Source organism: Tiliqua scincoides, chromosome 1, assembly GCF_035046505.1.
Source record: "Tiliqua scincoides isolate rTilSci1 chromosome 1, rTilSci1.hap2, whole genome shotgun sequence".
In the NCBI taxonomy this organism is placed as follows: domain Eukaryota; kingdom Metazoa; phylum Chordata; class Lepidosauria; order Squamata; family Scincidae; genus Tiliqua; species Tiliqua scincoides.
Genome location: NC_089821.1, coordinates 159,155,218 through 159,227,306, shown reverse-complemented (window position 1 = coordinate 159,227,306; position 72,089 = coordinate 159,155,218). Strand labels below are relative to the sequence as shown.

The 72,089-nt window shown below is 43.8% G+C and overlaps 1 protein-coding gene across 2 annotated transcripts; it reads left to right on the top strand.

Moving 5' to 3' along the window:
• Positions 1–15,675: 15,675 nt before the first annotated feature.
• Positions 15,676–69,319, top strand: TRIB2 (tribbles pseudokinase 2). Of its 2 annotated transcripts, XM_066611969.1 has the most exons (4): positions 15,676–16,222; positions 21,795–22,087; positions 53,821–53,994; positions 69,070–69,319. In XM_066611969.1, exons 1-4 carry the CDS (start codon positions 15,953–15,955, stop codon positions 69,209–69,211), a joined length of 879 nt encoding a protein of 292 aa, XP_066468066.1. In that variant the 5' UTR covers positions 15,676–15,952; the 3' UTR covers positions 69,212–69,319. The 2 variants fall into 2 exon arrangements, with proteins under 2 accessions (XP_066468066.1, XP_066468057.1); XM_066611960.1 differs by lacking the exons at positions 53,821–53,994; positions 69,070–69,319 and adding an exon at positions 42,126–44,686.
• Positions 69,320–72,089: the final 2,770 nt, after the last annotated feature.

The window sequence follows — 72,089 nt, the reverse complement described above, 5'->3', positions numbered from 1 at the left end:
GTGGAGGCAGGGGGAAGATGCCCTCTACACACACACACATGCACCCCTAATATTTGGGCCTCATCTTGCCTGTCTTCCATCTTGCTCAGGAAATGCTTGAAGTAGCCTTGTGAGATTCATCTCTATTATTGTAGCACCATCAACGTAGACGGTCATATGCAGAAGATAGGTCCTTGCCACAAGATGTTCACCATCTAAATTAAAATCACCTCTTTTCTTCTCTCAGTGGCATGGATTTTTTTTAAAAGGCACAGCAAATGTTTAACACTGTTTTGATTCATTCCCAGCTGTGGGGTACAGTGATCCCATTTGTTGACATTTAGTGTAAGGCACACTTAAGGAAGTGCTTTCACATGTGTGGTGACAGGCAGTTGAAGGTGGAATTTTCAAAAAGTCATACATCAGTGCAAACTGGGAATTTCATAAATTCCTTGCAGATCGAGCTGTTCAACACCACCTCTACAGCTATTCATTGTGTGCCAGAGCTCCCTTAGCTATTTTCCACTGTTAGCTAATTCCATGAGCATGCCCACAACTGGGCCAGCCATAAGTTGACCTAGTGGGGTTTGCATCAGCAGTTGATGATGAGGGATAAGGAGGCAGTGGATTCAGAGTGACTTTCACCTCACCTCCTTCCTTCAGCCACGGATGTGGGAAACAGACCATCTGCTCCATCTCTATCTCACAGTTCCCTCACACCCAGACATGTGGGTTTTCTGGTTTTATTTAAAGGGACTGCATGAATGAAACATTGCTCCTTCATTTGCACAGTCCAATCAAACTAGAAGTGCTGCACTTCCGGGTTTGTGAAAACTGTGCAATGGAACACAGTAAGGAGCTTGTTTTAGTGAGGCCAGCAGCGGTTTTGGCAGACCCAAGGTGGCATCGCATGGCATTCCTGGTCATGCCACGCTGAGCATACTAAATAAATGTGTGTAAGCCAGAGCTATGTTATTTATAGTTTTTCTTATCCTCCATTTTTAGTGCCATGTCACTCAATACATAAACTTGTAGGCACTACCAAGATGAGAAAAAAATGAATTTTATTGCTAGCACTGAAGGAAAACATGTCAAGCTCCAATGTGTTATGGTACAGTATCTTGTACCCATAATTTGATAAAAGGGGTAAGAAGGGCTGTTTTACCAGATTCCGAGGCCAAGCTCTGCCTAGAGAACCTATGCCCACTTTAAGTTAATTAGCTCTGCTGTGTTTCCCAACAATGGCCCTATTTCTGCCCTGCAGCACTGCTGGACTCCACCACCAGGGTAGCTTGCCTGTTCAACCTGCAGAGGTCCTCCTTCCTTCCCTTTCCTGCCAGCAACTCCTCCCACCACACTACAGCAGCACCTTGGTCCTCAGCAGGACTTGGGCGTGGCAGCCACACACCAATCTCCAGGATCTCCATCTGTCTCCAAAGTCCATTCACCCATGTATCATTTAGTCAGTTAGTCCTTTAGTCCAGGGGTGTCCAAACTTTTTGGCAGGAGGGCCACATCATCTCTCTGACACGGTGTTGGGGGCTAGAGGAAGAATAATTAATTCACCCCAGACCCTCGCCTATAAGTCAACCCCACAGATAATTCGAGGGCAGGTTTTGAGCCAATAAATCATGGAATTTTCTATGACACTCGGATAAGTTGGGGGTTAAACTTAGGGGGTGTCTGACTATAGTTCTGTCTGATTTTATTCGAGGCCAGATCCTGAAAAATAACCCACAGCTAATTGTTACCTAAGAACTGTAGTCTCTAATTTATTAAAAACCTAGTAAAAGATCATAAGATACATTTTTATTCTTCTTAAATTCTGGTCTTCACCACCTTTTTGTAAACACTATCAGAGTAAGTGCACTGTAAACAACATACCAGTAAATCAGTGGTTCCCAACCTGGTATTCATGTACTCCCAGGGACACTCAGCAGGACCTTTAGGGGTACTTGAAAAAGAATGGAATAATGGCAGAAAAGGGCAGGTCATGCTCCAGAATGCCTTGCAAGGCAGGAATACCTTGCAAGGACCAGCAAGGCAGGAAGGGAGGTAGCTAGTTGGTTGTGAAAGCCCTACCAATAGCTAGTTTTTGGTCATCAATTCATGTATGAACCAGTGATTGAAAACCAGCACAGTAAAAAAGCTGTAACATAATATGGAAAATGATCATAAGAACATAAGAACATAAGAACAGCCCCACTGGATCAGGCCATAGGTCCATCTAGTCCAGCTTCCTGTATCTCACAGCGGCCCACCAAATGCCCCAGGGAGCACACCAGAATTTCAATCACCCAGAATTTCTCAGCACACTTCTGGTGCAAAAAAGTGCAAAGGCAGAGTCTTCTGTTCTTCAAACAGATGAAAAGAGAAAATATGTGATGAATACATGAAGTCTGGGTTTTCGTAGAGAGGAGATGAGGGCTTGTATTATTACAAATATTTTGCTAATATGAAGGGTACAATTTATGGAAATGGGCTGCCAAGGGATAGGCAAGTGAAAAAGGTTGGGAACCACTGCAGGAGAACCAGGAATCAAAGCCACCTTTAAGGTGTCTGGTGTGTTAAGCCAGAAGCTCTACATACAACATACAACCCATAACACATAACTGGGAGTGTGCAATTCAATTCACAGCAGAGAGATGCAGCTGCATATATTTGCAGCCCTTTTTACTCAGAAGTAGACCCACTGCTTTCCATGGGTGTTATTCTTAAGTAAGGGTGCACTGAATTGTAGCCTGGGACTTTATTTCTAATGGAAAGGAAAGGAGGATCCCATCCTGGTGTTGAAAAAAAAAGACTTCTGCCAAATGCATGCATTTACAAAAAGGAACCAGGTTGCAGCAGCAAAAGGGAAAGGAGGAGAATAAAAGGTTAACTTTGGCTGGAATTTCCCAGGAAAGTTACTATAGAAACAAATAAGCCTGCTTGAGCAAAAAACAGATGAGCAAAAAACTGTTCAGAGTTGAAAGGCTCTGCCCTCTGATTGACCTGGAGATAAGGCAAAGTGATAATTGGAGCTTGATTACTTGGCAGAAATTTTACTATACTATATGTGAATATCTACACTTATTTCTAATAAATATATTTAATATAGCACCTTCAATGTTCATAGCACATTATAAAAGAAAAGAGAAGCCCTACTCTAAGGGATTCAAATCTAAAGACAGACACAGGTGAGACAACAGAATAAGGGGAGGGGAATGGTCACAGGGTAAATAGGGAAGAATATGCCTTCTTCAAGTTATTATTATTTCAAGTACACATACAGAGGCTTACAGCCTATCCTTTCTCCTCTTCCTGGTGCAGCCACACCAAAAGTGGGTGTGCTGTATCCAGTGGGTGGAGGGACTGGGAAACGTCAGAGGTGAAAGAGATTAAATCCCCTTACACCTTTGTAAGCCTCCTGCTCTGCAATGGGTCTCCTTGGATCTGTGCTAGCACAGAGGTGGCCACAGGCAGCAAGGAAGAAGAGGAAGGTCTATTTACAGCTGCAGGAGATGTTTGGGAACGCAGACCAAAACTTTCCACTCTAGTGAGAGCCTAAATATGATGATGCTAATTTACTGTAATGATTTTCTATATTTCAAAAATTTTAGAGAGACCTAGGAGTGTGGTTGATGTTTTGTCTACTCTATATCTACCTACTGATGTTGGATAGATCTGAGCTCTGCATTGGGAAGTCTGGTAGACCTGGGCTCCAAAGACTTTTCTGGCTATCACCACCATCCTCTGCCCCTGTTCTGCCAATTCCTGTCACCACCCTCCCCTCCACTCTGTTTTACCCCTCACCTCCCCCCTTGGGAGGGGGCCCAAAAGAAGCTTTGTATCCACTGAAAAAATTCCTCTCAGAGGCCCTATTTTGGGATCTGAGAAGTGGTGGAGCCAGAAGGGCAAAGGTCCTGGGCAATAGTGTAGCAGACTAGCAGAGAGGTAAGGAAGGGTAAGGACATGGAGGGCTTTTAACACAAGGATCAGGAGCTTATTCTGGTTTCCAGAAAAGGAACAGAATACTGTGTAGGGATTTAAGGTGGCACAGTATGATCAGAGCAACAAGACTGCTGAATGATTGTGGATATCTCCACAATCTCCTGAATATCTCCAGGCCTGGAAAAGGGAAGCATATAGTCTCCAAAAAACTTTAAAATAGGAAATAAGCAACAATAGTCTTCCAGGTTTTTACCACTTTTGTTTTCTTTCAAAGGCTTGAATGGTACAATGCTCAGTCTCTACATTGACTGTATTTCACAAAGCGCGCGTGCACAGAGAGAGAGAGAGAGAGAGAGAGAGAGAATTTTTTTTAAAGACCACAGAAAGACGTTGGTGGGCAGGCAGTTTTGTCCCTTGATGTTATAGGCACTATCCACTAGATGCCTGCCCCACAGTCACTTTCAAGCATTGCTCTCTCTGTTGCAATGAACACACTTGTTGAGGAAGGGAAATTACATTCTCCTAGTGAAACAATACTGTTGTTGTCTGAATGCTGGACAATGTTGTTTTCCCATGATGGATGTGCTAGCTGAAGGAACGATGTCTGGATCTCCCTCAACAACTGAGAAGGCAACAATTCATTTATTGCACCATAAAACTGTCACCTGTAAAGACCCTTAGGGCACAATCCTAACCAGGTCTACTCAGAAATAAGTTCTATTTTGTTCAATGGGGCTTACTCTCAGGAAAGTGTGGATAGAATTGCAGCCTTAGTTAAGCAGGCCCTTCTCCTAGGTGAGCCCTGAACATCTTTTTAGATGTTCTGGAGAACAGCGAATTGTCTGTCTGGCACACTAAGCCAATCTAAATCTGTAGCAATACTCCACTCTGAATAGAGGCAGTTCCACGTATGGCTACACTATGTAAAGCTATATATTACCTGGCATTTCACTAGTGCAGCAATTAGCCTTCTGGCTATTTTAAACTGCATCATATTCTGCTAGGTCACAGTTGCTGTCAGCTTTGGGAGTTAAAATCCTTGGGCTGGCAGTAGGTCATTCTTGGAGTCTTTGCAGTTCGGGAACCTACTTGTTTTGGAAGCCAGCCATTGTCACACTTTGGCAAGCTTTAGAGTGCAGAGTTAGCTATTCAGGCATAAAAAAAAAAGCCAACTGTTGCATCATTCTGGCAGCAGAGCATTAATTACAAGACCTCTTTCTTTTGAAAGAAAAGGTGTATTTGCAACACATGCATTTAAAAAAAATAGTTTAATATCTGGCACTTATCTCATTATTTTGACAATTTTATTTCCATTCCTCTCCATCATGCCTCTATTGCCACAGAGGTCAAGTCCAAAATCACACTGTAATCAGCTTTGGAATGAATATAAATAATATCATAACAATATTCATCTGAAGTTTTCCTTATCCAAGTCAGACATGCTAGGCCTGCATCTCATATTTGATGCTCCCCCCCCCCCAACTGCCTTCAAGATATTGTCAATATGTATAACACAAGCCAGTGGCCAGTGATGCAAATTTTCATCGGTATTACTAAGCGGCAATCATTTTTGAATGAACATTACATCTTTACATACACACAACCACACACATCTGGATCAGTGATTTTCAACTTTTTTCATCCCACAGCACACCGGCAAGGCACTAAAATGGTCAAGGCACACCATCAGTTTTTGAACAATTGACAAGGCACACTGTGCTGTCACAACCCCCAGTGGCCCTACTAATAAATTACCCTCTCCCAAATTCCCGCTGCACACCAGTGTGCCATGGCACAGTGGTTGAAAATGGCTGATCTGAATGATGATCAAGCTGTGCCCCAGGGGCCCAGAGGATCCTGATGGCTATCTGCCATTCACAGAACTGTGCTCTGATTCCTGGCAAGTTTTCATCTCAGTTTACCAATACAATGCAGCTCTGCTGTATCAGCCATGACTGCAGCTTTAACTAGGATATCGAGCTGCTGTGTCGCATCTGAGGAAACCACAGTTTCACTCTTCTCCACAAGCATCTGGCTGGACAGTGTCTTCCTCAATGCCCATTAGCTTACTCTTGGCCAAGCAGTGATGTCCATGACTTTTTGAGCTTGCATCTGGACATAGATTCTGTTACTGCTTTTTTCGAGCAGCCAGATGAATTCATGGCAGCATTCAGGCAAAATTAAGACTGGCATAGCACTTCCTGCTTCTGCACTCTAGCACAAACACTCTGGCTGCTGCTCCCCCAGCTGGTTTCAGTGAGACTGGCACAGCATAACCTACTACTTTGTTCCGTGCCACGTTTCCCTGACAATTCAGTTGGCTGATTTTCTTTGAAAAGCATTGCAAAGCTCTATTAACTATAAAGGGAGGAGTAACTTTTTCAGTGGAATGACTATGCAGGACAATGAAGAGAGAGAGAAGCCAAAGAGAAAACCAGGGCAATGTGCTGCATTTACAGAGTGGAGAATGATACAGGTTGCAAACTGGCACCCTAAGGTTGCACTCTTATACAAACCTATGGGGGGGGGGAGAAATCCTATTCAACTCGATGGGGCTTGCTTCTGAATAGACATGTTCAAGATTGCACTGCTAGTTAAATGAATGATTGGTGGCCCAATTCTATTTGGACACCATACGGAAAGTGCACCACCGCCAGCACAATGACTGTCATATACTGTCATCTGCAATATACTGCCTATGAAGTAAATTATTTTTCACAACTCCAACACCAAATATTTGGCAAAACAAAGTGTATCATTTCTAATGCACTGTATTGTTTTGTCTTATTTGAGGGGACTTACACCACAATCTTAGGCATGTCTACTCTGAAGTAAATCCCACTGAATTCAATGTGACCTGCTCCCAGTTAAGTGTGTTTAGGATTGCAGCCTCAGATTCAGTTATTTGACTGACTTAGGGATGCTCAGTAGGATGACCTTTGGGAAGGACAGTAGAACATTCTTATCAAGTGCAGCATTCTTCATGTTCCTTTATTGCCCGTAAGGGAGTATGGGATGGCCATTCTCAGCTTGAAGTCTGGAAATGAAAAAGTGATCGAAATTGCAGTGCAGCCGGCTTATGAAACAAAAGTAAAGATGCTAGCAAATCTCAGTGTTCGTATCAGAATAAAGTGTACTCTAGAGTGAAAATAAATGTGAGGCCATCCCAATGTTATTTTCTAAAATTGCACTCCCATCAACAGGACATGACCAAAATCACTTGTAGTCTCCTCTTATATTTACGCAGAAGTTTACTCAGTAGTTAGGCTGTGCATAGGATTGCAAGACATCAGTAGGAAAATGGCAGAGGAAGTAAAGCCTTTCAAATACCTCTACCTCTTTGTTGCAGTCCCAGTTCAAAGTGTAGCTCCATATAGCTGCTTTGCCAATAATTCCTTAATTAGTCAGAGACACTTGTAACAGTTCACCTAGTGTAGAACTTATTTAACTTATTTAACTAATTTAACGTATTTAATGACTTCTTGTTGGAGGCTAAAGATGATATTTTCAGACTGCCCTCCAGTTCTTAAGCTCTTGTCCACACACATCGCTAAAGAAGTTTGACCTGGCTATAGGCTACTAACATTGCCAACAAGCAGCCCAATCCTGAGCTGCCCGGGGTGCCCAGACTCGGCAGCACTGAGAAGGGCTGCTGCTGGATCCTGCGCGCCCTGGGCTACCACAGGAGGTGCCTCGGGAGAAGGGGACTTTTGTCCCCTTCTCCCAGGTAAGGTAAGCAGCCCTGCAATGGGGCTACTCACTTTACCACCAACCAAAAGGTGGACAGTAATGTAAAGGCACTTGTGTAGGTCGTGGAGCCCTACACGAGTGCCTTGAATCCTGCAGAGCGGAGCTCAGCAGACCCGCCTCCCTCCCTCCCCACTGGCATGCCTCCAGCCTGCCCCCTCCCTGCGTCACACCTCCCCATCACACCTCCTCCCCGCCCTCTCTCTGTCCCCACCATCCTCCCCCCTCCCCGGAACGCCCCCTCCCCCTCCCCACCCCTGCCTACTGTGCTGCGGCTTGGTGGTCCAGGAGACCGCCAAGCCGCGGAAGCTGGGCAACCACCCCACACTAGCCCAGCACCAACGCTGGGCTAGCAAGGGCAGGAGCCCAACGGTGAGGCTTGCAAACGTGCCGTAAGGATTGGGCTCTGAATATTGCTAGAGAAATAATAGACAAAAACCATCTCCTGCACATCACTGGCTTTTCTTACACATCAACCACAAGCAGTGTTTTCCAAAATGTTGGGCTTGCTTTTTGCATCACTTTTCACTAGCTGCAGTGGTGGAACTGCTTTGTGCTCATTGCATCAATGCACGGTTGCAGTTTCACAGTTTTATTAAATAATACCTTCTTTAATACTTTTATACTTCTGTGCTTTATACTTAGCAGAATACTGGTGATTGAGATTTTAATTCCTGGCAACTCTGATTCTGTGCTACATGGATGTATGCACAGTACCAGTTCACTGTGACTACAAAGAGATTAGGGTTTCTGCCACCGTTTTGTCTTGGCAGTCCATTATACCTAGACGTGTTTGTTTCTGGTAAGTAAGATAGGAGTGCAGCCTGAGTCTCACTGAACCTAATGAGATAATAAAATAACACTGTTTTGAAACATCTTTACTTATACCTTTAGCAGCTGCATGAGGAGCAGAAATTCAAAAGAAATTCAAAATTCAAAAGAAATTCAAAAGCAGAAATTCAAAAGAAATTCAAAATTCACACCATTTTTAAAGGCATAGGAGCCCTATCAGAAATGAGGAAGCCAATCTTCTATACAATATGCATCCTTTCACCCCAAAACTAAAATGGCTGCTATTTTATCATCTGTTTAATTACGATTTCTTCCACATCATAAACTTTTTAAAGACCCTAGTCCAGTGGTTCTCACACTTTTAGCACCAGGACCCACTTTTTAGAATTAGAATCTGTCAGGAACCACTGGATGTGATGTCATGACCGGAAGTGACATCATCAAGCAGGAACATTTTTAACATTCCCAGGCTGTAATCCTACCCACACATACCCAGGAGTAAGTTCCATTGACTATCATTGTTAAAAGCATATAGATAGTAACCTGTTAAAAGTGCAAATGTGTAACATTTCCCCAAATGCAGTCATATACCATGGCAGCATCAAGCCTAATATATTAAAAATAAAATATTGAAATGGGGACCCACCTGAAATTGACCCGCGACCCACCTAGTGGTTCCCAACCCACAGTTTGAGAAACACTGACCTAGTCAATGTTAGATTCCATTAACAACAACAACAACAGTATTTATATACCGCTTTTCAACAAAAGTTCACAAAGCGGTTTACAGAGAAAATCAAATATCTAATGGCTCATTACCTATTCTACCTCTGTAATATAAATGATAAGCTATACCATACATCTAATTAAATAAACAATTTGGGACTGGTAAAGTCTTCTAATATATTGAGATCAGCTTCATACTATTTCTTATGATTATCTGTGTGGAAGAGATAATACAATAGAGAAGAATGCTAATAAAAGTAGCATTTCTTTAGAAACAATTTTTATAACATATTGTCCCTGGAGCTCAATGGGTTTTCTTTAAAAGCATTCCTTGAACCAGATGCAGTTTGAATGTTGTTAAGAGGAACTAACTGATCTTGCTCCCCATGCAACTTTTCAGCATTCTTGATCTACCATGTATGTTGATTGTACTTTCAAAGGGATTCCAATCTGTGCTTCCTACTTGGGAGAAAATTGCTTTCACACTTTTTAAAGCTAATCAAGAATTCATTTTGCCACCCATCTCGTTTTGATTTGTATTGGTTTCCTGGATACACTTTCTCAAAAAAGTAATAATAGATTGTCCTTCAAAAGATGAATCAATTTGCAAAGATTTTTCTTTCACATTCACTATTTTTCCCCTGTAGAGTTCCACATTCCACATCCGCAGAATGAGGGTTCTACATTTTTATTGGCCCTGCTCCTGTGCCCTTTAATGGCAATCTGACATACACATATTAAACAGGCAAAGCTTACTGTAGAATGAAGATAAACTGTAGGGTAATCTTTACCTGTTTAATATCAGCATGTCAGACTGCTGTTAAAAGATAAAGTAGCAGGGTTCACATAAATGATGGTAACAGTCAAGGATATATTTTCCTCAAACCCCCTTTCCCAAAGTTTCATAGAGGAACTTTTCTTTGTAGACCTATCTGATCTGCACATAATTTTGTAAAAACTTACAACTTTACCAGTTTTAGGGCCGTAAGCATGCTTACACAGGAATAAATTGCATTCATCTCAGCTGGACTTGCTTTCAAGTGAAGGCCAATTCATGAACCACCTATCCAAGGAAAACCCAATTGAATTCTATGGATCCATAAGTGTCTTCACAAATGTTATTGTTATGGTTTGGGAATGGGAAACTGAGGCTGCTAGCTCCCATGGTAACTAGGTAAATTACAGCCTCCTTATACAATCCCGAGTTAGCAACCTCTGAACTCACTTCAGATTTAAGGGATAAATCAAAGGCTAAGATAATTTGAAAAACAGTTTGCATAAATGCACTGTGTGCCTTTGTAGCTGCTGTAACTTAATTCTACGAGCATAGAGGCCTATATTGTTTACATACTTCTGTACTATTCTCTGTAGCAGACTTCAGGGCTGTTCCAGTGGCACAGCTAGGTCTTTTGAAACCTGGGACTAATAAATTTTTATCACCTCACATATGACAAAATTAATTTGTCAATGAGTAAGGACACTTGCCAGGATGGGGAGTGAAATTGGGCACCAGTCAGAATGGGAGCCCAAGTCTACCCAGCAGGTAGATCTGGGCTCCAAGTGCAGATGGGAGTCCAGGTCTACCTGCCTAGAGGCTGGTTCCAGAGAGGGGTTGAGACTGGAGCCCAGGTCTACCCAGCAGGTAGATATGGACTCCAAGTCTGTGCAGGAGCCCAGGTCTACCCGCCTGGAAGAGGTGGCTCCAGAGGATTAACACCTTATTTGTTCCATGCTGTGTCAAATTAGCATCTTATTAGGTCTTTGAAAGATCAGTCTCCTTAATCCGTTCAGAGTTAAAGAAATCTACTTTTTATTACATAAGACAGTTACATTTTTGTTTTCTGGTTTTTTGGCCATATCATTTGATAGAATGAACATATTTCACTCTGGTTTGTTTCAGTGCATTCTGCAGTAAATTACACATCGAATGGTATATAACATGATGGTATTATTCCTAACAACCGTGATTTTAGCAATTTTGATCACTAATGGTGTCACCCCCCCCCCAGGGTGGCACCTGGGGCAGACTTCCCCTGTCCCCCTGGCTATGCCACTGGGCTGTTCACACATTAAACTGTGCCCTGATACACCAGTATACACAGTTACAATTATTGTTAGTCTGTAGATGGCTATAACTTAGAAGTGTCACTAGGATTTGCATCTCCTGGTGTGAGAGCTCATTGTGACTACAATCCTATGCACACTTTCCTGGGAGTAAATCCCATTGAACACAATGGCACTTACTTAATTAAAACTGCATTAAATTACAAATGTTATACAACATGATGATATTTCTAAAAAAAAAAAAAAACAACCCATGATTTTCACAATTTTGACAAGTAGTGGTATCACCCCCTGAGTGTGACACCCAGTGCAGTCTGCTCCCTTGCATCCTCTAACAATGCCACTGGGTATATTTATTCACACATTTCATGCAATGCAGGTACAACCTATGTCTCAGATACAGTAATTCACAGCCCAATCCTATCTAATTTTTCAGTACTGGTGCAGCTGTGCCAATGGGGCATACGCTGCATCTTGTACTGGGGAGGCACTCGCAGAGGCCTCCTTAAGGTATGGGAACATTTGTTCCTTTACCTTGGGGCTGCATTGTGGCTGTACTGGTGCTGGAAAATTGGATAGGATTGGGCCCTCACATGGTAATGTGTACTTGGGTAGGTAGCACCAAGGTTTCTTTCAGAGCTGTGATGGGTCCTGGCAGCCTTATCAGTAGAGGTGTTTGAAAATGATACTATTTACCTTACTCAGAAGTAAGCCCATTCTGTTCAGAAACTCAGTAAGTGTAATCCTACCTTACTCACTGGAAACAAAACACCTCTACTTATCAGACGTCAGTAGTACAAACAGTGAGATGCAGTGCTTCTCTCAATGCTAGAACAGCCATTTTAATTCTCAGGCAATGCACCCAAAATAGTGTTGTTGGGGAACAATGCTGTTATGTGGTAGGGGATTAAAATGGTGGCTCCAGTTATGCAGGTACTGAAAAGAATGCCAAGAAGGAGGAAGACATTTTTGGAGTGCATGTATAAGCAACATAAATCTTGGGGTGGGGGGAGGTGCTAGGGGGAGGTGCTAGCTATTGTGTAAGGCAGCCATTTTCACCCACTGTGATGCAGCACTGGTGTGCCATGGGAGTTTTTTTTTTGGGTGGGGGGAGGGTTCATTGATTAGTAGGGCCATTGAGGGATGTAAGCCCCCTGCTGCCAGTACGATGTGCCTTAGGGTTCAATTGTCAAAAAACTGACAGTGTGCCTTGACCATTTCAGCACCTTGTCAGTGTGCCGTGAGATGAAAAAGGTTGAAAATTGCTGGCCTAAAGACACTGTATGCTGTTGTTGGACCTGAAATAACACATGAATTTTAGTATTGATCCGCCTCCTGTCTATGAGTAGATTCATAGATGCCACCGTTTGCCAGTGTAGCCCCTTGAAATACACTACCTGGACATGTTTTGCAGTGACATGCATAGCACGCTACCACAGGCTCTTCTGCTCATAGCAAATGGCTTGCACCATAACACATTTGGTTCCATTTAAGTCTTATGCGCTAATCATGCTGGTTGAAGTTGGTTACAAATCACACTGGAGATCATCTAAAAAAGCTGAGGTTCAGAGAGCTCTTTCCACACAATATAATAGTAATGCTGGGGTAAGCATGTAAGCAGCAGGGTTGCTAGATCAGAACATTCGAAACGATAAACTGCAGAATACAGAAATTCCACAGAAAGACATTCAGTACATTCAGTGATGCTGTGTTGCCCTAGATTAGAATAATGTGACAAAATACACTCTTTTTCATGTATAAGGAATATGGAAAACAAATCAGGCAAAGCAGCGCAATGAACTAATGCTTCTGTATTCCCTTCTCCTGATGAGTGACTTGTCACCAGTGGGGGGCTGTGCGGAAGGCCAGTGGAAGGGCTCCCATCCTTTGGACCACTTGTTTTTCCTAGCTGCAGAATGGCTGACTGCTGATGGAAAAGGGTGAGAAGGTGGAAGCTGGGCTAGGAAGGTCAATAGAAAGGGGGTGGGTGCTCTTTAAAGTAAGTAGTATGGAGCAGTCACACGTTAAGCCAGGGATGTCAAACTCGTTTCATACAGAGGGCCAAAGTTAGCATTCATGGTGCCTGCTGAGGGCCAGAAGTGACATCATTAAGCAGGAAGTGACATCAATAAGCAGATGCTGTCCATAAATAAGCACCTTTGTTCTTGCATAGAAACTCACTAGCAGCAAATGACAGAAGAGAAAATGTGCAAATCTTGTTCATAATTTCAAGGTATGAGAGAGCCCAATTATCACACTGGAAGAGTCCAATTAGAGGGGCCTGATAAACTGTTTCCAGGGGCCACATTCTGCCCATGGGCCTTTGACACCCATGCATTAAGCCAATGTAGCCAAGAAGAACCACAATTCTTCATCTGGCATGGCTTTTACAGGCATTCCAATATAGTGTTGCCTGTTTTGCAGGGGTGTGTGCACGTGCATATGTGATACAGTTCATTGTGCCATTATCAGTTGCTTGGAGAATATTCAGCAGGTGAAACTTTTCCCTTCAAGCTGCAGTGTTGGGAAAGATCTTCACCTGCTGAATTTTCCCCCATGATGCAACTGTCCAAGCTAAAGGAGGCCTATGCAGAAAAGGAGGGGGGAGAAAAGTTTATATGCTGTGCTATAGATTGCATACATATTCTGAGCTCTTATTTCTGGAGAGTTTATTCCATTTCAAAGTGCTGGTTTGACATTTCTTAGAAGTTAAATACCATTTTATGAACACATCTTAATTAAAAAAAAAAACAGGCAAAATGATCATAGGTGTAGCTGGGTGCTCAAGTCTTTACCCAGCGTGTGATAAGTCTGTGGAACTCCTTGCGACAGGAAGTGCTGCTGGCAGCTAGCCTAGATGCCTTTAAGAGGGGATTGGACAAGTTTCTGGAGGAAAAGTCCATCATGGCTTACAAGCCATGGTGGGTATGTGCAAGTCCTTAAACCCGAGCCAGATCCCAGCTAGAGGTCAGGGAAGCGCCATCACTGTCACGGATGGTGGTAGTGGTAGCAGCAGCAAACTGTGCGCAGAGCCTTCTATGCCAGGCTGATGCTGCGGAAGGATATTTTACCTTGTTTACCCTGCAAGCGGCTCATTGAGTGAGTGGAAAAGGGCGGGGGGAGAGAGAGGAGGGTTGGCAGGCTCCTCGCGTGATTGATGCTTCCTTGGCTCAATGAGGAGGGCGCTCAGCGTGGGGCGGGCTCTCTCCGCGGAGCCTGTCTGCTCTGCGGCGGCGAGGACGGGCCAGTCAGTCAGCCTTTGCACTGAGGCTTGGTGTAAATGTGCTGGAGTTGCTGTAGCGGCGGCGGCTGCGCTGCTGACATTGAGTAGTGAGACACAGCAGCAGAGAGAGAATCCCAGCCACGTAAGTAGCTATTAATACACGGTGGGGAGATGATGTCTTGCTGACAGGGATTGGCCTGGCCATCCCTTTCCTCCCCTTCTTCTACCTCTAGGAATAAAGATCTGCGCCTGAAATAACAGATCCCTATTTTTTTAAGTGGGTGCAATCTCCCCACCTCCTCTTATTCGCATCTCTGGACTCTGGGGGGACAAAGAGGGAGTCTCCAAGGGGGGGCTCCTGCCTGCAGCATTTTTTTTTTTTTTTTTGGCCGCGTGTGGCTGCTAATGGTTTTTTTGTTTTTCCTTTTTGCTTGCATGTGCATTGCACTGGGTTGGAAAGAGCCCATGAACTCAGCGCCATGGAAAGCTGAGAGAGAGCCTTGATCTCGCCTTGTCCTTGATTGCACTTTTTGTCTGATCAAAGCGGGGAAGGGAAGAAGAAGAATAATTTAATTAAAAAAACCACCGTTGCAGCAGCAACGTGGATCTTTGTGCGCCTCTCTCTCCCTGGCGGTGCCGTTCATCGCAAGGACCCTTCGTTTCTCTCCATCAGAACCGGAACCGATGACCAAATAGCTTTTTGATTTTTTTTTCTCCTTCCCTGCCTCTCTTGTCGGCAGATCTTCTTGGTGATCCTCTGAAGTTAAATGCACCCTCTTGATTTTTTTGTTGCATGTGTGCCTCTAGCCCCCTCGCGATCGGGGAAAAAAAGAAAAGGTTCAGACGCCATCTACAGTTAAAACGTGGGCATTTTCTCCCCCCCTTCCCTCTTTGATTGAAAGAGCACGGAAAGGAAAAGCCAGCCGTCTGTTGCAGCAGCAGTAGCACGTTACCTAACCTCATTCTTTAAACCGGGTGACTCTCTCTCTCTCTCTCTTTCTCTCTCTCTCTCTCTCTCTCTCTCTCTCTCTTTGGAAGGAGGGATCAAAAGATGAACTATTGAGAACGAGGCGACCTCCCTCCACTCTTTCCTTCCTTTGTTTTTCTTTTTGTACGTTGTTTGGAAAGAGATCGGGGTTGGAGCGCGCGTTTTGCAAGCGTGCACGATCTTGCCTTTGACTACCTTGCTGCTGCTGCTCTGGGGGCCCCCCCAAAAAAGATACCCAACGTTCGAATCGAACGCGCCGGGGTGCTCTGGGGAAAACCTTTTGGAACGTTCGCAGGCTGCCTCCCACTGCACCTCGGCTTGATACATTGTAATCCCCCATAAACCTGCTGCCCTCCAAGCACCCTTTCGACGACAGCACAAAGGCATCGCTGCTGCTGCTGCTGGCCTGTGATCTTCAGATAACCTCGAAGAAGTGCGCCTGCCTGGGTGTGTGCGTGTGAGTTGGGGGCTCCGTTGGAGGGTTGGTTCTCTCCATCCCCATGAACATACAAAGGTCCACCCCCATCACGATCGCGCGCTATGGAAGACCTCGGAACAAAACCCAGGATTTCGACGAGCTCTCGTCCATAAGACCCACCGAGCCCAGCCAGAGTTTCAGCCCCAACCTCGGCTCGCCCAGCCCGCCAGAGACTCCCAACTTGTCGCATTGCGTTTCCTGCATCGGGAAATACTTGCTGCTGGAGCCCCTGGAAGGAGACCACATCTTCCGAGCCGTGCATCTGCACAGCGAGGAGGAGCTGCTTTGCAAGGTAACAACTTTCCTGGGCCAGATCCCACCGCCCTTGGCTCTGTCGGGGGGGGGGGGCGCCACCGATTTTTAGACCCTGCAGCCTGAAAGTAATGAAACAAACACAGCCAAAGCCTTGCCTATTTCAACCGCTCTCAGCAACTTTGCAGACAATGGCCACGTTATAACGGTGGCCTGGAGCCAGAGCCCGGGAGGGAGGGAGGGGGTGCGGGGGAGGAGAGTGGCCTTTAAAGGCTCAGAACTTGCAGATGTCATCTAATTTCCCTCCTCTCCCCATTAGCTTTCGAAATGGGAATCCCTTGCTAATTGTGTGGCAGGATATTTCATTTCCCTGTGTGTATGCGCGTGTGTGCATGTGCGGTGTGTGAGAAAGCCATTGGTCTGTGCAACCTGAGGACTGCAGGCTGGCAGCTTTGTCTAAGACTGTAATCCTATACATGCTTGCTCAGTGGGACTTACTTTCACGTAAACCTGTCTAGGGTCAGGCTGCGTTGATGTGTTTTTTTAAGTCTCCTTGAGTATCAAGCCCTCTTGCACTGGTGAATTGTTTGCAAAACACCATCTCCCCTGCTCCAGCGCACACTCACATCCACATTCCACCAAGAATAAAGAACTCTGCAATCCAGTGTGCTTATGTTAGGTGAGCATGCAAAAAAAAGATTTCATATTTGGTAGGTTGTCGGCTTTCCATTCTATGGCCTTCTCAGCTCCTTCTTGAAGGTGAGTGGTAGGAAGAGGAAATCCACATGCTCTCAAGAGAAGAGGCTTCCATTCACTCCGTGGCAATACTCTTTCCTTTGTTCCTAAACTGCTGCGGTTACTCCTCCAGGGTTACTCCTCCAGTTTGTCCTTCTGTTGTAGCCATTTGAGCTCTGCTCCAGGAACAGTTTTTGTGTTGGGAGTGTGGCTGTTTTTTTGCACAGCTATCACTTTTTAAATTTTAGCATTGGCCCCCAAAATGTACATTTTTTTTAAAACCACACTCTGTACAAATTCCTGGTGTTGAATTGGTGTAGCTGTGAAGCTAACAGTTGATATGTTGACACCGTTAAATAATTCAAGCACAGGCTTGTTGATGACTGGATGTTTTTATTTAGATGTATATGTAATGGGAAAATTAAATTACACCCCCCACCCCCATTACTTATAAAGGCTTGCTTTGCAGGGCAGTGCAAATGTACTGGCCACCTGTGAGTCATGAACCTAGATCTTAATGAAGATTTAGTTCTCTATGGTTTATACCTGATTATGTCAAATACAGCTTCTGACCTTGCAGGACTTCCACTGCAAGATGCCGGAAATTGGAGTAATGGTGTGTGTGGTTTAAAATGCATTCATTAGTTTGTCAAAATAGATGCAAAGCAAACTATTATTAGCTCCCTGCTGCGGAAAGATCAAGCCAAATAATATCATTGCATGTGAAAATGCAGGAACCTTGCAAAGTTGCTTCTCTGCTTGACACTTCTCAAAAACTAGTGATTAATTTTTAGATTAGTAGCAGTCATTCTCTTTTCTTTTCTCCACCCCCCCCCATCATATTTGTGGTTAGGAGAGATAATGCCGTGTAACAAAAGTGTGCCTTGCACACTTATAAGATGTTCTGCCATTGTCTTGAAATCATAATGCATTTCGGTTGTTTGATGGTATTAGGAGTTTTAAGTTTTGAGGATAACATCAAGTATTCTTAAGTTAAATGTCAGCTTAAAAAACTATTTGAAAACTATCACTTGTACATCTGACTCATAATTAATGAGTCCCTTAAAACACCTCTCTGCTGCCTCGGTTTCTCCTGTAGCTAGGTCAGAGGTACAGTATATTAAGTTTTTGATCTTTTTTTTCTGCTGAAAATTGTAAGGTGGATTTCTCCTAAGCATGAGGTTCAGACAACAAAGGCATGCGGATGAGACTTCGCTTACATTGTCTGGCACCTCTAATATTATGCCCTACGAGAATCCAACTGATTTCTGTCTACTACTTCTCCTTGCTAGAAAGACCTAAATTGGTTTACTGCTGTTTGGCTAATTTTATAGATTTGTACGTTATGTAGCTGAATACACAGAGAGGTGCTGAAAAAGTATGGCTGAACAATGCCACTAGGAACATTATTCATACTTTTCAAGTCACATAGCCTGCTTCTACACTAAATGGCTACAAAGTTCCACAAATACCAGCCTTTCAGAATTCAATCAAATGGTATTTTTAAATTGAAAATTTTTATCCATTCAAGGATTTACAGTACACATTTTAAAGTACTTGGAAAATCCAAGAGGCTTGATTTCCAAAGAGGCCTGTTTGATTGTGGGGAATGTGCATCTATTCTCTTAGCTTCTGTGTAATAGATGACATATTCCCAATGATAGGTAGTTCTTTTCTTCTCCCCTGTGAGTAGGTTGCACATATCTGCTGTATTGGAATCTCATCATATTGGTAAAAATTGCTCTGCACTGCTCTTCACTTTGCAGTATGCCAGTTAACCAATATCAGTAAAAGAATTCCATCTTATTCACTGATTTTCACCATTCTTGAGGCAGAGCAGGAACAGGGGTGGAATGCTGCTATCTGCACTTATGAAAATGCTGCTACTGTAACTAGAGGGCTGTGATCCTGTGCAGGAGCCCTTGAATGTAGTGGGACTTTCTTCTGAGTGAGCATGCATAGGGATGGTCTGTAAATCATCAAAGCGGAGTGTTCTTCCATCTCTGAAGAGGTCATCACATAGTGGCTTTAAGGCAGGTTTTGCATCTGTTAAAGACTAATCCCAGTTCACTTTCACATTGTGTTTAAACTACAACAAACACATGTGCTTCCAGGCTTGCCACATTTATCCTGATATTGTGAAATATGTTTAGCCTGTGTTCTTCAGTTAGAGCATTAATCTGGTTTTGTAACTTCCTGACCTTCATTATTGAGGGACAAAGACATCTGAAGCACACTGCATTTACCAGTACTGGCAGTCTTTGTCATGCCATAGTTGTGTGTTCCTGCTGCAGGGCACCCATTACTTCCAAGGAGGTGTTCCTCTTGCCTTGAATCTGTGTGGCTTCCCAACGTGGCTTCTTGATCAGTCTCAAGCACTGATTCATTCATAATCTCTGGATTAGTGTAACATTTTTATATTTGAATTTCCCAGCATGCTTTATGCTTTCTTACCATTCATTCACAAAAACAAAAACAAAAAAAAAACAAAAAACCAAAAGTGATGTGCCTGCTGTTCAGGAGGCACTCAACTGTTTAAAGGGACATTCAGGTTAAACTTTTAAATGGTTTGGGGGGGGGGAAGGCAAACCTATTAGGAACATTTTTTTCATAGAGATAGATAGCAGGATTTAGTCCAGACTTCAGAGGGAGATTCCCATCCGTCTAACAGCACAGCCTTCATTCTTGGTTCCCTTACGTGTTGCTCTGTTTCTTCCATGTGTGCCAAGTCGCAAGCAAAAGGGGGTCTCTAACCTGCCTCTTTTCACACCTTGTTATGTGAACAGCAAGAGAAATTTGTGTGTCTGTATAGCATAGCAACCGAAGCTGTAGCAGGATTGCATTAGCCTCAGCTGCTCGTGCGAGACACTGATCTTGCCCACAGTGAGAGAAGACAAGGGACTTTTCGCCCCTTCTTCCCTTCTCTCATGTGAACAGCCAGAGAAGCCTTGGCAGGGTGTTGTGGATACATCTTGGCTACTGACTCCTTTGTGCGTGCCAAGGTTAGGCACGTTGAAATGAGCAACTGAGGTACAGAGAGAGACTCTGTCAGCTCCTGTTGCTATTCACATGGGGAAGCAGAAGGAAGGTGGGGGTTAAAGAGGCCTTTGTCTCCTGGAGTGGAGGAATAGACTACTGCTTCTCATATTGCATGTGGAAATCTCATTTTTAAATGCCCTTTTCAAACTTTCAGAGAGGGGTATTCCCCCCCCAATGCTCCCCCACATTAAGAAAACATGGGACACCCACCCACCCACCTCTGAAGTGGTACAATATGCTCTACCACACGTTGTGTGTGTCAGGCCTGGTCTACACATGCTGGAGAGTGAGGTGGTGAAATGTTGAGGTGGTAGCATGAACTGTACCACTTCAGACTGTAGGTGGAGGATTCCAGTTTTGGTTACTTCTCCCTGAAAAAATATCTCTGCAAATAGAAAGCAGAGTTTCTATTGTAGCTCTTTGCTTGTACACCGATTCACTGTAGTGCCTAAGAGACTTGGGCTGCAATCCTGTCCACACTTTCCTGGGAGTAGGTGCCACTGACTATAATGGGACTTACTTCCAAGTAGACAGGCACAGGATTGGGCTCTAAGTTATGAATTTGGACTTCCCTGAATGGAGTCTTGCTCTGAATTCATGAAGGGGCCTTAATCAAGCCACATGCTTTCCTCCTCAGTTCTCCATCTGCAATAGAGGGATAATAATGCTTAGCACTTACAGCACACCGTACAAATGTTAAGTGAGTGAGCAGTTTATCCAAATTGGATGCTGATAAATCTTTGGTGTATCATCCACACATGTAGGGGGCAATTCGGATGAACCCCGCATGCTTAAAAGAAAAATGCTTCCAATTCCCCTGGATGCAAGGGGAGGTGCCAGGATGTGAATGCGCCATGAGCAAACATGTGGTTACCACATGGTGGTCGGATGGGTGTCATCAAACCAGCCCAGCGTTGTGCTATTTAGGAGTGTTTGACATAGGGGAGAACTTAGGAATATGTTCACCAACCTACAGTCTGGAATGATCCATTCTAGTACCTCGGCACTCTGCCCCCTCATTGGCTCTGTAAACAGGATCTAGACCAGGCCTTAAAATAAAGAACATAAAACTTTGGCAGATCCTTTCTGTTGCTGTGTTGGAGAAGTTCATTGAGGGGGAAGGGGTTCAAGGGCCCTTAGCCTGTGTCTTGGCATATATAGATGAATTGGTCTGTAGTGGAGCAAGTATTGCTGGTTTGTTTGGCCTTGCTCAGATAAAGATATTACCTCTGTGTGTGTGTGTTTTCTTTATTATTCTTAATTATTTGCTGACCATAGCCTTAGATTGTTATGTCTACTGAAAGTGAAACTGACTTCACTTTTTTTTTTTTTGCCTTCTGCTAGAGAATAATGTAAGACAGTAGGACTTAAATGATAACTAACTGCAGGCTCAGATGGTAGTGCAACCTGGATTATAATTCAGATTGCATTATTTGTGCGAGTGGGGCTTAGTTTTTTTTTTTTTTTTTTAGAGGCCTAGCATGTGACAGTATTGGCAGTCACATTTTAATGACTATCAACTGGATGCTTGGCTGTTGTGCTTGACATCTTGTTGGTAGTGAGCTGCTTGTGTGTTTCTCAATTAGGATTTTTCCTCTCATATGATACAGGAAATTAGTCCAGCCCTTATTTGCCTTATAATTTGCCTTGCCTACTTAGGAAAACAATGGCTTCAGTAAGAGGGAAAGCACTTTGAGCCCATAGACCACTTTAATAAAAGTGCCTATTATAATCGTGACATCTTCTATGCTGTAGGCTTTATTTGTTAGAAAGTAGTAATGTCTGCTGTATGCACGTCTCTCGTTCTAACCTTTATTTTATCAATTGCCTTTCTCTAGGTGTTTGATATTGGCTGCTACCAAGAATTACTTGCGCCATGTTTTTGTCTGCCTCCTCATGACAATATCAACCAAATTACTGAAATCATTCTTGGGGAAACAAAAGCATATGTGTTCTTTGAAAGGAGCTATGGGGACATGCATTCCTTTGTTCGAACCTGCAAGAAGCTGAAGGAGGAGGAGGCAGCCAAATTGTTCTATCAGATAGTGTCGGCTGTAGCACACTGTCATGATGGCGGACTGGTACTACGGGATCTCAAGCTGCGGAAATTCATCTTCAAGGATGAAGAAAGGTAACAAACTCCCTCCTATCAATATATTGGGATTGCAGTGTGAATAGGTTGTTGGTGCCACTCTTTTTGTTAATTGTCACTGCTGTGTCACACTGGTGGAAATATTCCTGTCTGTGTTGATGGAGACAAGAAAAGGCAGTAGTCCCTTTTGGACTTCGCTGACCCTTGGGGTGAGGGGGGTCATGATATTTCATCGCTAACCAGACTCTTTAGCAAAATCAGCACAGTTTATTTTGCAGTGTAGAGAGCAACTTTGCTCTTTGTGTGTGGGGGGGGGGGAGAGAGAGAGATACTCCTGCACATATCTATACCTCTTGAACTGTGGCATTTCTCCTTCCCCCTTTTAATTTGGTTTAAGGAAAAAGGTGCTTTATCCTGTTCTCTTCAAATATTGTAAAAATTATTTTAATCATATAATACATTACCATATTGTATCTTAAACAGAACTGTAAAAAGCCATAAAATGGAAAACCTCAGGACCGTTGTATTAAAATCATAAATTGAATATTAACATGATCCCTTGACATTTCCCACTTCCAGCTGTCAATAAAAAGATGTCATTTATCCTGAAAGGGGTCAGTTTGTTGTAATCTCTCTTCCCGTATATGCTTTACACCGTAACCATGTTCAAAAGCACGTAATTCCTTAGTTTTTCTCTTCCAGTGTTGAGTAGCAGGTGGTGTTGTCATTGTCCAGTTGTTAGTAGAAGTTGTGTCACTATCAATGTATAAGTTGCTATAGTCTTACATTACACATACCTTTGCAGGTTCTCTTGCCTCTCACCACCAGGTGTTGGACCTAAAGGAATTTCATAGTCCAATAAGTCTTTTATATTGTTAAAATTGTTCCTAGAATACATCACCAGTTTACATTCCCACCGTGTGTGGGTAAAAGTGCCTCTCTTCATATTGCATCTCCAGTGTACTGAAGAGGCCACAGGAAACATCTATTTGAAAGATTACATGGTGTATAACACCACCTATGCAATACTTTATAGCCATTTAATCTTGAAGGTATACCGTAAACATGGATCTTAATCCTGTAGGTCATGATGTCAGACCCATCTTATTGCCATAGATGGTTTTTAAAAGCACACTGTTTCTACTTGGTGAAAATATTTTTTTACACAACGGACCTGTTTGAATGATACACTTGCCTAGCAGAACCTTGCACCAAATGGGTCACTGGCCTGCTTCTCTTGGTTACGGAAAGGAATGTGAAATAAGAAATTGAAGGGAATGCCTTCTGGTTCTGAAAATCAGCAAGGCATGAAGAAACTGGAATCTCTAACAGACCCTTTAATGTGTCTGCAAAGCTTTGGCTGATGTCACGACTGTTTTTCTAAGAGGGGCAACAGTCTGGTGATCTAAACCACAGCACCGAAAAAGGTCCTCAGAGTTGTAGCATATGGCACTTGGTGGCTTCTTCCAGAAACTGATTTTGTTTGGTCACTTCAGTTGGGAGTAGGATCTGCCTATAAGCATACACACACAAGCTTGCACAGTGTTAAGCTGGACGAAGAAGCCTTTTGTAATTCTTCTTTAATGAATTTGCATGTTAAAATGGATTATTAAGTATTGCAAATAATATCTGTGTAGCTACAGGAATGAAGGAAACGGTACAGTGTGAGGGCATGGTTGTTTTGCTTGCGTAATGCCCCATAAAAATAGCAGATAAAATCCTGAGATGTTCAGATGGCACAGAAAAGAGAAGTGTTTTGATAACTATTGCTCTTTCCACCTTATATTTGCAGCATATGTAAATACTGCCTGCATGACAGAGTAGCTTCTGCTAACCAATATATATTTTGGGCTTGGGAAGGTTAGAATGACCTCTCTGCGGTTACCTGTGACCTAGTATACTTACATTGTATGCCTTGCTAATGCCTGCAGATGCACAGTCTTTGAATTGTACTAGAGCAGTGTTTCTCAACATTTGTCCTTTGCTGTATCATTTCACATGGTCCACCTATTCGAAGTACCACTGGAAGTAACTGGCGATGACGTGAAAGATGTGATGTGCCATCTGGGAGGCCAGATGTGATGTGGCAGACATCAGTAAGAGGCTCAGAGTGGACGGGAGGGCTTTTTTGAGCACAGAAAAGTGTGCTTTGAAGCTCTGCCCACCAAGCTGAGCCTGCTACCGCTGATTGTTGCATTACATTCCTGGTCTTGCTGCCAAGCGACATGTGTCCAGGGGTCCCACGAGTCCCACCAGACACCACTTCAAGTACCACTGGTGGTACCCATACCATTGGTTGAGAAACACTGTACTAGAACAATGAGGACTAGAAGCAAAATATTTATAAAGTAACTAGCTATCAGAAAATGACTGTGTTCTCTTCTCCCTTGTATGTTTTTCAAAGTCATCTTCAGATTTTTTAACCCCAATACTCATGTCTACGTGCTAAACACAGATAAGTGAGAGGAAACATAATAATAACTACAGTTTTCTCCCCACCCCCTTGACCAGCATTAAATTGCTCTTCAAATATCCAGGAAGCTTCAAGAATGGCCTGCCTCCCTTCTTTTCCAAATGTACGGACATACTGGGATATTTAAGAGGAAATAGAAAAACTTCTATCTAGATATTTTCTCTATCTCTTTTGTTCAAATCTGTTGGGTGTGTGTGTGTAAATAAGAGAGCAATTCCTTTCGTGGTTGGTGCATGTCTCCTAATGTGACACTTTGCTAATTTTTCTTGCACTACCTAGTGTTTTTATGTGTTCACTGTATTCTGTTGACAGCACTGTCTACATTGATTCTCCCTTTGTTTCCTAGAGGCAGAGTACTGTGTGTTTCGGTGTGTGTGTATATGTGTGTGCGCGCGTGTGCTGTATTCTAGTATGGCTTATATATGCTTATGGCTGTGATATTGACTGTGGTGCAAGTGCATAAGGGTGACCTTCAACCTTATCTTCCAGGAAGCATGTGGACTTACCTTTCAGTGGTGTATGAATTGTGATTGTTATGCAATGTTCTTAACCACAATTCTTGGGGATCCAGTTCTATTACTTCACATGTCTGCCCTGGGTGTATCTGTGTGCTTTGGGGGAGATATCTTTGTGTGTGTGTGTGTGTATGTGTGTTGTACTGTATAGCTACTAGCTGTTGTGGTTTTTGATATGGCTGTCTTGTGGATAGTGCTTTGACTGCTATAGTGTTTTAACACTTATATATTTGGAATGATGCATTGAATGGGTGAAAGTGGGGCAGTCCTGATCATGAAGTTGTGGACAATATGATGACTCTCCACTTTTGCATCCCTCCTGTGCCATGTCTGTTAGTCTCACAATTATGACACAGTTGCAACACCTAGATCCCTCATATGGCTGCAATTGCATCATAGCTATACAAGGTGGCAAGTAACAATTCTGTACCTGTTTAAAGGCATAATCCCATCTACCTTGCATGTCTGTCCATAGACGGTAAGACGAACCTATTAGTCTTGGGTAAAGCAGTAACTGGAAAGGAGACTTTCTAAAATGGAAGCTTGGAAGTCACGCACACTCTTGGTGTGGAGTTTGCTTTGAGTAATAGATCTTTTCCTATTGCAAGTATTTTTCCTGCCAGGGAATTATTAATGTTTGAAGGTATTTTTAAAGTCTTCAATTATATTCAACTGTTAGCTGTCACAATATTTTACACTTAAAGCTCAAGCTTATTAATCAGTCTTGTTAATAGAAGTTGAGGTTTAGTGGGCTTTTTTTTTGTTTGTTTAAAAATCCTTTGTGTCTTAAGGTTTTGTTTGGCATTCTTGGTAATGGTGATTTTTCTTGTATGTGAGAAATTTGCATGCTGGTGGGAATTGAGACTGAGGGCCCTATCCTATCCATCTTTCCAGCATGGATGCAGTTCCTTACCTTGATGCAGAACCTTACCTTGAGGAGTCCTCCATGATTTGTCCCCACCACCACCACAGAATGCAGCATTGGCATGGCTGCATCAGCGCTGGAAAGTTGGATAGATTTGGGCTCTCTGAGTGTAACTTGCCGGTATTATTGTTTCATTTGTTTACAAAATAATAATATCAAGTTCATTTTCGTACTTTAGAAAGTGTTTGCTGATGTGCAGCGGTATTTGTATGGTTTATGACTGTGAGGCCATATGCAGCTCAACTGCAGTCCTGCGGTGTCCTGCATAGTTGCTTGGATAGTTCTAAGATTATCCTAAGCTTATTGCTTTGAAAATTCGGTGAAAGGAAACTGTCCACAAAAAATGTGATTGGAGTTTCAGGCTGTTACATTCTTACTGGTTGCCAAGTGTGTAGAAATCTCATAGCAGTGACTTCTGGTTTTATCCACCTGTCACACTTTATTGCAGTCAGCTGATTTACAGTTAGAGTTAGTAACCTTTTAGCAATGCCTTCAGGCTTTAGAAAAGAGCACCAAGGAAAAAAAGGAAAGAAACACACAGCCTTTTTAGGAATTATGGTAGGCACAACTTGGCTATTTTAAAATGTATTCTCTGGTTGAGATCTTGCATTTGTTTGTTCCAATTCACACAAAGCTGGATTTTTCTTGCCCTGTTCAATTGTTATATTTCTGGGCATGCTGTGTCTGGGTAGAGGAGAGGTAGTAATTAAAGCATGCTGGGTACCGAAGCCCCTTAGTGCTGATATACTCCATAGCCATACCTCTCCTGTCTCCAAACACACCATTTGTCTGAGGAAAGCAGTGCTAAGCTGTGCATTCTATAGGTCTCTGATCTGCAGTTGGAACTGGCAAGAAGCCACATGATTTGTGGGCTTGGCTGAGTCAGCTTACCTGATACCAGGGAAGGTTTCCATTCAGAAGATGAACCAAAAGTGTACACATCCTTTCATACATCATCATATATAGGACATCTTTTGAAATTCCCCTAAGGTCTGCATAGTACCTGAGGGGTATATCTTTTTTTTTTTTCCCCCAAATTGAATACACCCAACAGAAAGAGATGAAGGGTTGCACTATATGCTCATGCACAGAAATTGGGAAACTGAGCAAGGAATCCCAGTAGAAAGTGTTTGGGTAAAAGCAACAGGAAAAAAGAAGAACAGTGATACTGTCATGGGAGTCTATTATAGACTACCTGGCCATGCAAAAGTCATGGATGATGCTTTCCAATGACCAGTTTACCAAGTTTCTTGAGAGGCCAGCTGTAATGGCTGTGGGAAATTTCAAGTATCCCATCATCTGCTGGAAACTTTGTTGAGAATGGCCAGTAAATACCTGCTTTACTTGCTTACAACTGGATTCTTCAGAAGGTGGAAGAAGGCAAAAAGGCAGAAGATTTATACAATCTAAAGAGAAACCAGAGTATGGAAGAAAGCACTACGAGGTTAGCAACCCTGGTTTTGATCCTTATCATCCAGGAAGAACTGGTTCAGAAGGTGAAACTGGAACTTTGGGCAAATGTGACCATATTGTCTTGAAATCCTTGATATTGAATAAAGAGAAAATTAAGGCTAATCAGATGTGTACTCTGGATTTCAGGAAGGCACATTTTTTAATAGGCTCAGAGGAAAATTAAGTAGCATCCTATAACTAGAGGAAAGAGTCCAAGAGGGATTGAAGATATTGGAAAGCGAGATATTGAAGGCACGATTGCTAACTGTTCCCATGGGAAGAAAAATTGAAAGTTGTCAAAGGAAACCAGGGTGTCTGCGCAAAAATGCCTCTGAAAAGTTGAGAAGCAAGAAAAGCGTACATAAGAAGTGAAAGGAGGGACATATCACAAAGGAATAATACATAAGTACTGAAGGGATAGTGTTGAGAAAACCAAAGCAGAAATTGAATTAAGACTTGCAAGATGCCAAAAACAAAGAATTTTTTGACTACATCAGAAAGGACGATCAAGAAAGCAGTAGGTTATGGCTTAGGAAGATGGTGAAGTGGATGGTTACAGACAGTGGAGAGAAGTCAGAGCTGCTCAGTTCTTACTTTGTATCTGCCTTTCCCCAGAAAGGGAAGCTGGCCAAATTGAACAATTGCACCCGAGAAAAATGGAGAGATCATGACCAAGATAGGTAAAGACATACTAAGGGAACACTTAGTTACTTCAAACGAATGTCTCCAGGACCAAATGAACTATGTACCAGGTACTGAATGAGCTTGCAGATGTGATCTGAAAGCCACTGATTGTAACCTTTAAGAACTCTTGGTATAGGTGCAGTACTGAAATATAGCAAATGTTAACATGTTTTTCTTATCTTTAAAAAGGAGGCTCCAAGAAACTATAGTTTATGCAACTTGATGTCAATAGCCTGAAAAATCCTGGAGCAGATTATTAAATGGAATGAATGTGAGCACATAGAAAATTATGGGGTGTCTTCCAAGAGCCAACCTGACGAGGGCAAGTCATTTCCTATTTTTTTTTAATACAATGACTTGTCTGGAAGATCATAGGAATGGCCTTGACTTTGTGTACCTGGATTTTATTACAGCATTTAGCATTTAATAAAAGCATTTAGCATTTTATTAAGCGTTTAGCAAACATCCTTGTGGATATAATGGTAATGTAGGTTGGATGGTACTGTTGCTAGGTGGAATCGGAGATCTTTGAACAACTGTTCCCAACAAGCACAAATGGCTCTACATCAACCTGGAGGGAGGTGTCAGGTGGAGTGCCACAGGGATCTGTCCTGGGCCCTGTGTTCTTCAGCATTTTAACAAATGATGTGAATGAGAAGATAGAAGGAATACTGTATGTATTAAATTTGCAGATGAGGCAAAGTAGGGAATAGGTAAAACCCTAGATCAGGGGTGCCCAAACCCCGGCCTGGGGGCCACTTGTGGCTCTCAATCTGGCCCACAGGGAGCCTCCAATGAGCCTCTGGCCCTCCAGAGACTTGCTGGAGCCCTTGCTGGCCCAACGCAACTGCTCTCAGCGTGAGGACAATTGTTCGACCTCTCACCTGAGCCGAGGGCTCCCTCCACTACTTGACGTTTCACATCTATGATGCAGAGTGGCAGCGAAGTAAAAGCTGTGCTTGCTTTGTGCAATGCCTTTTATAGACCTTGAGCTACTGCAAGACCTTCACTCATTCATATATGTTCCATCTGAAATATATTCATTTACGTAAATTTATTCAAATTTAAAATGTAAATTATTTTTTTTTTCTCGGCCCCAGACACAGTGTCAGAGAGATGATGTGGCCCTCCTGCCAAAATGTTTGGACACCACTGCCCTAGAAGATAGAAGTAGGATTCAAAATGACCTTGATAGGCTTGATCACTGGGGCCATACAAAGAAAATGAAATTCACTGACATTCAGCCATAAAGTTCTTCATGTAGCTACAAAAAAATCAGAAGTATGAGTATAGGAAGGGGGAGATGAGAGTTGAAAGCAGCATGTATGAACTGTATTTGGCTGTCCTAGCAGTTTACAAACTGAATGTGAACCAACAGCATGATACAATTGCAAGAAAGCTAATGCCATATTGGGCATATATATGGCTAATGCCATAACTCCAAATAATAAGAAGAAACAGTTCCATTCAACTTGGTGCTCATGAAGATAAAGTCCTATAAGGAATGGTTAAAATGCCCAGCAAATTTAGCCTGGAGAAGAGAAGACTAAGGAGAGAGATGATAGCCATCTTCAGCTATCTGAAGGACTGTAGCACAGAAGAAGAGGAAGTTTTTTTTTGGCCCATGAGGGTGAGACTTGAATTAATAGGTAGAAACTATAGGGAAGTAGATCTAGGCTAGACATTTTTTTTTAGCTGATTTTTTTTGGCTGATTTTTTTTTGGCCATCACCAAACTTGCGGCCGCTGTGTAACAAAAATGTGACCCCTGTTTGGTCCGCATCTCACTGTTCAGCTGGTTGCCCCATGTATTCCTACTAGATCAGAGGACAGGGATGCTCTGGGCAGTTGTGTCTTTTGCCTGATGTCCCAGAAGGCTGCACGACAGGACATCTGGGCAGAAGCGACTGTCCAGAGTGTCCTTGTCCCCTGATCTAGTAGGAATACGTGCAGCAACCTGGCAGAATAGTAAGGTCCACTCACCAGGCAGATGGGTTTATCTAAACTCCTGGGCCGAGGTTTGGATGACCCTGGACTAGATGACCTCCAAGGAACCGTCCAATACCACCATTCTTTGATAGTGTTGAGATAGCTCTAGCAACAATTAAATGATATTCTCAATATGGTATTTCTCTAGTTCCTGTCTTGTTATCCCCCCCGGTGATGTTCTTGCTCTTCCCTTTATCCATTTGATGTCTGTGTTGGGACTGTACCATTTATATTTTCTGGAGAAGCTACACACCCTAAGACCCATGGTTCTCAATCTGTGTAGTGTAGAGATAGTCTTTATTAACTTGGAACTGAGAAGAAAGGTCAAAATGAGTACCTTCTTAGTTACAGAAGGTGAAAGCAGAGATCAGATTTCATCCCAGAAACTAATGTTCTTCCTAATTATTTTTGTATTAGTCAGTGTGTGGGAAGACTGATTTTTGTCCTTCCAGGCAGTAAATCTTGTTTGTCAAATGAAAAGAAGTTGAACTTTGTTATGCAACTTACTTGGCATCGAAGTTCATACTACTATTTCAATTAATGAGCTTCCTTTTGGATTCCAGCATACCATCAAAGATTATTCATATAAACCTTATACATCAGGTATATTTTACTGATATACCTTATATATCAGGTTTATTTTACTGATCTGGTAATGTGTTTTACTTATTTGCAAGGCTGGTATAATGATTGTCATACATTTTTTTACTGTGAAGTGATATAGCAATAACTAATATCTAATAGCTAATGTTTTCTTACTGTTCTAATCATTCTAGAGCAGGGGTCCCCAAACTTTTTGGCCAGAGGGCCGCATGAAATATCTGGTGCAGTGCTGAGGGCCAGAAGAATTTAAAAATAAAATTTAAATAAATTTATTAGAGATGGAACTTAGACGAATGAATAAATGAATGAGTGGGCTCATTCACTCAGCCTCTCCGGCCCCCAGAACACCCTCCAGATGCAATCAGAACACAGATCTGGTCATGTTCAGTCAAGTGGGCCAGAGGCTTTCAGGGGACAAGAGGCTAACCCCGGGCCGGATAGAGGCTCGCTGAGGGCCACATCTGGCCCCCGGGCCGGGGTTTGGAGACCCCTGTTCTAGAGTAAAGAATGTGAATGAGGCCCCATTTTTTAATTTATATCCACCAATTGAGTGTTTATTCAGAACCCACTTCTCAATCATGGGTACTTATAGTTTCCAATTGAGCCACAATACCTAAGAACCCTCTCCCCAAAATCAAATACAAAAGTGGCTACCCTTACTCTACTCTGAATTTTTCCAATTTCAGTCTCCTCATTTCAAGCCACTAATAAGGATGTTGGCCATCATTGTGCTGCACTGGCTCCAAACTAGCAACTTGATGAACCCATCTCATGGAATTGGTTTTTTCAAAAATTAACCAACCGTTCACAAAGAAGTGTGTGCAACTAGACCTTTCAGAAGCACACATTTCAAGTGTTCAGGAAGCTTTATGTGCAGACGTGCCCTCTTATCCGCAGGGGTTCCATTCTGGAACACCCCCGCCCCATGGATATGGGCGAATGCCTGTCTCTGTGGTCCTGGGTTGCCACCCACCCCCAGAGGCGACGTCCACCCCAGCCTCTGCTGAACTCAGACTGAACTCTGAGGCTAAAAAAAAGCGACTTCCGGTTTCACAAAGAAACTGGTAGTGACTTTTTAATGCCTTATATGGCATTGGGAGGCCCATGGAAGCCCTCCAGGACCAGCTACTGAGTTCTTGACTGAGGTGACATTTGAACTTCTTAGCAGTTATCAGAGCTGTATGCTTGGGAACTGCAGTTCATGCTTTTATCTGGCTATGCTACATGTGCTTCCATCAGCTAAATTAATCTTTCTCTGATAAGTGAAAACTAGGAGTCTGGGAGGACTGGCAGGTGCTCCAGATATGTGATGGGATGGCATTCGCCCAAGTAGGAACAAATGATGTTAGGTAGGGGCTATTCTGGAGAGAATAACTCAGCTTTGTACATATATGCTTGTCAGGGTCAAACAGAAGTGAGGTATACAATTACTTGCCCTTTCAGTCATACTCGTGTATTATATCAGCCTGCTGAATGACCAAAAGAGTGGCTAACTCACTTGAGCCAGTCTTCAGCCTGCCAGCTGATGAGAGTGTAAGCAAAGGATGACCACCTTGTGGCATTACAACAGAACTTAATTTGCTAGTTTCAGTTAAGAATTTGTGAAACTGAACTTTTGCTGCAGATCAATAATTTCTTTTAATTGTAGGCGAGAAAGTGAAGAAGCTATATGGACATTGAATGCTATGCATGCCCGCCTTTTTAGAGGAACATGCTTGGAAGGAGTGACTGGGAGAGGTGCGGAAGCATTAGCGGACCTGCCGTTAACTGAACGGGGCAAATACCCCGGGTGTAGAGCCCCACATGCCTCTAGGGCCATGCGGAAACCTTACTGAGGCTCCTGACATGGTCAGAAACTGTGGTTCTGGTTTGCCTCAGGAGGCTTCCTCGGCTCATCCTGGAGTCGTGCGAGGTTACATTTTGTTGTGGGGGGGGGGCCAGCGGCATCTCGTGGGGGGCACCATCGTGGTCCTTTGCCCCAGGCACGGGAATGGGAACATCTGCCACTATGCAGCGGGTCATACTTTGAGACGTAATCCTTGCCCCTTCCTGGCTTATTTGCATGGGGTGCATTGCCCTTGCAGCCCACATTGCAGCAGTGGAGTTGAGAATCCTGGTGAGTCTCTAGTACCTGCCTGGAGTACTAAGGCAGGTTATCTGCCTTCAGAGAAAATTAGTGGTATTGATCCTAGGTTCTTCCTGCCTGCGGGATAGTGTGTTTGTAACATCCAGTTCTCTAGACATGGGAGCAGAGCGATGTCATCTCATGCTTCACCTCTTGCTTTACAGTTTGGTTTTCCTAGCAAAGATTCATACCCTGGACCAGGGGTGCCCAAACCCCGGCCCTGGGGCCACTTGCGGCCCTTGAGGCCTCTCAATGCGGCCCTCAGGGAGCCCCCAGTCCCCAATGAGTCTCTGGCCCTCCAAATATTTGTTGGAGCCCACACTGGCCCGACGCAACTGCTCTCAGTGTGAGGGTGACTGTTTGACCTCTCGCGTGAGCTGTGGGATGAGGGCTCCCCTCCACTGCTTATTGTTTCACGTCTGTGATGCAGTAATGGCAGCAAAGGAAAGGCCAACCTTGCTTTGTGCAAGGCCTTTTATAGGCCTTGAGCTATTGCAAGATCTTCATTCATTCATAGAAGTTCATCTTTAATATATTCATTTATGTAAACATGTAAATTTATTCAAATTTTAAATGTGAATTCTTTTTTCCCCCGGCCCCCGACACAGTGTCAGAGAGATGATGTGGTCCTCCTGCCAAAAACTTTGGACACCCCTGCCCAGGACGTATGCTCTGATTGACTCTTTGGTTGGAATTCTGTCCTCCATGATGGGAGTGGGAGAGTTGTGTGAGGCTTTCCGTTACATTTACAGACTCCCACTGAAGTTCCACAAGTTGTTTTGATGTCACTACTTAGTTGTCCTTGCAGTCTTGAGTGAGCATGGGGTTCAGTTGAACTTCTATTTGTCACATCTTCAGATCTACCTAATTTTTTTTCCCATTAGCTCTGGCAGAGTCCCACTGGCATAAGGATTAGGCTGGTAGTAACCCCTTGCAAGTGCATTGCTATTCTGATATACAGTATATAACTTTTTTTCTGCTGGCATAGCAGCACAACAGGGGTTTAGGAGCAATTGTATCCTGCTCAAAGGGTCTAAACTAGGGATAGGATTACACTGTAAATCAGTGTAATCCTCAAACTCTTCAGGGAAGAATAATGTGAATGACTCTAGGAAAAAGTCTAGGACATGCTGATGGTTCGCCAGAAGCGGATGCTAGCTAAGGAGTTTTTCATTGAAGGCCCTTTGGAAGAAGCTTAATTGATCGGGTTTTGTTACATTGCTAAAGAACAGAGCCTGAATGCACTCAAGCAATGAATGGCATATTGATAAGAAATTCAGAATAGTATTGTTTTTCATGGGCTTCCCTGGTTTCTATGGGGACAAAGACGCATTTCCCGTCTGAGTGCTGTTTGCTGCCCTCTGATTGCACTTCTGTGGTTTCATTCATCAGTAATGGGAAAGCATTCATAGGCAGAATAGCTTCCCCTTTTTAAATAGCAATGATTCAAGCCTTTTTTTTTTTAAGCATTAGAGTAATGCAGAGTTCTAGCAGTGATCTGATAGATGGATAATGCTCTCTTTCCAAGTGTCTATTCCATCTCTGCTTTCCAAATTGAAATGATATACTGTAATTATGTCAGCCTTGACAAAAAGCTTTGCATTATATCGTAAATTTTATAAAGCAGTTCTTATCTAGCTTTGGAAGCCCATGGTTATCTGACTAATTTTAGTGCAACTATTCATATGGCCAGAGCAGGCTGGTGGTAGTGGTAGTGAAACCAAGAACCTAGTTGCTTGGATCTAACCGCTTGAAATATTTGTTTGTTTGTTTTTGGGTCAGCTTCTACTTCTGGTAATATGTTTGGCAGTAGTCCCCCAAAGAGTGTTTGTAGTAGTGACAAAATGTACTGTGGACAATTCTGCCTCCCTTTCTCCTGATACAAAGTGAAAGGCCATCTCCACAGCCAAGTGTTCTGATCATTGCAGAGGAGTTGGAGGGATGTGTGTATGCCTGTGGGGGCCTATCTTTCACTTTTAGCCAAGGCTGGAGGTCACCATACTCTTCTGAGAGGCTGCTAGAATTTTCAGAGGTCTTGAGGAACAGGTAGTTTCACCTGTTGGACTTTGGAGCATCTTGAGTAACCATAGCACCACCCTACCACTGAGTTTTGCATGCAGATGGCCCCAGATGGTCAATGACTGGAACCTCCAGATAGGGCCTTCTCTGAGCTTCTGTCCATCAGTGTAGACAAGACTGATTCAAGTGAGCCAGTAGTCTTAACTTTGATATAACTTTGACTTCAGACCTACTGTAGTGCCTGGAACAAAGTGACTGCCTTTTTATATCAGGTGTTGTCCCACCAAACTAGCCAAAATATGTGGAACCTGGTATTGGAACCAGGTTGCTATTCTGAGAGAGAGAGAGAGAGAAAATATCTAGGGACAAGTATTGCTATGCCAGTTTTGGGTTGTGATACTTTCCTGCACCTTTTTTTTTTTTTTTTTTTTTTTTTGTAATAGTGAATTTGATTATTTTAGAGAGTGCGTGAGTGTGTGTGTGAGAGAGAGTTACACAGACATTATTGCTGTGAGTATATGCTCTGACCCAATACATTCATCAGGATGAAAGCATGGCTACTGCTTGTTTGCTGTAGCCTGTCTGAGATTATAATGGAACAAGCAGATAAAGTCCAGCTGTTGTTCAACAGTCTGCTTGAAACAAAATCTGCTTTTCTGTGAATCCCAGTCTCTTGATTCTCCACTACAGTAGAGGATTTCTCTCTCTCTCTCTCTCTCTCTCTCTTTAAGAAACAAATGCAGCCAGTTAGGTTTTCAGTCTGCTTTGTGGGAGGAGGCAGAAATATAACAAAGGATCAAGTTTTCATTCTGCATAGTACGTTAGGCCTTGGATATTTAGGGCAGGAAGAAATAAGCAGGCTGTCCAAACTTGCGGTGTCAGATTTATGCAAAAGAGCAGAAACCGGAATATAGAGAACTGGGAATTTCAGAACCCTCATTTTGCAAAGGAAAATCAAAGCTGGTCAAAAAGTACCTGCTCTCTGAGGCATATCTGGTCTGTGTCCCTCAGGCATGCTCAGCACGGAGCCTAAGGCCTAGTTGTCACCAAGGTGGCTAACCCATGTCTGGACTGTACCTCCCTACATGCAGAAAATTCACACGTTGGAATGTAGGGAATACTTTGTCTGAAGGAGTAGTCGTGTGAGCCCCAAACTAGAGACTAAATTGCTGCAGTTCGGACAATGGGATTGCCATCTCAGTGACAAGGAAATCATAGTCCAGGAATCCTCAGCCTTGTGGAGCATATGGGCACCCCAGGAATTCTGAGAGGGGATGTCGGGTGCCTCCACAAAATGGCTATGGATGGGGGGGGGGCAGCTGGCCCAGTTACAAAAATAAAATCTTGCGTACTCTCCATGCATATACACACTGTGCACATCTCCTGCAGCCACCAAAAATGTAATGGTGTCTTACCTCTCTGCCACCTGCCTTGCTTAGCGTGCTTCTCTTTGAAGCTCCGTTTGGCTCAGCTTGCACTTATGTTTTGATGGAGAGTAGCAGAAGAGGGATTGTAGGCAAGAGTAGAGGGAAGACACTGCCTTCCACTTTCCTTTCCTCTCTGTACTTCCTCTGTACTTCTAAATAGAAGCTCCCAGAACAGGTCGGGAAGAGGCTTTGGTCATTGTGGCAGAGATAGCAGCAGCAGCAAGTGTGCATCACCAGACACCTTTGCAGGTGTACATGTGTCCATGGACGCCCTACTGGAGACCTCTGCCATAGTCAATGGAATTTGTGTATTTATGTGTATTTTCAAATATCTGTTTTATTGCATTAACCTTTTTTTGAAAGTTGCGTGTTTGGAAAAGCCTGCAACCTAAACAAAATGTGTCTTAAGAGACGGTCCAGATATAGGTATTATGCAAAAGTTAATGTGATATGCTGCTAGGTTCAGTGAAAATGTGTGGGTAAGGACAAGGGGATGGTTAGAATCCTCAAAACTGGATTGTAACAGGTGTTTACAATGTCTAACCACTTGAGACAGTGTTTAAACTCATGCAGGTCAGCTTTTTCTCTGTTGTCTTGAGGCACAGAAGTTTGGCCTATAAGGAGGAAAAGCACAATGACTACAGCATGTTTGTCATGTTAAATATACAAGTTGCCAAGGAGGAAGCTGCATTCTGAGTTTTGTAAAGATTACTATGGGGCATGAGTATAAAATGGGCAGGCTTTGGGATGCAAGGAAATCATTGTGGCTGTGACATTGACATATATATGCTAAGGGAAGACTGCAACAATAGCAGTATAAGTAGAAGTGCTACCTTTCATCCTGTTAGGTAAGAACCAGGTACTGAGAAGTTGTGAACTTCCTTTTCCAAGACTCTGCCAAGGACTTTCATCTTTTTCCTAGTAATCATGTTGGCATCCTTTAGTCTCGGAAGACTGGTATCGTGCTCTGAATGGTGGTTCTGGAACAGTGTCCTCTCCAGTGCGCGAAACCTGGGTAAAGTAGGTATGGAGGATAGGCTGTTACCCATGCAGCAAATCCCCCCTCTCCACGTCACTGAAATGGTCCAATGGAAAGGCAGAAGCCAATACGGTTGGTTCCAGCGGCGTCGCAGGAGTTGCCAGAACGGGACTGTGTTCAGCCATGAACTGCCTCAGGGACTCCGGCTCCTGATTTTGCCTCGAGGTTGACTCCTGAAGCCTTTTCCTTAACTGGATGTAGCCACAAGGCAGTGGAGGTTTGGGATCAGAGTTTTCCTTCTCTCAGATGAGCTGCCTTCCCAGGCTGACAAGTCCCATCTACCCTGTGGCTGTTTAGTCACCTCTTACGACAAGTACAGCCAAACTGAGAGCCTATTCTTATCCCCAGCCCCCAGGGGAGTTCCTAGTAAACAAGTCTAGATATTATAAAGGTTTGATGTGAGGCTGGAGGTTTTAAAGAAGAGACTTCTGCGTAATAAAACGGATCCCATAATATTTTTTCTGGTGCTATGAAACACACAGAACTTTTGGTTCTTTGATCAGTATTCCCTCTAATGCAAGAATGTCAAACATAAGGCCCATGCACCATCTGCGAAGCTGTTTATCCAGTCCATGAGATAATTGGGGGCTCCCCCAGCACTACCCTTTCAGCAGCACCACTTCTTCTAAGGCTCTGGGAGGAAGAAACAGAAGGAGGTCTCAGAGGGCAAGGAATACTACCGGGGAAGGGGCAGTTCAAGAGGGAGGAGAGGCTGCTGAGTTGCTGGGAAAGCCCAGTTGTCACATAGGCCGCCCTTTCAGCAGGGCCACTTCTGCTGGGGCATCATCTCTCAGCAGCTGAGAAATGTAGAGCATCTCTTAGTTGCTGAGCTACAAAGCTCAGCCTTGGCATAAGTGACGCTGCTGGAAGGATGGCCTGTGTGAGCTGGCGCTCCCATATCTTGAAAATATGACCAAGAATTGAACCCTTGTCTCTGTACGTCGTGAATGACTGAATGAGTATTTTGAGTTCACAGGCCTTGTAAATAATGAGTAGTTCTTCCAAAACCAAATGGGAAGTTCCCCTCCTGTAGAAAGACATTTGTAGTAGAATATATCTCTATGCAGGTCTACCTTAAACAGAATTCAAAGTAATTCTGGACACCATCAACATTACTAGCAGAAAATGTTTGAGAAATGTGCATACTCTGCATATCTCACTCTTTAAAGCTAGGAATGGCATCATTCTTGCAAGAGCTGCAATTAAGGTAGTGTCTTTGGAGATCAGGAAGAACTGTTATTGCATAGTTATTTCTGCTCTTACCTATGATAAACTTACTTCTATTTTATTTCTGTGTGTAGTTGTTCTACCCACAGAAGAACTTTGTTCTGCCATCTGTGCCCCTGTTATTTCTTTGTGATTTGTCTGAAGATCTTGCTTTCAACTCTTGAAACATTATATTAACTATCCTTAAGAGTTCCAGAAAATTCTGTAATATAGAACAGAATTTGGCTGTCTAGGAATCTCTGTGCTTTTTCTCCGTCTCCTTTTAAAGTAAATCTCAAGTTCCTTAACATTAGCACTTGTAGATATGCCAGACATCTGTACAACTATACATTTTCTCCATTTGTTGGAATTTTTACTAAGTGTATTTTGCATCAGTTTGGAAGGAAAACATTAAGATTATGACACATTGAGCTTATTTAGAGTTTTGTAATCCTGATTGCAGGTGTTAGGACTGCATCTCCTTCATACAGAGACAAACTGTTATCTCAGATTGCTTTTTATTAGCAAACTGGGAGAACTGATTATTGGATCTAATTTTGAGATTCTGGCATCTGTGATGAATTAAATTAACGCAAATAAACTAATTCAGACAAGACTAAGGCTGCAATCCTAACCACACTTTCCTGAGAGTAAGTTCCATTGAACAAAATAGGACTTACTTCTGCATAGACCTGGTTAGGATTGTGGCCTAAGTTGATGGCAGGTGGGTCGGCTAGTATTAGGATAGAACTTGTTCTGGATGGGGATAAAGATCATGTTCACATCTTGGGAGGGCTCCTGGACCTTGCCTTGATCCTAAATGTACATGTGGTAGGGTTGGTCAGGAATGCTTTTTACTGGTTTAGGTTAGTATGCCAGTTGAACTATCCTCCTGGGTAGGAAGGATCTGAGCGTTCTCATTCATACCCTAGTAACTTTCAGGTAAAGACTACTGCAGTACCTTTCATGTGGGGCTTCCTTAGCGTTTCAAAACAACAACTGGTCCAGAACAATGATAGGTCCCTTCAAAATACAGTAGCTATTTCCACGTTCAGGGTTGGAAAAAAAATTTCAGGCTACTGATTTGATGATGATGCGAACTATGCATAAACATTTGATTTTTTCCTAGGAATGTTTCCATCTTTCTCATATCTCTTTTTCTGTGTGTTTTTTAAATGATGTTGGAATAGGCATAGTCCAAAGCGAAGCAAGAAAATCCAGCTCCAAAGTTCAGAAAGTTCATTGTTGCTAAAACTTCTGTGATTGTCAGGGGTCTGCAAACTTAAACTATTTTCATAGTAGTCCTTTCCTATTCCCAAAACCCACCTGGGGGGGGGGAGCAGCAGTAACTTGTGTCAAGCTGACTGCAAAGGCGCTTTGGAAGAAGAGGGACTGGCCACAGGCAAATCCTTCTCCATAGTGCTGTGAGAGATGGACAGTACCCATCAGATGAAAAAAATCTGAGAGTGCAGGTTTCATTAGGAGAACAAGGAATGTTTCTGTAAAATCAGTTGTCACCTGAAACCCTCTCCTCTCAATTCTTTAGTCTTATCTCCTCTCAATTCTTTAGTCTTATCTCTGAATCGGCAATCTAAAGAGAAAAAATAGTTATTACAGTTGGTTTGGAATTTGTGCAGATCTTTGCAAGTGCCATAGCAATTTTCTAAACTATAGATCAGTGGGGTGTATGTAGTTGTAGTTGGAACCAACTAAAGGTTGCTTTCTATGTTATTTTTCTCAGCCTGTGCCTAAGACACCTGTCAGACTGGGCTGAACATGTGTGGAAAGGTGATTTTGGAAATAGCCAATGCGCATCTTACTGTCTGAGCATGTGTTTGCATCATCAGCTTCTGGCATCTTGCCAAGCATGTTTGCTGATTCTCAGCTTGCCTGAAAGAGCGTCTTTGGGCCTATTGCCTTTCACTTGACCTGACATGGGAGGGAAAAGTCAGGGTTTCAAACAGTCACAGCAATTGTTGTCAGTGACCAGGAATCACTTCCGGGCAACCACAGATGTAGATGACATGAAATCGCTCTTCTCCCTGCATCACAGAGAACTTACAAATGAGGAGTGTTCTCTCACTTTGAGCTGGTCTTGGAGGGTATTTGTAAGCAGCTGATCTCTCTTATGACCATCCCAAAGCACAGTGTGAAGTTGGGGGGGGGGGGACTCTGAGTCCTCTTGAATTTGCAAGGGGAAAGGATCTAGTGGTCATTTATTTTGGAATGGTGAGAGAGATTCTTTCTGCTTGTTTTACAACCCAGTGTGACGTGAGAGCTGACACACACATACACACACACCCCAACCCGTCCCCTGAGTCTTCTGTGTCTGCAAGCCAACTGGGAAGGGAAGGGGATGATCGGTCAGGAGAAACCACAACTGCTGGTTGGCTACCAAGGTGTCAGGCCTCCTGCCCCATCAGGGTCTTCCAAAGGGGGCATATCTGTGTTGTAGTATGAAGTCTATGAGGTGGCCTGCCCAGGGGGTGGTCTCCCAACAAAAGGATTAGTTGAATGACGCACAAGATGCTGTTCAAGGAAGGGCACTCCCATGCATGGTACATATTTTCTTCTAACAGTGCAAGTATTTTCTAGATATCTTTAGCTAGTCGGTCATAAAAAGCTCCGGGGTTATACTTAAGACAAAAACTTCCTCCTTGCCCATCTTTCCCAGTCATCAAGGGCTGGTCCTCACCTCACAAGGGGTGGGAACCCATGGGCCTTCTTAAGGCTTCTGCTACTGAAACCCACGGACTTCCCTTTGCTGAGGGCTTGGTATCCCAGGGGGATGTGTTGGGCTGAGGTCTTTCTTCCCCACCTTCCTACAGAGCTGTGTCCTTCTGTTTCCCCCTCTGTCTTCGGTTTTTCCTTTCCTTTTGTCAGGTTCCTTTCCCTTTCCTCTGATCTGTATTCATGTTTCCTTTTCTTAGTTTTGCTTCCTCCTTTCTTCTCCCTTCTTTGTCTGTTTTGCCTTTCTCTCTCCTCCAGGCCCTCCTTTCCTGCACCTCCCTGGCTTCTCTTCCTTCCCCCTTCTTTGTTCTCCCTGCATTATCCTCAGCTGCTCTCCCCCATCATCCCCAGCAGCTGCCCAGCAGTCCTACAGGTGGTGCTATAGGATGCTGTCATCTTCTCTCTGCCCACTGGGCCAGGACCAGCCATCAGGGCTCCTAGCAGCTGTGCCAAGACTTATGAACATGATGGAATTTACACAAGACCATTCCAATTTTGTGGATTCAAGATAAAAGTGACTTTAACTCACCTTCTACACCACCTCATGGCAATGGATGTAGATGAATTAAGTTTAAAAGAGGGATTTATGATGTATACACTTATCCTGTTTTCATGTCAATGGGTTCTTGTGCCTTTTTTGTCTTTGAAAAATGTACTAGCCCTGTTTGACCCAAAGTGATGGTGGAACAAAAGGAATGCAGGTGCTTCTCGAACCACTTTCAGCACTTTTCCTTCTCTTTATTTGCACGTATATGTTGTCTCCCTGTTGGTTCAAGAAGTCAAAAAGACTATCCTTTAATAGTGCACATTTTTGCATTTCTATTGTCTTGCCACAGTATGGTGACTAACTTGTCAGTGTAATACTTGCCTCTCTCTCTTCTCACTCTACAGGACTAGAGTAAAATTGGAGAGCCTAGAAGATGCCTACATTTTGCGAGGAAATGACGACTCTCTTTCCGATAAGCATGGATGCCCAGCCTACGTGAGCCCAGAGATCTTGAACACAAATGGCAGCTACTCTGGCAAGGCAGCGGACGTATGGAGTCTAGGTGTCATGCTTTACACGATGCTAGTTGGACGCTATCCCTTTCATGACATTGAACCTAGTTCTCTCTTCAGCAAGATCCGCCGTGGGCAATTCAGCATTCCAGAGACTCTGTCCCCCAAGGCAAAATGCCTTATACGTAGCATTCTGCGCCGGGAGCCCTCAGAAAGGCTGACTTCGCAGGAAATTCTGGACCACCCTTGGTTTTCTACAGATTTTAATGTGTCTAATTCAGGATATGGTGCTAAGGAAGTAACAGATCAGCTGGTGCCTGACGTCAATATGGAAGAGGACTCGGACCCTTTCTTTAACTGAGCTTTAGGACTAATGGTCAGATGGTGCATGGTCTGGAAAGGGCAACATGAAGGGAGGTCTTCCTGACCATGCAGAATTATAGCTGTGCGTCTCAGCCTGGCTTGATAGCAAAAACACACAATTTGGAGCGCCCAAGAAATGAGCTAACATAACAGATGTAGCACAGAGACGAACAGTTTGGGAGAGTAATTGTTGCTATCAAGTTAGATTGACCTAGAAGAAGAGGAGGAAGGCAGCATGGAGCGACTGTAGCTTCTCATCTTTATGGAGCCAAGGACACTGCACATCCAAGTTCTGGTGCAGTCATTATTCCACTCCTGAATTCCATTTCATTCAAATACTTACAGTTCCCAGTGAATAGAAACTTTTGCCTGAACTGCATCTTGGCATCGCACTGTTAGATATTTAACTTCGGCCATTATTCAGGGAAGGTACAATTAGCTATTATTTGATTTTTCTTTTTTTTTCCTGTTTTACTTGTTAAAATCTGATCTTTAATAGTTGCAGTGGGATTTTTCTTTTCAGGAGGGCAGGTGGGAAATGCACAAAAGAGGACATGAGAAGTGGGTGCTAAAGCAAAGTTTTGATTCATGTCTCTTGGTAGCTAGTTTAAAAAAAAAAATCACAGTCCTTCTAAATAAACTACTTAATTCCCGTCAGGTGGAGGAATGACATTTGAAATGTTTTTGTTCCCTTAAGAGGAAAGGGACTGTCACTTAACAAGCTGTTCTGGTTTGTGTTTTTTGGTCAAATGGTTTTGTTGCGGGAAGCATTTATAAATCTTATATACGCACAGACCTCCTGCTGTGTTTGCTTTAATAGCAAAAGAATTTTTTTTTTTAAAGGGGGTTCTTGAAATCCTGGTTTCCACTTTACCAGACTGGACATAAATTTGACCACATAGGACAAAAATCTCCCTTTGGAGTATTGAGAGAGAGAGAGAGAGCCCTAATCCTGGAACCAACTTTTTCTTGGACTGCCATGAATATGAACAGGGGGCTCTTTATTAATGAAGAAAAAAAAAGGCATTTCCCCCCCTCTATAATTTCTTGGCAAGGCAGTGTCTTTAGGGTTGGTTGTGTTTTTTTGTTTCTTTGTTTTTGGTCCTTTTATTTCTTTAATGGAAAGGATACTGTTCTAATTTTCTTCTTGTTGGATCTGCCCTGATTATGACTATTAAAGGGTATGAATAAGCTGAACATTATTCCTAGGAAACAAATCTGTCTCCTCAAAAGTACACAGTAATATGCACCTTTTGTATTGTCAAGACTTATTTATTGATGAAACTGTCACAGTTGTGATGAATTAAGCCAGTACTTCAATTACGGGTTGACTTGGGGGTGACATGTTACATACTGTGTAGTTAACACTTTTATTTTCTCTTCAGGTATTCTTGTTCCTGAATGACATACTTTTTATTATAATGATGATTTCTTTAGCTCCCTGCCGCCGCCACCACCACCTTCCTTAGAGAGCTTTTGTTTTGATTTAGAATGGCAAATGATTTTTATTACTGCTTTTCTATTGCTGTATGATATTGGGGGAAACAAAACAAAAACCGACAAAAATTCTCTTGGCATAAATATTTGTGTTCCCAGTACCTCAGTTGTTCTGATGTTACTGCCTGTATGCGTTTTTGTGAAGTGGTCCTGTTTTTTGGGTAGGTACATGTGGACTCTGTAGTATGTAAATGTTACTTGAATTTTGTGCTTAATGATAGTATGTGGCATGTGCGTACAGCTACTTGGCATTTGACCTATGGATGCTATTTGCCTGCCCTGCAGGAAGGTTTCGATCCCACTCTCAAGATGATGGTTCACAGTTCCTTATCAAGAGACAAAGCTGCAGCTGACCTGCCTCGGTTCTATTTTGGTATCTGAGAAAATAAAGGAGTAACGTTTTTACACTCTGAAGATGGTGCTGTGTTGAGGGACTTCTTTTTTTTTTAAGCGTTTATTTTATAAACTTTGTAGGAGGAAAGATTGGTGATGTGCATGGTGGGATTTTACTGCCTTTGGTGCTTTGTCTTGTATTTGGTTTAATGTTTTCGTCCTAATCTCTTCAATAAACAAAATGTGCATATTTAACTATATTCATTTGCAAAGGGTTATTTTTTGTTGGATTTTTTTGACATTGTTCCTGCAGTAATATGGCCTTTTGTGCATTGTTTATTATGGGCCCATGTCCTAACCTTTTCTGCAAGGATAACACTGTGGCTGCAAGCGCCTTCAGTTCACATAAGAAGAGTTGCGGTCATGCAGGGGACCCTTCCCTGAGTCCATTGTTGAATGGAAGGAACTTGAAACTGGAGCACCTTCACGCCAAGGGTTAGGATACAGTATCATGCTCCTCCTAAGCCGATGTACATGAATTTCCCTCCACATATTTTATCCTCAGTCAGAGGCAGGTTAGGCTGAGAGATAGTGGCTGGCCCAAACTCACCCTGCAAGCTGAATGGGATTTGAACTAGGGTATTCCCGGTCCTAGTCTGACCACTACACCCCTGTGGCCTACAGAATAAACATATCGAGCTGGAAGTCAGTTCCACTGACTGACTTTGTACTCTGTGTATTAAAGGTTGCGGCCTTGCGGTACCATCCAATCAAAGCTACGTATCCCATCTTTAAGGAAGTGATATATTGCCAATTCCTATGTTTTCTTAAAATAATTCTCTCTAGTGTGGCTTACTCTTAAGTCACTGTTCATTAAGCATGTAGTTGGTTCTCCCATTGAAATAAAATGGAACCTTAAAGGTTTAATTCCTCTGAATGGTACCCTTTCTTCTCTCTCCATATGCTTCCTACTACATTACAGCATTTCTCAAACTAAGTACAAGTGGGTGCTTTTATCTACTTATATATATGTTGGTGGCATATGTGCACAAGATTCCTTTCTAAAAAAAAAAAAATCTTAACTGCCATAAGTTTGGGGCCAAACTTAGAACTAGTGCAAATTCAGATTATTCTGCTCCAAACCCTTAAAAAGTCAGATATTTAATAAGCTTGATCTGTTTTAATTGCTGTCAAAAAGAACCTACTAGTATTTCCAAATCTTCATCTGAGTTTTGTTCCGACATTCAGGATGTACTGTAGTAGCAAAGTGTATGGCATCAAAGCTTGTGGGTTGAATCAAAATGTGGAATCTTTTTCTTTGGGAACTTGACCGTGGCTTGAAAAATGGATTCGTATCTTTCCGACACAAAAGAGTCTCAGCCAAAGGCTTGCTTAGAGGTAACATATCTGTCTTAGTTTGACAGGCTTGCTTTCTACCAGATGGTTTCCTTCTCGGTGGTTTTTGGCACAATTAGTACAGTCTCGACTGCTGTTGTCTTACAATTTCATATCATTCCTCAGAATGGCAGCATAAAATTTCATTAATATGCAAACTTGGAGGGAGATTAGTTTTATAAAAGCAGCCAGAGTTTAAATTACTTGAAAGTCTTTCCAATTAAACTCCTACAGTAAATGTGCTTTGTTTTTAAAACCAGACTGTGATTTCTTTAATTTTTTTTTTTTAAGCAGCTTGGATCAGAGGAATTGCATCTCCCCCTGCCTTTTTCTTTTTCACTTCCCCTTACTTCAGTCCACCTCCTTCTTTGGAGCCTGTATGAGCAGCTTCTGTTCTGTTTGGGTGGAAATAGAAGTGTGCATGTTTCCTTGGCACTGCCAATAATTATATAAAAATGTGGCTGACTAATGGCTGCTCATTTTCAGTGAATTATATTAAACACTGAAGCCTGTTTCATGCTGGTGTGAAGAAAACCTTTTGGCAAAAGGAGCCAAATTCCTACTATGAGGCAGATTGCCCTAGGCCTGAACTTTTCTACTTGATGCACAAGGACACCTGGTTTCCATCCTCTTTGGTTTCAAAATATATAGCTATATTATTTCCAAAGTCCTTTTGAGGATTTTTTTCACAATGCAATTATGTATGAGATCAAATCGGTCAAACCTACAGGAAATCAACCATGACTGTTCATTTTCCAATACTTCAATACTTTGGTTATCTCATGAGCAGGGAGGGCTCTTTAGAAAAGATCCTGATGCTGGGAAAAAGTGAAGGCAAAAGGAGAAGGGGACATCAGAGGATGAGATGGTTAGATGGTGTCACAAAGGCAATGAACATGAATTTGGACAAACTCTGAAAGTTAGTGGTAGAGAGGGGGGCCTGGCATGCTGTGGTCCATGGGGTCATGAAGAAGTTCGACACGACTGAACAACAACAACACCCAAATGTTGAACACTTCTGGTTTTCTTCCAGGATTGCTAAGTCCTGTCAGAAATGCTTGCATGCATGATGGAAGCGCAGAATCATTTAGCAGTGCATGTCCACAGTTGTGCATAGAAATGAGTTTTGGTAACTAGAAGCAAAGTAGTGTTTCTACCCTGCCCATATACAGGACAGGTAACAACATTTAAGACAATGACTTGAAGTGCAAATTAAATGATTGCATTGCTATCTAATCCTGACCACAGAAAACTGAAGCATACAAGGAGAACTTGGAGACTTGGGAAAGGTAGGGGGTACGAACCTCCTCAGTGGCATGGTTGATACCATTTTGCATTGAGATCCTCTTCTGCTTCTGTGAGTCTAATATAGAGACCATCAATTTACCATGTGGGCAAACCAAACTTCACTGCACAGGGCATTGAACCACATTTGTGTTAATACAGATGACCAACCAACCATGTGGTAAGGCATCTATATTCATCCAGGAAGTGTATTCTAGGTCTATAGGACAGGAACTATTACATATGGGTCTTTTCCATTGGAGTGCAGCTTTTACTGCACCACAACGTATTCTCACTACAGAGAAGCTCTTCCCCTGCTGCTGTGGTAACATGAGAAGGGGCTCTAAGTTTAGCAATTCTTCAGGTCAAGTGTATTCCACCACATGGAGGAGCAGTAAAGAACATCTGATTCTGTCCCTTGATCTTGAGAATGGACAGTCAGATGATACATTCAAAAGGGCCCAAGCCATTTACATGATATGCTTTATCACCTAGACATAGATCCAGTAGCAAGAGCCTGCATCTATAGCTTCATTCTTGCAAAACATCTCCATCGCTACAGAATATCTATGAACTCTGTGTGTTTGCTAACATGCTGTCTAGTGTTGTTTAGTTGTCACATTTATAAAGCCCAAGATTCTGTTGAACATTATAGGCTAACTCAGGGACTAAAAACTCTTTTACCAACTAATTTATTACACCAGCATTCGCTAAACAACAGCCCATGGGCCTCATTCTGCACAATGCTGAAACCGTCTCCACTTTAAGCAGCGCTTACTATTGTGGTGCGATGCTCACAAAAAGCCCACCTGATTGCTTCAACTCTGCTCTAGGAAGTCTTCCAGAAAATGCAGGTGCAAAGCCTGCTGGGGCAGTGGGCTACCAGCTTGCATTGCAGCAGTCGGGTGGACTTTAGTGAGCATTGCACTGGAATGCTGGAGTATCCCCTGGAACTGGAATCGCTTTTTCCATGCACAGTGGTTGAGAGTTAAGTGACTGCTGTATTATACCAAATGATTTCTGCAGGAAGCAGTCATGTAAACCGCCATATGGGACTCATGTTATTGGAAGGGGTTTCCACAGAAACCCACAAACACAGTGAAGAGAAAAATGTTCACTGAAAGCAATGCCACGAAGAAGGTGAGATGACCTTCCTGGGACAAGGAGGTCCATAGTCCACATTCCCACCATTTGTGATGGTGATGCAAAGTGGAGCATGGTCTCCAAAGATGACCCATATGGGCAAATAAAGTAAAGCAGGAGAAGGTGGTTTTTTAAATATTGTGTTGGTGTTAAATGTATGTGGAGAATTCTTTCATGTGGACAAATACAACTTGGGGTGGTGGTGGACCGGTCGATGAAAGCGTCGACCCAATGTGCGGCGGCAGTGAAGAAGGCCAATTCTATGCTTGGGATCATTAGAAAAGGTATTGAGAACAAAATAGCTAATATTATAATGCCGTTATGCAAATCGATGATAAGGCCACACGTGGAGTATTGTGTCCAGTTCTGGTTGCCACATGTCAAAAAGGATATAGTGGAAATCGAAAAGGTGCAAAAGAGGGCGACTAAGATGATTACTGGACTGGGGCACCTTATGAGGAAAGGCTATGGCGTTTGGGCCTCTTCAGCCTAGAAAAGAGATGCCTGAGGGGGGACATGATTGAGACATACAAAATTATGCATGGGAAGGATAGAGTGGATAGAGAGATGCTCTTTACACTCTCACATAACACCAGAACCAGGGGACATCCACTAAAATTGAGTGTTGGGAGAGTTAGAACAGACAAAAGAAAATAATTCTTTACTCAGCATGTGGTTGGCCTGTGGAACTCCTTGCTGCAGGATGTGGTGATGGCATCTGACCTGGATGCCTTTAAAAGGGGATTGGACAAGTTTCTGGAGGAAAAATCCATTACGGGTTACAAGCCATGATGTGTATGTGCAGCCTCCTGATTTTAGAAATGGGCTATGTCAGAATGCCAGATGCAAGGGAGGGCACCAGGATGAAGGTCTCTTGTTATCTGGTGTGCTCCCTGGGGCATTTGGTGGGCCGCTGTGAGATACAGGAAGCTGGACTAGATGGGCCTATGGCCTGATCCAGTGGGGCTGTTCTTATGTTCTTACAACTAGGTTGGAATGCATGGTTTACCTTTTTAAAAAAACTTTTTTGAAAGGAGATCCTAACATTCAGCAAATTAATTGGTGTACTTTACCTCTATTGTTTGTGCGCTGCAGTCTCCTGGCAGTTTTGCAGTTGAATTCTAGTAATTCATTCAGTATGATAGTCATTTTCAAAATATCAGGATGCAGCTAAGTTTACTTTGTATCAAAGTATGTGCCACTAAACAAACCAGAAAGAGAAGATCTTTCCCAAAATTTACTTGGGGCACTTCCAAGTCCAAACAACCAACTTTTCCAGACAAAAGGAGAAAGGAATATAACCTAATCCAATGTGAAATCTTGGGCAGGGAAGAAAAATATTCTCCAAGACCTTGAAATAATGCTGTGTAAACTTCAAAATGCCTGAGCAAGTCCTCTGACTAAGAATGTAATGAATACCAAAGTTATTACTAGCAATCAGTTCTTTACTAACTTTCTGCTGAAGTCTGTGAAACCATCTAGTGAACTTAAGTGTTAACAGCGGAGCCAAAATGTTAACAGTAGAAGTACAAATGAGTCATCTACTGTAAGATTAGTTCAGCGCTGCTGGAACAAGCTGCTGAAGGGAGGTTGTGAAATCTCTGTCCTTGGAGGTTTTCAAAAAATGACTGGGCAGGCACCTGTGATGGCAGGCCGCTAGGAATATAGGATGTCTTGGTTCAGGAGCTTGGTCCATTGAATCCCAACTTGTATCTCAAGGATTTATAGTGAATACAAATATTTATAATATATATAATGAGATGATTTGCTGAACCAATTCTAGCCTTGCAAGACATGGCGGGTTCCTCTCCCTGTTTTTCTGGGATCTAGATAAGAATAGGATAATTAGTGATGTTTTGAACCTCAGGTAAGTGAACAGAATCCTAGCTCATTGCCTCTTCTGCATGAAGACTTTGCCTGATCTCTGAAATCTCATTCTTTGAGATGTGTTTCTATTTATTTGTTTTTCCCAACGCCTGCTATTTCTCCATCAGGAAAGGTCTTGGTAAGTTCCTGTGCTACAGGAATCGGCACTATCAATCTTGACTTAACATTTTAGCTCTAGCATGGCTGCCACAGTCCTCACCCAGTTTCTGATGACATTTCTCAGAGACACAAACAGACCCTTCTAGGACAATCTTTCCCCCACCCTTTCTGCAGTGTCAGTTTGATGTTGAAACCTTCTGCCCCAGCAACATGCCTCAGATTAATAACTTCATAGTAAACAGAACAGAGTTTTTCTGGCACCTACAATCCTAACCAACTTTCCAGCACTGACTTAAGAGCACTGCAACTCTGAAGTAAGGGAACAAACATTACCTTACCTTGAGGAGGCCTCAGTGACTGCTCCCCAACTGCAGGATGCAGCACACGCCCCACTGGCACAGCTATGCCAGTGTTGGAAAGTTGGTTAGGATTGCACCCTGAGTTTTTAATTCATCTGGGGATGGTGTTTAATGCTGTCAGAGAAAATGTATTCCTAATCAGCAGGGAGGAAAGCCTCAGCAATGGCCTCAGTCAAATCAGTTACCATGCCAATGCATACTTGTTGGCTTTGGATAAGTTTCTGGGAATGGTGATTCTGGATACAGATCCCTTTCAGGAGTAAGATACCATTCAACAGCTACATTGCACTTCTGTCTTGTCCTAACTGTCTCAGAGTGCAATCCTAAGATTGTGCTGGGCCGGTGCAAGTCCTTTGTGGACTTGCCCCGGCCTGGGTGGGTCACAAATGTGCTGTAAAGCTCCTCAAGTGTCAGCCAGGCCAGCAGAAGGATGTTCGCGCCTGCCAAGCTTGACCAGCACAGGGGTCTGGGGTTTGTGTGGGGAGGGCAGAGAGATGGTGTTTTGGGGGCAGGGGGAGGGCAGACAGCAGGAGAGTGGGGGGGGGAGGACCCTGCACTTGTGCTAGAACTTGACCCTGTGCAGCTTGGGGCAGTTCTGGGCTGCTCAGATTTGCACCATCTCTTTAGGTGGCGCAGATCTGAGTAGAACCACTGGAGCTGCAGTGGCTCTCCCCAAGGTAAGGCGAAGCAATTCCCCTTGCCCCGGGCTGAGCCACTTTCAACCCCAAACTCATGCTGGATACAGGGCAGGCCTGCTGGCTTTCTCATTCCAGCACAAATTAGGATTGCGCTGCCCAATCATCAACTGTTTCACAGACGTTTCAGTGTGAGGGTTTGTTCTCTACAATCCTATCAGTGGTGGAGCTCTTTCATCTGAGTGAGGATCTGATCATAGAAAATCCACAGTGGATAACAGTCACCCCAGGTGTCAGATTTCGTGGATTGAGAGTCTGCTTTGGGAGGGGACAGGAAAATACTACTTCTTTGCAAGTTATGCTGACATGTGAAGGCTGTTGAGTAGACCAATGGTGTGGTTGCCACTGTCAAACTAGGTGACCAGCTACTTTTGTAGACAATAGAAACACAGCATCCTTGTTAAAGGTTTATCTCAGGCATATGACACACTGTCCACTTTGTTTGTAGGTAGGTAGGTAGGTAGTAGGAAGAAAGAAAGAGGATTCAGAAGAAGGTAGGCCAAGTATCTGGTGGTGGTTTGGTGTAAGTATTTATGACTCACATGTAGACACTTCTACTTGTATTATTTTAGTCCTAGGAAGGAGTTGTCAGAATGTTCTGATGTGCGTACACTAAAATATGAGAAGTGACCAGTGGTGGTCCAAAGTTGCCAGGTGCCCTGGGACCAAATGCTGCACTGGTCCCCCCATGTCATCTCCTGTTCAACCTCCAGTGTGCAGTGGGGTGCTACTGCTACCATCAGTAATGAGGGTTCAAGGCTTGGCCTGGCCACGTGAGCCTTCTGATGGGCATGGGTCCTCAGCCTTTGCACGACCTCTTCATTTCTCCTCATTTTGTGACAGATGTCATACTTGGATCCAAGTCCAAACTCAGACTTGTTGCTATATCTCCTTTTATAATTCGGGGAAAAAATTAGAACCACCTGATTTTTAAAGTGTTTTTCATACTAATGCAAACAAAGCTAGCTGTTGCTGTTGTTGACTTTCTGACCTATTTGAAGATGGCAGAGCGATGGGGACGAAAGAGCCTGAGTGTTTTTTTCCCCCACTGGGCTTCTTTCAAACTACTGTCTAGGATAAAAGTGTTTGAAAAGGTCATCGCTAGCTTCTATCTATTCATAGTTCCACAGGAAGAGACGTTAAAATATACTTCACACACTGATATTTTACAGAGCACAATCCTCTGTTAAGTATAGTATTGATCTAAAGGCCTGTTGTTGAAAGAGAAGAATTAATGCTTTTGCTCTTTTTCAAAGCCATTTAGTTCAGGTGCACTTTTGCAAATCTTCTATGGAAAACAAAAGGTTACAATTTCTGTAGTAAAGGTCTATTATTCCTTGCTTATAACAACACATTCCAATGCTAAACTCTTGCGGAAAAAACAAGAGTTTGTTATTGCCCTTGTTGCTTTGTAACAAGGAGAGAAAGTTAGAAGCTTGTATCCTACATGGTTCCAGAAATGGAATGGGATGGATTGAGAAAATGAAGAGGAGGGCATTAGATCTAACACATCTATGCTGAGTCAGCTCTCACAACCATTCTAAGGTGGGGACTGATGTTGTAAAGTCACCCCAAGGTGAGATTTTATTCGCTGTGCTCACCAATCATTTAGAAGTCACGTTGGCCATATCCTGGGTATTGGCGTACAAAGGTGACCGGGGGGGGGGGCGCAGGTGCCAGGCCACAAAGGGCTGCTCTCAGGAGACTAGTAGTGTATGGGGGTAACTGGGGCAGCAAGCTCCCCTCTGCAGCGCTCTGGGTGTTTTCTGGGCCCTCTGTTGGGGGCAGTGCTCATCACTTAAAGCGGAGAGCGCTGTGAATGTGGGCCCACACGCCCTGCCCCACTTCCATTTGGCTGCAAAATTGAACCATTCTGGAAGTAGGGACAGGGTTCAGGCACAGGGGCGACATGGTAATGCCATTAGGCCCCGAAATGCATCTGGTCCTGGACAATATATAAGATCTTGGTTGAGCCAGGACTTGACAATTCCTGATCTCAGTAGGTGTCCCCAAACCCAAAATCGTTGTATGATGTCTTCACCATGTCAGTCACCACTTCAGAAAGGCCACATGAATTTGCTCACATAAATGGAGTTGTGGCATTGGAACGGCACCATTCATTAGAAGCAAGCCCTACTAAGGCTTCACCTGTCAGCATCCTTCAACCAAAATAGCATTGTAAGTCTTGCTCTAGGCTGGTCTGCAGAATTAGCAATTGTTCTAGACAAGCTTTTCAGTAGGCCAGAAACTTCAACTTGAATGAAGTGCAGTGATTAATACTTATAATAGTTTGATTGATTCTTAACAGCCAATAACAGGGCAGAATGGAGCATTCAAACAATTTGTAACATCCGTCTTGGAATCCAAAGAACAATATAGGAGAGAATGTTTGGCAAAGTCCACTGAAGTCTTGGTAAAACTGCTGTTGCTGCTTCCATGATTGGTGAAGTTGAGCTGCAAATTCTCATCCATTGTAGCTGTTACGTCTTCATCAGTAGCATTCCCTTTCTTCTTTGTATCTTCTCTTTAAAGGAGGCTTCATTGTACAGGGCTCCATTTCTTCATAGACCAGTCAAGTCCATTCTGCTTCAGTCAATGGAAAGGCCATCTTCTCAAGAGTCACCTGGGCTGTGAATCTGTGCTCGCGACTGCAGCCATTTTTCCTGCCTCTCTCTATCTTGAGGTTGTTTTCTCTTCATTCCAGAGGTAGGTAATGAAACCACTGGAATGATTCAACATGCATTAGAAGCTCTTCAACAGACCTTGCTGTTCCTTCCTTTGGACCTCTGTTTTTATTCCCTGCACAACAGGTAATTCTATATTTTAGGGTTGAATTAGTTCGGGGGGGGGGGGGGAGGAGAGAAAATCAGTTCCAGCTCAGAATTCAGACTCCAGTTGGGAAATGTGTTTGATTTGAGGCAATTGGGGGAATGGTGTATGTGTGTGTGTTTACTGCTAACCTTAGCTAACAGTTTTCTTTCCTGACAAATATGTCTGAAAGGCATTTTAACCCCCCCCCTTCCCCCTTTAAAGGCAGCCCTGGCACAAACCTGCCTGGAGCTCAGCAGTTGTTCACTCAGTAAACATCCTATGGCAACCAATAAGTGAGAGCCAAAATATGTTGCAATATTATTTTAGAGGATTCATCAGCTTATTTTCCTGCTGGTCTTGCATAACCCTCCTTTATTTCTGAACTCTGCCTTATGTGGATTAAAAAAAAAAAGAGTTCTACTTTCAATGAACATTTGGATAGTTTGCAGAAACAAATGACTCACTAATACTTGCCCTTGATGATGTTATCCTGCTCTTTTGTAACCCATAGATTTGTGTATCCGTTTGGAAGAATATTTTTTGTTTGCTGAAACTCCTGAACAAAACGCAAAGCTTTACATTTAAGAGTAGAATGCACATGATGCGATATTTGGAAAAATGTCTTCTCCCTTACTGATCCTTGAATGTATTTGCACATGTGCTGAAATATGATCACTCTGATCCCCAGATCCTTGGGACAAGTAGCCTTAATGAATATCGCCCCCCCCCCACCCCACACTGCTTCTCTACATCAATTGAATAATCAATACTGGCAGGTGGTGGGGATTGTATGTCTGTTCTGAGTTTTTCTCAAACAGTGTCAAAGGGAGAATACTGAAGGAAAAGCTGTATAAGCAAACCAGATTATTGTGTATCATGTGGGGGTTGCAAATGCCCTCCCCTTTGTAAGCCATCCTGCAATCATATGAACAATCTGCATGAGGCTTGCTCTTTGTCAGTAGCGTACCCGAGGGGGGCATGGAGGGCATTGTCCCCAGGCGGCACACTGGGAGGTGCTGCAATCCACTGTCCCTGCAGTGATTGCTGATCACCCATCGTTCTTCAGAGTGGCTGCCTGCTTCTTTCGCTTTGGAAAAAGAAAAGCAAAAGAAGCAGGTGGCTGCTCCAAAGAACAACAGAAAAGACAATTGCTCCAAATAGCTGTAAGCGGGGGGGGGGGGGGGGAGGATCTCTTTTCCCCTCCCTCACAGTCACTTGGAGCTGTTGCCGATCTGTGCGGCAGCCCACTTCGTTCGCTTTTTTTTCAAAGCAAAAAATGCAAAAGAAGAAGGTGGCCACTCTGAGTGGCTGGAGGGGGGTTGCAGGAGAACCTCGCAGTGCACAACCTCTCTAAGTGTTCTGGAACTAACTGTGGTGATGTCATCACATCACCACAATTACTTCTGGGTAAGGGGACGGCAATTGTAGGCCCACCCCAGAGCGACAGAAGAGGCAAGTACACCATTGCTCTTTGTTCAGTCACAACCAATGAGGGTTCATACAAATCTGTCACTATTAGAGTGGTAAAGCAGACATGCCTGTTCCAAGGTAAAATGATTGTGCTGGTTCTAACATGGTGGAGCTTGGATGGCGGAAGATGCTCTCATAGAAAGTGCCTACTGGCTGGCCACATGATATCAAGAACGCCTGTCCCTCCCATTCTCAATGTAGCTTTGCAATGCTTTTTACGATGTTTGCAGTTGTTGTTTCTTAAAAGGGGTTCATATCTATCTATCTATCTATCTATCTATCTATCTATCTATCTATCTATCTATCTATCTATCTATCTATCTATCTATCTATCTATCTATCTAGACTTTATTTTATTTTTCACATTTTTATACTGCCCTTCCTTCAAGGAACTTAGGGTAGTGTACATTGTTCCTTCCCTCCTTTTGTTCTCGCAACAATGCTGTAAGGTAGGTGAGGCTGAGAGATAGTGACTGGCCCAGCAAGCTTCATTGTTTAGTAGGGATTTGAACCTGATCTTCCTAAGTCAAAATCCAACATCAGAACCACTACACCTTCCTGGATGCCAGTTGAATTAAATGTATGTATGGTGAGCAATTTGACTTGTTAGGCTATCATGCAAATATCAAAGTCCGGATTTTGGGAGGGGGGAGCTGGGTTCAGAGTGTAGGTAAAGCACCTGCAGTGACTTCTCTCTGCTGTGACTCTGTGTTGTCTTACACAGAGTGTTTGTGATGGATTAACCACACTGGTTCATTAACTGAGCTCAACTGCAGACAATTAAAAATTAGGTAGTTGGTTCTTCCTATGATGAGATGTGTGTTTTTTCTTAATTGTCAGGCTGTATTTTTATTTTTCCTTTCATAACAATAATAGAGCATGTTTTTCAGCATTTCACTTTTCCTCATGCCATCTTCCGAGCACATTGGATTACACTGACTCGATCCCCAGCAGGTTCTGTGTCACAGACAGTGTTGATGTGCTCCTGGCAAGGTTTCGAATACCTCCTGATCAGTGGCAGAGTCATGTCTTTACAGCAACTTTTTGGACAAGTGCACCTGTCACGTCAGCCCCTTCCGGGGGGGGGGAGTGGGGCATTAAAGGGGCTGCCTGTAGACATCTCCACCAAGTAAAGCAAAGGGGGGTGGTGCACAGCTTACCAAAGAGGCAGAGGTGAAGTGAGATAACAACTTCTTTATTCAGGTAACAAGGGAGTCAGGCCCAAGAAATATTTGTCTATGGAGGTTTCTTTCAACTATCTGGGGTATGGCTCCAATACTCAGTTCGAGGGATCTCTCCTCCCTTGGGCTGGGTGAGACCAAGCCTGTGGCCTAGAAGAGGGGAGGCAGGGCACTGATGCCTCCCTTCTATCTCCTTGATGGACGATGATGTGGGATGCTCCCTCAGAAGAGAAAAGGGTCAGGATAGGGTGGGTGGCGTCATCGTTCGGTCTCCCTTCGTAGGTCTTCCCCAGCATGGCCAAAGGAGCTGGGCGACCACTTGCAGCCAAGAATGATGGATGGTCCTGGTCTGGTCCCACTGTCAATACCATGGTGGCTCGCCCCTGCCTCAAGATGGTGGTGGAGCTCTCTTCCCCAGCTCATCCGCCCACGGGTGCCTCTGATGATGGCTCCTGGGTCCTGCCCTTCCACCCTGGAGACTGCTCTCCTTCTCAGCATGGTTCCACACGTGTGGGAGTGGGGCTTCCCACTGGCTCCTGCCTCCCTCACCATAGGCAGGGTCCTCTTTAAAGGGGCCCATATTGGCATCAAGTGAGTGGCGTTTCCTCCCCCCCCCCCCGCGGGTCCTGGGGCCTGATGCTGCCACTTCTCTAGTGCAAAGTATGATTTGGTGCTAATATAGTGCCCACTATAGTAGACATACAGATGTTTCCCCATGCCTAGTCTACTGAACGAGGGGCAACAGGAAACAGCACAGTGCTGGAGAAGCCAAAAGGGATTGTCGACCTGACTCCATGGCATAAATGAGCCCATAAGCCACCCTACTTTAGGAGCTTCACAGCACCTCTTACTGCCCGTCCTACTATTTGTGCCACAGACTGGGCACTCCTGTTCTACTTGCTGCTTCCGACAGTACAGGAAAAATGGTGTTCCAGTGTTTCCTCCCCCATTTGTGACACAGTCTTTCATCTACAATGATGCAACTCAGTAACCGCAGCGCAACTGGGTCATTCCCCCCAGGGATTAGCAAAAACCAGGGAAATGAAAGAAACAAAGTCATCTGTGCCAGCTGTTGTTGCTACATCACAGAGCCATCATCACTAGCACTTCAATTAGTGGGAAGAAAATGGGGGTGCGCAGTCTGCTGCTGTGTGCACCCCTGGCTCTATTCCTGTGATTTTTCCAGAGCACACCTGCATGACTACCGGTGTATCATAAGCCAGTGCTAAGTGGAAGCTGATTTCCATCAGTACACATCCTGACCATTTCTTGACCTGCATCATCTTTACTGCCAGTGTGTAGGAACCGCCGCAGGCACGAAACTGATGCCACTGTAGTGCTGAGCATTGTGCCAGGTGGAAAAGGTGCCAATTTGCCTGTGTTGTGTACTTCGATGGCGTGTTGATGCAAATCCCTGAAATTACACAGCAGGCATATTGTGATCTGTTCTTTCTCATTTGTATGAACGATTGCTTGTGTGATTCCCCCCCCCACATTATTATTACCAAGCATATTTATATACTGCTTTTCAACAAAAGTACAGTAGTTCACAATTCAGGTTACATTGCTTTTTGAGCAGATGCTGTTACCCTGCACATGCCTGATCTTGTCTGATCTTGGAAGCTAAGCAGGGTCAGGCCTGGTTAGTACTTAGATGGGAGACTGCTTGGGAATACCAGGTGTTGTAGGCTTATACCATAGTCTTTCGAGACTGAAGGTTGCCAACCATTTTTTGTCCTAGGGGATATCCTTTATGGCAAAGAAGACATTTGTTTAAAAAAAAAGGAGGGGGTGCTAAAACAGATGTATGGGCCCACACCTGAAACCGTGGAAAATTACTGGCTGGCTGGTTGGCAACCTTCAGTCTCGAAAGACTATGGTAGAAGCCTACAGCACCCAGTATTCCCAGGCAGACTCCCATCCAAGTACTAACCAGGCCTGACCCTGCTTAGCTTCCGAGATCAGACGAGATTGGGCATGTGTAGGGTAACAGTGGAAAATTACTACCCATCAGCATACATAATGCTGTGCTCCTTGGACTCCTGGCCTGACCCAGTAGGAGGCAGCTTCCGTTGTCCAATAGCACACATTATTGGATGGAGGTTCAGGGCTGTACAGCTCCTACAGTATTCCCAGGAGCCATAAAAACATAATGAATTTTCAGAGGAGGATGACCTAAAATCGCAAAATCTATTTTTCTCACAAAGCCTAAGCAGGATTTAACCCAGCTCTTGAGAGGGAAACAAAGTATTAATCTACTTCCGCACCATGGTGACAAACTGGGAGGATATTCTATGAACAGTAAATGATCAGACTGGAGCAACTTCTCTCCCTTTTTGGTAATCTCGGTTTAAAGAGGTCACCTACATATTCTGCCAAGCTCGTCTCATTTTCATGGCAAATTCTTCCGCTGCACCTTGACGGTTGTGCTGATAAGAGTTATATGCATGTTTAGCAGTATTTGATCAGACAGTGGACTGCAAGAACACAGCTTTCCATTCACAGCTAGATGCTGAAAACATGAAAACACAAATATCGAGGGTAGTGGAGGTTCTGTTTTCTCATTTTAAGATTTGGGCGAGGGGAAATAGAGATTTGCATGTTTTACAGTCTGGCTGTTTGTTTTGTAACACAACTCAGGAGAAAATGATACACAACTTCCTAGCCATCTAGGGGAAATTTATGGCATGGCTTCCAGCAGGCTCATTGAATGTCTGGCTGCGTTGGGACTACTTCTGAGGAGAGCTGCAAAGGATTGGGTCCTACTGATAAGCCTCCCAGCTGCTGCGCATGACCCTCCTCCCTCTAGATGCTTCTGCCCCTCCTCTCACGCAGTTTGGCCCCCCCTTTCCACCTTGTTTATGGATAGGAATATTAGGGGAGTATTAAAGGAGAACTCTACATATACCCAGGCAGCGGCTGACTTTTTTACAGAAAAGACTCAGGACTCAAGTCTTTTAGAGCCCCCAAAACATTCTGGGCAATTTGGAAAATTCACCCATCAGGACTCATTTTTGATATACTGAACACTATCTCCCAATCTCGTCTGATCTCGGAAGCTAAGCAGGGTCAGGCCTGGTTAGTACTTGGATGGGAGACCGCTTGGGAATACCAGGTGCTGTAGGCTTCTACCATAGTCTTTCGAGACTGAAGGTTGCCAACCATAAAGGGGGTGGGGACTTGTGACTCAAGTCAAGCTACCCTGGATTTGCCCATCTCTGATTACACAGGCCTACAAATTTGAGGGTCAGAAAGGTTTTTCCCCAACTTTATGGTGGTTTGATATGAATTTGGGGTGCCGATTCCAAAAATGGCATCCGTTTTGCCCTATCACGTCTTGTTTTGGAGATATAGTATAGCCTCATTAGTGAATGGTTCAAGCAGCTTCCCCATGAGGAAGCCATGGTGTAGGCTTCCTCATGAGGAAGTTGCTTGAACCATTCACTGCTTGAACCATTCACAAGAGGCTATGCTGTGTCTCCAAAACTAGATAGAGCAAAACGGATGCCATTTTTTGAATTGTCACCCCAGATATACCCAGGAATTGTTGTAACGTTTAAGGAAGCAAAATGTGTGTTGGCCTGTGTTATTTTATTGCCTAAAAATATAGATTCCCATCTCAGCCTGCTCCACACACACATTTCCTCTAGGAAGCACTTATGTACTCTTTTTGTTTCTTTTTAAAATATTTTAAGAAATGACAGGAAGGAAACAGCACAAGAAGGGGGTGTAGGCAAATGTTATCTGGTTTTAAAATAAAATTTGAAGCCAATATTTCATGTGATACATGATACATGAAATGCCTTAGAGCATATGAGGCAATGCCTAAGAGTTGCTTCTGTAAGTTTCTTGGCCCAGATATATATATCTACTATGGATTCCACAATCCACTGAAATGACCAAGAGGTTCTCATCATTCCTTATTTCCAGCATTAACGTCAACAGTGCTTTGCAGACACTTCCAAGATCTTTCCAGAGCATTTCAGGACACTGGGCAGGTGAGAAAAGCAACAGCCGAAACCAATGAGAAGTGAGCATATGAGAAGTGTGCATTCATGAAAGAGAGAATGATTTTTAAATGAGTCCTCTTGCCCCACCCCAGACATTTTTATATATCAATGAAACTCCGCTGAGTCACTTTTCCCTTTGGTAGAAGCAGCTGCTGGCCACCTCATTAGGCAGCAACGAACAATGGAGTAGTTCATTTTCCAAATAGTGGTGCTTTTGTGGCAGACGAATCCCAAGAACTAAGAAGCCATGTTTGCCCGCTGCAGTTCAAGTGTGCTGCAGAGCTTCAGTGCATCTGTATGATGCCAGGGTAATGTTGATGGGACCCCCTGAATGTGTGTGTTGATCACATTTGGATAAGCTGGTATGCATCAGAATGGCTCATTTTATTCTCATAACAGCCCTGTGAGGCTATTCTTTGCATCTGATGTAGTTCACAACATCTTATGCTGATTTGAATGTGTAAGTCTTTAAGATGCTAGCAACATCTTTGTTTATTTTATTTTTTTTAATTGCTGCAACAGACTGACACGGAATACAATAATCCTGCACTGAAAACCAGTTAAAAGAAGACACCTGACATATCTTAAAAGAATGAGGCCCAAATCCTAACCAACTTTCCAGCACTGGCATAGCTGTGCCAGTGGGATGTGTGCTGCATCTCGCAGTTGGATGGCACTCATGGAGAACTCCTCAAGGTAAGGAAAAGTTTGTTCCTTTACCTTGGTGCTGCATTGCCCTTATGTCGGTGCTGGAAAGCGGGTTAGGATTGAACCTTGAATGGATTGGCCACTAGGTTCTGCCTGCTGCTTCTTGGATTAGGTCCCATTCCTCACTATTACCCTCAGCAAACAAAGAAACCCAAATATACAGCATCAAGCAATATGTAAAGTCGCATCTTACTTAGTCTGCAATCCTACCCCAACTTTCCAGCACTGACATAAAGGCAATGCAACTCCAATTGAACAAACATTGCCCTATCTTGAGGAGACCTCCATGACTGCCCCCCAACTGCAGGATGCAGCACATGCCCCACTGCCACAGCTATGCCAGTGCTGGGAAGTTGGTTAGGATTGCCCTTAGCCTTGGTCTCACAGCTCAAGCCTATGTAGGTCTACTCAGAAATAAATTCCATAGTTTTCAATGGAGGGTGTGTATAGGATTGCAACCTCGTTTCTGAGGTGACAGGGCAACCCTGCGATCCTGCCTTTGAAATGCAAATGGCTAAGTCTGTCTGCAGAAAGCAAGGCTCTTCTAGATAACCAGAGAGTTTACTGCCATTATGTCTAGATCCTGCAATTATGTCTAGATCCTGCTTCTAATTGCACTTTCCTGTTTGGGAAACTTCCATGTCATAATTAATATTTGCTCAGGCATTTCCCTTGGTTAATCACCCCATTTTGTATAATCACAACTTCCTGGCCTGTGAAGTCTCCTGGAGGGGTGAAAAAGGATGAGCTGGTGTAACTTCCAACTCAGCTGAGTGACGGGACAATGATTCAGTCTGCTTGTGAAGATTTGGAAAGGCTCACCTTTTCTTTGGGCTTTCTCTAACTGGAAGGACTGATGGGGTAAGAATGTGAGATACTGTAGTCACTGTGTCAGTCTGACCTACTTTTTCCAAGTGGGAGAAAACTAGAGTTTTCCACTACATAAATGTGTACATTTGGACTCTGTAAGCTTCAGTGCTCTAGCTGACAGTATCATCTGTCACTGTGATAAGCTGCAAGGAGAATTCTTTTAAATTATTTTCTATTTTAAGATGACTTTCCTCGCATCTTTTGCAGGAGTCATTTCGGTTTGAGTTTAAACGTGTTTTGCCTTTGGTTTCAGTGATGATATCCATCCCCTTGAGATACTGCCTTAACCTTTAGCTTCAAGTTCATGTATACAGTGTATCTTTATCAACAGATCTCTGGGCAGAAGAGCACATTGGATAGATGCACTGTAGTCAGTGGCTACAAATGATGACTACAAGAGGAAGTCGCGTCCACTTGAAATGAATGTGCTTAAGCACAATTCACTCTGGTGTCAGTAGGTTCAAGCTTGCTTAGCACTGTGTTGGACTGTGATCACTAGAATTCAGGATCCCGTGTGTAGTAGCATAGCTAGAGGGATGGCAAAACAGTAAGTACTGCAGATGTGCCATGTAAACAGTCCCTCCCATTCTAGGCAGCGACAGCAATGCGCAGGCACTTGCCGAACCAAGTGGTGTCTCCTGCGCATTGCTATTTGTGAGGCCTCCCTGTGGGGGAGGGGAGGGCCCACCTGGCCTTTCCAAGGGGGACCCCTTGTGGAGGCCTCAGACTCGTTCCCCACAAGAAGGGGGGGTTGCATCACCCGGTTCCCCTTCTTTGGGTTGGCAGCATTCATTAGTCAGGAGCAGGGGCTGCTAGCAGCAGATCCTCCTGCCTGCTCTTCTAACTGCCTTGTCACCCCTGGCCTCCAGGTTTATGTAGGGCAGACCCCTCCCCTTTGGCCCCTCCCCTTCCCTCACAGGGATGGTATAAAAAGGGCCTGTCTCTGGGCCTGCCCTTCTCTGGGCTTACCACAACTCCTCCCCTTCCTCTCCCTGTTTCCCTCCCACCTCCTCTCACCTGGAGTTGCCAGGGTTGTTCCTGAGAGAGCTGGGAAGGCTGCTGCCTCTGCTCTGGTCCAGAAGCCTCCTCCCTGGGTAAGCTGGGGACTTGGGGGAGGAGGGGAACCCCGACACTATTACTGACTGGAATGGCTCTGATGGTTAGTGGGAGGGTCTGCTTACACAGCACTTTGTGGCACCTGCAGTACTGACCATTTGTCCCCCCTCTAGCTATGCTTCTGCCTGAGTGTAAAGCGAAACTCTGGAAGCAGCAGTGAAAAAGAGCGCCAGACCAGCAGAGCAAAATGCTGGGTTGTATATTTATCTAACAAGAGTGAGCCTCGTAATACAGGGTGGCTCTTGCAAAATCTTATTGGTCATTTAAGAGAAGTCACTTGCATAATGCCTTACTGAAAAGGCATGCAACCAAACTACCTGGGGCACTTGGTGCTGGTGTATCCCTTTCATCACAAAATGTGATAACGTAATGCAAAGAAGCCTCTATTTTTCAATTGAATTCCTAACCTTGGAAACTTGGGTGATGATGATAATCTTTGTTAATAAATGCATTACTTTGTTCCTGTTCCAAAGGCTTCTGTGTTTATTGGAGCAGAACAGTCTGAGCAGCAGCTTGCATTGAGTATGAGAGAAATACAAGATTGATAGAGACACCTTATTTAGGAATACGTTGCCTTGAGCTATGTTATAACTAATGTGTATGCATAAACATTTATTGAACGTTCAGTGTGCCCTTGGTAGAATGTTCTGGGATAAGCTGTTCCTGTGCATTATCTGACTACATATTAAAAGACTGCTCATGGCAAGCGACATTTCTCTAGGTATTTGCCTGTGGTCTCCAATGCATCCCAATTCCCACTCTCTGTAGCACACATTAATCAGCTTTCCATACTCCCTGTCTCTAGAGGAAAAGCAATGCGCTTTGCACCATTTTTCTTAAAGCAGATTTCCTATACTTAAAGAGCCATATAGTTAGTGGAGACTGGGGAGATGTGAGTTCAAATCTCTAGTCAGCCACAAGGCTTTGTGTATGGCTTTGAGCAAGTCCCAGCCTAACAGGCCTCATTGTTTTAGCTCTTTGGAAGAGTGACAGGAATTTTAGTTGGTGAGAAGCACATAATATGAGCATCTTCTTTGTGGTTCCCACTGTTTGGTTCTGTTGATGTTATGTGGGGGAGCATTTAAAAAACGAGACTCCTGCATTCATACTCTGAAGTGGTACAGTTCATTCTACCCGCTCAGTATTCAGCTGTGGCATCTCCAGCTCGTTTTGCTGTATGTGTGGAGCAAGAAAAAAAGCCACTTGCCCTATAACTATGGAAATATTTAAGCCTTATGCTCATCCAGTGTGAAAATCAACATGTAATGGGGGTGGGGTGGGGATTCTGTGCCTGCTGGCCAAACCGCAACCTTCAAATGTTCAGGGTCCCATCTGCGTATAGGCCTAAGAGAGGTCAGTTAGTGTGATCCATACCTTGAAAAAATGGAAAATGCAATTAATGTTTACATGCACACAGACACCTATGCATATAGGAACCTAGGCAACTGGAAGATGGGTTAGTACTCATGATCCACCTTGGGTGCCCTCTGGGGAGAAAGGCGGATTACAAATCCTGCACATGGCCGATCTCGTCTGATCTCAGAAGCTAAGCAGGGTCAGGCCTGGTTAGTACTTGGATGGGAGACTGCCTGGGAATACCGGGTGCTGTAGGCTTATACCATAGCCTTTTGAGACTGAAGGTTGCCAACCAACCAATAAATCCTAATCCCAGGCCTCATTCCATGCATTTGTTTTTATTCTGGATATCACTTGTACTGAATTGTGGAGAATAATAGCAATACAGGATCAGAATTATATCCTAAGAGGAATTTTCTGTAATGAAACTTTGGTGCTGGGCAACGTGGAAGACACTGGATGTATCATTGCTGTGTTATCCTGAGGTGATCTTTGGTCTGTCACAGGGGTCCTCAAGCTACAGGCTGTGGGCCAAGTTGGACCCACCAATGCATTTTGCTCAGTCTTCTGCTCCCTGCAGCATTATAATTCTATGCACCCCTAACTAGACTTCCTCTTCTCTCCCCACACCATCCCGCCACCACACACCACCTTACTCCTCCTAGATGAAACAATTTGCGGACTGGGTCACTCTCACTTTGAGAGAAAGGCAAGTAAGCCTTTCTAGTCTCACAGTTGCAAATATCTGACAAATATTTTTTCTCTTGTTAAAAATCTTAGGCCCAAATCCTAACCAATTTTCCAGTGCTGGCATAGCTAAACCAATGGAATGTGTGCTGCATCCGGCAGTTGGGTGGCACTCCTCCTCAAAGTAAGAGAATGTTTGTTCCTTTACCTCAGGGCTGCATTGCCCTTATGTCAGTGCTGGAAAGTGGGTTAGGATTGCGCCCATAGTCATATACAAAATGTATATCTCAGTGGTTCCCAATCTTTCCCACTGTGACTCGACTCGTCTGGCCAGTGGTGCAGGGGGGGGTCCCATAGGTCAATTCCAGGATGCTCTGGGTTAGCCACCAACTCTACAAGCTTCTGCAGGCCTCAGAATGAAAGCTACTTCCGGTTTTCGGAGGCAAACCAGAAGTTCTGCCCTGTTCTGTCCTCCCCCACCCCGTTCAACTTCCTCCCCATCTCTTTCCAACTCCCTGTGCTGGTTCAACCCCCAGTGTCTGTCAGCATGCAGAACTGGCCGCTTGCGCTTGCAGCAGAGGCCTGCCACATGCACTGGCATAGGTGTGTTTGCGATGGCCATGAAGTAGGTTATGCCGGCGGAACGCACATTCTGCTGGTGCAATCCTTCAGTAAGATTGGGCTGTAAGCCATAGCCTATATTAGAGATGGCCATATCCTAATTCTTTGATGATCATGGGCGGCTCAGTGAGGCACTGTGAGGCAAATGAGGTACTGGATCCAAATGCCTGGATGGAGGGAACAAATCACTTGTGCAAACGTATACATGGAAGGAAGAACAAAAGTTAGAGGTCAGGTAAGCAATACAAAAGGAGGATATTTAGTGCAGGCCAAGGATATGAAGCCTGGGCCACAAGACGAGAGAGGAGGACAGCACAAAGCTCAGGAAGGATACATGTTTAAAGCCTGGTGAAAGAGAAGTGGTCAAGGAGCTGCTGTGGATTTTTTTTTAAAATTTATTCTAGCCTAGTTTCATGATATTTATAAATGACATTGATAAACTGTGTGGAAAGTGGGATATAAATAATCTATAGAAAAAGTGTGACCTATTGGAGGGAGGTTTTGTTTGGAGTTCCAGAACACACGGGTTTGAGTGTTCCAGGTTTGAGTGTTGAAGATCCTTGTTGTAATAAAACCCTCCTCCCAAAAAATTAATCCAGAAAGCTATTAGAAAAAAACAGATGTCAGCGATCATCCCAAAATGCCAACCCATCATCACCTGCATTGTGTTATTACAGGGGCCAGTCATGCATGCAATATATTCCAAGATCCCGTTTTGCAAGCATCGTAACATAAAAGAGTGTCATATTAAATATTAACATGGAAACATTCCATTGGCATTCCTCTGGAAACCGACCATATTGTGAATTCTGTTAGTAACTGCTCTCTTTTATCTACATTGCATCCCTACCATTTTTTTTTTCAAAGCCCATACAGATGAAGTTTAAGTATTTTTTTCTGAAGTCTTCATTCAACCATTAAGGGCCCAATTATATTGGGCTTCGGCGCTAGCACTGCAGCCCAGTGCTGGCACTGGATGTCGCCATCCGAGTAAATGGTGCTGGTGGGGAGGCCTTTGCTGCCCCATTGGTCCCAAAGAGAAACCCCAGGCAAAGGTAAAGAGCAAAGGTAAGCCCCGGGAGCTACGGAGGCATGAGGAGAGTGGTGGGAGGGCAGTGGGAGACATTCTTGGTTGGGGGGGAAGAGTGGAGCAGGGAAAGGGACTGATGAAGGCCACTTCCACCAAATCCTAACCCGGGGGTCGGGCTTGGAAGGCTGGTAGGGTGCTTTTCAAGTCTGCTGGCACAGACTCAGGAAGCCCCATTGCAGGGGCTGGGGCTTTACTCACGGTAAGGGGACCGTGGCAGCTTCCCTGACTCAGCAGGATACAGTGGCGGCCATTTCAGTGCTGCTGCACCACGTGGCACTGAGAAGCTTAGGATTCGACTGCCCGTCTACTTACGGAAATATGAAACGCAAACACACACATGCATATGAATATGGGATGAATTGGCTCAGTGATTTGCCCAGGAAATAAAATATTTCAGTTGGGAACATATTTTCTAATATATTAGCAGCATTAGAGTAAAATATTTAATACATTCAGAACCTACTCAGATTACTCATCCTTTCTTACGTGATCCCACTCATCTTGAAACCATGTCAAACTGTTGCCATTTTAATAATTTCAGTAGCTCCAGAGTTGAGAGAGGAAAACATGGAAATCTTGGAAAAATTTATCTCCCAACATTTGACCAAAACTTAGGTCCATTAATTGTAAATTAGGGGAGGAGCATAGGGGAGGAGCCTCAATGTCATGTGACTAGCTAAATTTTGGCTTCTATAGCTAAGGGGTGTTGCAGAAATGAATAACTGGGGTGTTTTTTCGGGGGGGGGGGGTTGCATCAACAACCTGTTTTCATTTTTACCCAGCTCTTTCTCTTGGGAACTCAGAAGGGCAGCACCTTCAGTGCTTCTCCCATGTGACCTTCAAAAGAACCTTGTTAGGTTGTGCACAGCACTGTCTTCCTGTACAGCTGTAAACCCATTTTATTTTTATAAACTTAGAAATTTACACCCTGGCATTGTTTTGTGCCTCTGACTTGTCACTCTTTTGCATTGTTTGTTCCTTAGAACAGACCATGCTGTAACTTCAGCCACACTTCCAATTCCAGTAGGGCGATAGTTGGTACTTGCCTGAGCCGCTCTATCTCCAGCATTCACTGGCAGCATGAGGGCATATCATTTGTAAAACCATTGATAACTTCCCAAATTTTTTTTTGACAGAGGTGCATGGCAGTGCCGTCACTAGATTTGCATCACACCAGTGCGGGAGGCCAGCACGTCACCCCCATGATGGACCTCCTCCCATGCAGTCACTCCCTGGGCGGTGGGTGTGGTGATGCGTTATTGCCCTGCCCCACTGGTTTTGGGCTATGACTTTTGATAGAACAGAGATACTCAACACGGTGTGTTTCATTGCATTCTGCAAGAAATTATGCATCAAATGATATATAACATGATGGTATTGTTCGAAAATACCAAGATTGTAGAAATTTTGGCTAGTAGTGGTGTCACCCCCCCTCCCCCCATGCACATCACCCAGTGTGGCCCACACCCCTATCCCTATCAATGCCACTGGTGGATGGCTTTTTTTTTTTTTTTAAAGCAAGATTTTTCTTTCTGCGTACTTTGGAAGATGTTCCCACCTGTAGGCATCCCTCAAGCACAGTCTGTTTCCCTCTTTTGGCAGCCACCTGAAAAGACAAAGGTACTTGACTTGAGCCTTTTTCAAACATTGTTAAAATGGGAATGTTGCACTGAGGTACAACATCCACAAGTGCATGCTACTAAAATGCCAATGCACACATAACCCTTCTCCCCCTTTTTCTTTTATTGAATTGCATTTTAATCTTTGGTGTTGGTTGCCTTCGCTGTTCCATTTGTATGGAATGAAAGGCAGGATAGAAACATTTTAAACCCATAACCACAAATGCTGCATTTATTTGCAGCCGCACACCCTGCAGCCAGGAAGATGTCTTCCACCCGACAAGGAACTCTGGGCATCTCTGGAGGCATGGAATGTCAGCAAGAAAATGTACTGCAAGAAAATGTACAGTAAGAAAAGGTCACAACTCTTCAGCTTTCAACTGATGCTGAAAACATCAGACCTCTGAATGAAGATCCATTGGAGCAGGTGATCCCGACCAGGTTCCGCTTTCACACCAAAGGTGGAAATGGCTGCTTCTAAGACTATGACTGCACCATTATGTCAGGAGGAGGGGGGGGGGGGAAGTACTTTCGAAACCATTTAGATATTTGTGCCTAGAAGTGTTCTAGGGAAGTTACCCTAAAAAGAATTACTTGTGTACACTTGGAACATAGGAGATAAGGGCTTATAAATATGGCGCCATATAAGCTATTACTGCACAGAATGTTCATGAGGTTTAATATTTGCTGCGAAACAGTTGCCATTTTGTGTGTATGAATGTGAAAACATTCAAGGAAGACCCAGCCTTTCCCTCTTTCACTCATTTTGCAACTGGCGTCTAGCCTAGACGCCTTTAAAAGGGGATTGGACAAGTTTCTGGAGGAAAAATCCATTATGGGGTACAAGCCATGATGTGTATGCGCAACCTCCTGATTTTAGAAATGGGTTATGTCAGAATGCCAGATGCAAGGGAGGGCACCAGGATGAGGTCTCTTGTTATCTGGTGTGCTCCCTGAGGCATTTGGTGGGCCGCTGTGAGATACAGGAAGCTGGACTAGATGGGCCTATGGCCTGATCCAGTGGGGCTGTTCTTATGTTCTTATGTTCTCAACCATTATGCTGTGATCTTCTGCTCCTTCAGCAGATGTCAAGAGACAGAAGAGGGAAAGCAAAATTTTCAATGGAAAGTTATTACATAGGTTTTGAAATTCAGGGAATATTAGTGCAGATTTCATAAACTCAAAACAACACTGTTCAATTCAGTAGACATCCTCAGTTATCTTCCCCAAAGAAAAAAAGTTGTCACTAATTAAGAAAAAGTCACAGAATCAGTGCTTCATTAGAAACCATTTTGGTAGCATTTAACGTTTGATTTGCTTGGGTGTTAAATTCGTCAACAAGCAAAAAGTATAGTGATACCAGTACCATGCAATTGCATAACATGGAGTGTGTCTGCAACTGTATTTGTTTACATAATTGAATATACTCAGATCACTGTTCTGTATGTCATCTGTTCGTATTTTAAGTCAGCAGTCTCTGGACCATGGACCACTGCAGGATTGCCATCTGGGCATGGTGTGGTGGTGGTGAAGGAGGCTTTCTGTTCTGTGCTGCAGCATCCCCTTTTCGCTGCCAATCTTTGCAGAAACTTGTATTGGGCAGCACTTCCATTCGGAAATCAACTGGCTGGGGTGATGGAGCCTCCACCACTGCTGCGCTGTGGTGCTGTACAGCGCTGCACTGCTGTACCTAGACGGTAATCTCTCAATACTGGATCTGGCCTGGAGGCTGGGGTTTGGAAACTACTGTTTTAAGGTATCGAAAGATCAGGCAAATTAAGGGTGTGAAAGAGAGCCCCTGGACAATCCAGGGCTCATATTAATATCAGAATAGGTGCTGTTATTAACAGCATGCTGTGAAAAAGGTTGAATTCCACTGGAAAGCCACCCTGCAAAACCCTGATTTTCAGAATAAATGCACAATTCCAGCTGACATCAGTGGAAGCTACATGCACTCTGAAAAATTAGGCAGGCTTTTTTTTTTTTTAAAGTATTTATGATTAACAGGTATCCCATAAATCAACCTGGATGCTTTCACAAAAATTAAATCTCACAGTCCAGCTATGGTACTCTTCCAAAGGAAAACATTCAGTCAGGGTTGGCCTTAGGAGTTACAGGACCCAATTGGAAACTTTTTTTGCCGGGCCCCTGGTTCACAGCCAAGGTCTGCAGAAACTATAAACTTTGTATCCCTGGAATGGAAATCAATCAAAGTATGTGCTTAATAAGAGCATGTGATTTAAGGGACCAAATGGATCTAAACACATTTTAAGTCATTTCTGCCCAAAGTTCATACACCCAACAGGGATCAAATGTGTACACCTGTGGGCTGGGCAAAAATGGGTTAATATAAGATTGTACACAAGACTAGAGTATATGGCCCTAGTGTGTGTGTGTGTGTGTGTGGGGGGGGGGGTCCTTAGGTATGGGGCCCAATTGGGAGCAATTGGTCAAATTGACTTGAAGTTGTTGTTGCCAGGGGGAGGGGTGGGATCATTGGCAGTAGCAGTACGCAACAAATCCCCTTCTTGGGCCTGATCTGCCTTCATGGATCAGTGTGGACTTGCAACAGCAATTGAGCTGACACAGGTCCAAGTTGAACCGTAGCCACTGCTGGGAGCACCCAAACTAAAAGCAGTGTGTGTGTGTGTGGGGGGGGGGTGAAATTTGGACTGGAGCTTTGGTGCAGGAGATAATGGTTTGACCTTGATGTTCACTGCACAAGGCTCCTAAACCAAATTGAGGCTCCCCTGGTTGCTTTCTGGAAAATAAAAGGACATTGTGAGTTCCTGTCACTGAACTGCTAAGTCATGTCTCCTTTGGCCAAAGGCTATTTCTGTAGGACAGTTGTATTCAAACTGGGGCATTGCGACACCCCAGCCTGTGGGTCCTGGCCTGTGCCCCCTTAAGGGGCGGGGCAGCCAGGAGACAGGGGGATGGCAGCAGCGCGATCTGCAGGATTGCACCGCTCAGGGGGGCTGCAGAGGCTTGGGTGCACTTGCCCAAGCCTCCTGCAGCCTCCCTGGGGTGCGGTGAGCCCTGTGCAACCTTTGACAGGGCTCCCCAGGTCAGGAAAAGCGAAAGCGGAGCAATCGCATCCCATTCCGCAAAACCGGAAGCGGAGCATGATCGCTCTGCTTTCCCTTCTGACGTGGCTGCAGCGACTGGGGTGCACTCACCAGTCCCTGTAGCAGCTGTCCCTGTGTGGGGGGAGCCCTGCGCAAGTGCCTGCAGGTCAGGGAAAGGGAGAGTGGGGCAATCG

Bases quoted from the DNA above. Each gene is read 5' to 3' on its own strand.
- TRIB2 (XM_066611960.1), top strand. From the start codon at position 15,953: ATGAACATACAAAGGTCCACCCCCATCACGATCGCGCGCTATGGAAGA. The intron at 16,223-21,794 runs GTAACAACTTTC...GCCTTTCTCTAG, and splicing joins AGGAGGAGCTGCTTTGCAAG to GTGTTTGATATTGGCTGCTA. The intron at 22,088-42,125 runs GTAACAAACTCC...CTCACTCTACAG, and splicing joins ATCTTCAAGGATGAAGAAAG to GACTAGAGTAAAATTGGAGA.